Source organism: Macaca nemestrina, chromosome 12, assembly GCF_043159975.1.
Source record: "Macaca nemestrina isolate mMacNem1 chromosome 12, mMacNem.hap1, whole genome shotgun sequence".
Lineage (NCBI taxonomy): Eukaryota > Metazoa > Chordata > Mammalia > Primates > Cercopithecidae > Macaca > Macaca nemestrina.
Window position 1 is genome coordinate 109,853,125 of NC_092136.1, and position 72,089 is coordinate 109,925,213.

The 72,089-nt window shown below is 39.1% G+C and overlaps 1 long non-coding RNA gene and 1 pseudogene across 1 annotated transcript; one reads left to right on the plus strand and one right to left on the minus strand.

The window, feature by feature from the left end:
- Positions 1-9,872: 9,872 nt before the first annotated feature.
- LOC105493646 (uncharacterized) lies at positions 9,873-34,487 on the minus strand. Its single transcript, XR_011610358.1, has 3 exons — positions 34,168-34,487; positions 32,970-33,009; positions 9,873-10,870 (listed from the first exon to the last, which is right to left on the minus strand). It is a non-coding gene; the product is annotated as an uncharacterized lncRNA (long non-coding RNA).
- Positions 34,488-46,033: 11,546 nt separating this feature from the next.
- Positions 46,034-46,886, plus strand: LOC139357697 (small ribosomal subunit protein uS2-like; annotated as a pseudogene).
- Positions 46,887-72,089: the final 25,203 nt, after the last annotated feature.

The window sequence follows — 72,089 nt, forward strand, 5'->3', positions numbered from 1 at the left end:
GTTCTTTGGAGTTCTCTCTGCAAGATCTACTGCAAAGAGCCCAGGAGGGGCTCGGTGGGTGGACACACTCCAGACTTTGCCATCCTCAGAACAGATCTGCTAAGTGTCTTAAATATTAAGGTTCTAAGTAAGATTCTTTTACTTAGAAAGTAACAAAAGACTTGGAAAGACTTTCATTGGATTTTCTCAAAAGTTTGAAAATCTCTAATTATCATTCCAGCATTATTTAACATTCAGGTTATTTCTAGGTTTTTGATAATATAAAAACCTATCACACTTACCTAATTTTTTTAAATTTCCTTATCAACTTATCACACTTACCTAATTTTTTTTTAATTTCCTTAAAATAGAATCCTAAATTGTGAATTAATGGACCAAATCTGGAAATGTGAAGGCCCGTAGTACATATTTATAACTTTCTTTCCAGACAGTTATACTGATTTATGTTCCTGCCAACTGTAAAACACAACCAAACTCTAGTACTATTGTAATCTTTTTCAGTCTTTTGCTATTTTCCTGCTTCTTTTTTCTTTTAAATTTATTTTTAATTGACAAAGAAAAATTGTATATGTTTATCATGTACAACATGTTGCTTTGAAACATGTATATGTTGTGGAATGGGCTAATTGAGCTAATTAACATATGTATTACCTCACACACACTGTTTTTCAATTATGAGAATGCCAAAAATCTACCTTTTAGCAATTTTCAAAAACATAATATGTTGTTATTAATTATAGCCACCATGTTGAACAATATATCTCTGAATTTTATTTCCCTCATTTAACGAAAATTTTATCACTATTAAAAGGCAAAAGAACTTTAATTAATTTAATTTGCATTTAAATACTTTTTCCCATTAATTTTCCATGATGTCTTATTTATACATTAAAGTCTATTTCTGAGTTTTTTTCTGATGTTCCAATGATCTTTGTGTCCAGTTTTGTCACACATTATTTCAGTTATTATAGTCTTGTAATATTTTTTGCTTTTAGGAAATAGAAGTCTCATTCTATTTGTTTTTTGTAATTTTATTAACAAAATTGCTTTTGGATATTCTTAATACTCCTCTAGAAGAAATTTAAGCTATTTTTTTCTGCAGAGGAAAGAAAGTCATTGAGATTTTCACTGAAGTAACATTAAAATGCTAAATAAATTGTAAGAATTTACATTTTCTAAATGTTAGGTATTCTCATCCAATGGCATAGCATATTTTTTCTAATACATAAGTCATCTTTTATATCCCTTATTAATATTTTGCTGTTTTACTTCTCTAGTTTCTAATTTATTTCTCATAAGCACGCACATATAGGTAGATTCCGTTTTGCTGCTGTTGTAAAGGGCATTGTTTCCATTATGATTTCCAGTTGTTCACTTCTGGTATATAAAAAAGCTACTGGTGTTTACACATTTATTTTATATCATAAATATTATAAATCATGTTTGCTGAAAAACTTTTTTATGAACCTAAGTTCATTCATTATTTATTCCCTGAGCATCCCTCTCTGCCAGCCAGTATGAGTATTCTTATCCATCTACATTTGTTTCCTGCAGCTTTGTAAACCAGATGTTTTTAAAACGTACCTTAAAATTTTCTGCAAAATCAAGCTCTGATCTTGTTATGGCCTCCAGGCCAGGCCTTTTCTATCTCAGTTCTAGGCTGTCTTTCCAGCTCATCCCATGTCATTTTCTTGCACACATCCTCCACCCCACCTACTCAGATGGACACCGTAGTTCTTTCATAACTCCATTATGCATTTTTGCCTGCCTCTGGTGCCCTTTCCCCCTTGATTACTGGGGAATTCCTATTCATTATTTAAAGACTAACTCAAATGTTACCTCCTGTCTACAGCTACCCTGACCACACATTCAGACAGAATTAGTTTCTCTCTCATTTGTATTCACATAGCAGCATACACATGCCTCCAATATGATACAGGTCACATCATATTCTATTTATTTTTTCACATCTCTGTCTCCCCTTAAGAGACTGTGGCTTCCTTGAGAGCAGCATCAATATCTTACTCATCTTTGTACCCTCAGTAGTCAATATTTTTTTAGAATAAGTAAGATAATCAGTTAATTTGTTATTTTATGATTTAAATAGAAATTAGTGATTTATTGTTTCTGGAACCTACCATTTTTTCCCACTTGGAATTGTTACATTCTCTCATTTCCATCCATGTGAGTGATCTGACATTCTCTATGATTTCCAAAAGATTATCATTCATAGCCCTGAGATCACATCTAAAATCTCTTCACTGGTCTATAAAATCAAGTGTCTGGAGCTAGAACTTAAACAATTTGGGCTCAAACTCTTAAGTGTCTATTAATCCCCTGCATACACCTTTGGCTTAAGTTTCTTATTTGTGTTGTGGAATTTTACCTTTTTAATAGAAAGACCATCTTACTTGCTCTAAAATGGAAGGAAAATGGGAGTAAAAATCAATTAATTCAAGTATTTATTCAGTATATATTTATTAAAATATAATTCATGAGAATCATAGTCTATTTGGGGCAGTAGGTATAAGCACCAATGTAAAGGCAGAGTATGACAAGAGCTATGCCAGAGGCATGGACATGGTGCCATGGGAAAAAAACGACTGATTTCCAGCTGGGAAAAAGATTTCTTGAAAGAGATAGATTAAGCTTAGGTTTGTAGGTTGGGGAAAGAATATTCCAGGCAAAAGTGTTCAGCCCTTCTTAACTGTAGTTCAAAATATAAAAGAATTTCTTTTAACAAGGACGTTTGTCAATTAATTAAATGGTGGTCAAATAACATTACAGGAAAAACCAAATATTCTTTCAATATTTTGTATTTTGTTTCCATAAATAACACCTACATCCACCCAGTTGTTCATCCTAAAGTTCATCCTTGACACCATCATTCCGTTATCCCCAGTCTGCTGTCAATCACAAAGGCCCACTCGGTCTAACTCCTAAATGTCTCTCAAATCTGCCGATTGTTTATGATACTCATTGCTAGCACCCAAAGCCACCTCTTTCTCCTGAACTGCTGACATAGCCACCTAATAAATCTCCCAGATCCACTCTTGCTGACTTCAAGCCACTTTCCACACTGAAATCATAGGTCTCTTTCAAAAGATGCAAGTCATATCAACCCTTGTCTTAAAAGCCCTTTAGTGGCTTCCCATTGTCCTTAAACACCGTGGGCTATTATTTTTTCTTCTTTATATGGTTCGGGGGTTTTTTAATAAGTAAACTTAATTTTGTAAATGCACAAGTTGTTTGGAAGTCAGTGAGTAATAGTGCAAAGATCCTATGATTTAAAGGCAAAGGGCCTAGGTTCATGTCAAAGTTCCATCACTTAAAAGATGTATGACCTTGGGAAAGTTACCTAGCCTTTCTAATTTTTTTTCTCATCAGTAAAACGGGTGTAATAACAATCCCCATATAACATATTGGTACAAAGAATAAATGAAACAATATATGTAAAAAAATTCTGCAACCTATAACTCATTATGCAAATGTTGCATAGTAAGAATATCATCACCTAATAAGAAACATCTGCTAGCAGGTAAATGAAGAAAGCATTACTTAGGACATGAAAGAGTTAGCATGAGCAAATAGTTGGGAAAAGCCCCAAGTTCAAATATAGAAAAATAATTTTTAATGAATTGCTTTTAATATACCAGAGATAAAGGAGTTCAAGACAATGAAAAAATTGAGCCAAATGCTAAATATTTAAGGAGTGAGCAACATGAAAGGTTAATCACTTACTTCTAAAAAACCTGAGATTGTACTATATTTTTTCTACTTAATGTTTTTTTAATTTTACACCTTATTTGGAATATAGCACACTATTACTGATATTTTGGAATTACTTGTAAACATTTCAATATTATTGTCAGTATTGTGGGCAGGTGAGTATTATTTTTCTTTGAAAGGGCTATTTTAAAACATTTACTGCATTTCTGACTATAATTTAGTAATGCCTGAGGACAGATTTTTTTTCTGCAGAACTAATCCCCAATTTAATAATGAAATTCAGCAAGGAAAATTTAGGGTTCCTTTAATGGAAATTAATTTTATGGCTTCTAAAGAAAACAGAAATGCATTTACCTCATCAAACAAGAGACAAGTGTACTTGGAAAACCTTTTCTCCGTGTGACATGAATACCAAGCAGGTTGAATTGATGAAGCAGCATTTAGCTAACCATGCTACTTTTCCTCTTTTATATTCTCTCTGCCTTTAATTCAGGTAACAGTGGGAAGCTGGAACTTGGCCATTTTCCTGCACAGTCCTCTTATGCAGAACCTTTTTCCACTGAGGTGAAGGAGTTCCTCTGCTGCCATCTAGTGCTTCTTAGAAAGAGCTTTGCCAGTTTTAGTCGGATGAGTTGGTTTATATTTAGCTCCAAGTGTGGGATGGAGGGAAATGGGGGTGGGAGTGGCAGAAAACTAAAACTTTTTTAGACTTTTTTTTTTTAATCTATTGCATTAATCAGTAAGAGGTTCTGAGTCACAGAGAACATTTATGGGCTTCTGAGCTGGATGTTTTATTTGCCTTTTTATATGAGATACTCGAATACTCTATAAGACCGGATATAATTTCAAGTTCAAAAGATTGATGAGAGAGGTTGGGGTGAGTAGCCTCTCATTCCTTAAATTGTTCCATATAAGTATTTTTTAAAGTACTGACATTCACAAAGCTGCTCAATCCAGAAACTTCAGAGTCATCTGTGACATTTTCTTCTCCCTCATGCCTCCATCATCCATCCAACGCAATAACACATACACAATAACACACAAACACACATACACACACACAAAATCTCTAAAAACTGTGGATTCCAGCTCCTAAAAGTCTCTCAAATCTATCCACTTTCTAGATTACCATTGACATTACACATGATGTAACCTAAACATATTCATTAACATGAGTTGGAATCATCCTTTATCCTCCTAATTTATCTTCTCATATCTAATATTCATGCAGCAACCAGAAATAACTTTGTTTAAAAAAAAAAAGAAAAACTAAATTTGATCCCTTGAAGTCCTGCTTAATATTCTTTAGTGATTTTCCTTTGATTTAAAGATAAATTCCAGACCTTTTAACATGACCTTAAAATCTTTATATGATCTGACCCCTGCCCAGCCCCCTAAGCTGATCTCCTGCCATTCTACATCTATTCCTGTGTCACTGACACCAATCCTCTCTGTTTGTCCAAAGGACTAAGCTTCTTATAGCCTCAGGGCCTTTGAACATGCTGTGCCCTGTGTCTATTCTGCATTCTGTATTCTCACTAATCACAAATCATCTTTATACTTTGTTACTTAAAATCTATTTCTAGGCTAGGTGGGATGGCTCATTCCTGTAATCCCAGCACTTTGGGAGGCTGAGGGGGGCGGATCGCTTGAGGTCAGGAGTTCAAGACCAGGCTGGTCAACATGGCGTAACCCTGTCTCTACTAAAAATACACAAATTAGCCGGGTGTAGTGGCTCACACCTGTAATCTCAGCTGCTACTTGGGAGGCTGAGGCAGGAGAATTGCTTGAACCCAAAATCTGAAGGTTGCAGTGAGCCAAGATCGCACCACTGAGCTCCAGCCTGGGAGACAGAGTGAGACTCCATCTTAAAACAAAACAAAACAAAAAAAACAAAAAACAAAAAACTATCTCTAAGCTCAAATTTAAAGCCTATGAAGTCAGGTAACAAGTCTGTCTTATTCATTTCTATATTCAGGCCAAGATTGGCAATTAGTAAAACTTTGCTAAATGAGTTAAAGAATTCATTATTGCCGCCTATAATTTTTGATTATTTTAAACCCGCTTCTTGCTTAAAGAATAAGCTCCTCAAAGCAAACAGTCATCAAATTTTAATAAGACCTAAGGTTGGAGGCGGTGGTAGAGATGACTCAGACACGACTTGACAACATAGGGGTGATAGAGCATGTAAACAAGTAACTGCAATACAACATTTAGAGGTGTCATGACACGCAATCTGAGCACACTTCTTTGAAAACAACAAGGGAGAAGGGTTCATTCAGCTTAATTGAATCTGGGTAGACATGTAAAAGAAGGTAAAATTTAAGCTGAAGTTTTGAAGAACAAGGAAGAGTTCACAAGTAGCAAATGGGTGAAGGATGACTAAGGGGGTAAAGAAGGATGACTAAGGGGGTAAAGTCAGAGACATGAGAAATAATCAACGGTTTAACGCAGGAAAAGGATGGACAAATGTCTATTTCTCCACTGGAACCTCCATCCCAGTTAATTAAATGCATAAACAGACATTTAATCAACACTTGTGATTTGACTTTTGGAGAATGGTGAGAAATGTGGGAGTAACAATATTTATGGTATCTTGGCAAAGTCAGAATAAGAGACTAAATAGAACTAGCTTTCTTCCATCTTTAATATTCAACAACATTGAAACAATTATACTTGATACTACTCTAAGGAAACGCCAATATAAACATCATTGCCTGAGCTCCCCCATGTGTTTGATCAAACAAGCCTACATTTGAAACCTCTGTGAAAAAGGGTTGTAAAGGGTTGTGAGCTCCAGCTAAGGGTGTACTCACAAAATTAAACCTAAATTTTTTCCCCAGTGAACACCATTCTCTAGAGATATCTTCAGGTTGACACTCCTTTTCTCTCTAGCTTCCTGTATTTCTAGACTGAGAGGATGAGAGAGTGGCATTCTCTTGGCTCTCTGCTAACACCCCTAAAGCAATCTTCAATCACCCTCCTTTGAAAGTCACGTCAGATCTTTAGAGCACCTTTTACTACTCTTTGGCATGCTTTTATCCAAGAATAATAAACATCAGATTTCTCTATTCTTAACTATTATTTCCTAAATCAAAACATAAATATAGATTTAACCAATTAATTAGCACTTAAGAAATCTAGTCTCACTCTAAATCTCTTTTCCTTAGAATTAAGTTCCAGAAAGCCAGTCCCTCATTGTTTCCTCAATTTTTGGAGAATTGAAAATGTCAACAAAGGAAGTCAAGTTATTTATATTTCAAAAAGAGAAATGTTTAGTACTACACATGCATTCTCAATTGTCTAAATAAGATACAAGAAAAAAAATCACATAATTGCTGTTTATAGGGAAAAAAATTGGAGGAAGAGACCATGTCTATGCAAAGTTTCTCTCTCTAAAGTAGCAAATTAAGCTCCTAGGAGTAGGCAAGAATCAAGAGCAAATTGCAAAAGTGTGATGCTTCACTTATGTAATGATTTTAAGTAAACAGAAAACGATTTTAAGTAAAAAGAACAGAAAATGATTTTAAGTAAAAAGAACTTCTACTGTTTTCATAGTTAGGACTCACCATTCTTTTGTATGATTTGGTTCTTGCTTCCATGCATCCTGTTAATATTAGTAAAATTTATTAGAGGAAGGATTATATATATTGTACTGAAGACAAACTATCACATTAACATTGTGTTTATGTCTGTGTGTGAGAATTGTATTTCTGTGCCTAAGAACTTTAGGGCAGGATTCATTATTCCTGCTCTGATATTGACACCCTCTCTTTCAATAGAAATGGACCTTTTACAATACTGAATGGATCTCAGAGAAGACACTGAAGGAGGCTATAGCTCTCCAGGACTGAGAGAACAACTTAGCACATGGGATAGGTTTGGACTGAATGTCACAGGCAGGGGTTCTCAGCCCAACCCTGCCCCAACTGACTATAAGGCTTTGGACAAGTCCCTTGAGAAATGGAGTCTGGGCCTAGAAGGAGAAGATGGCTCCAGGAGTCCTTCCAGCCTCAAATTACCTGGCTATTCTTCCAATATTTAGGCCAGAAATACTTCAGTTTTCAAGATTTAGCTTTCAGCTGGAACCGATGGCTAAAATGAAGGAGCACTTTAATGATTTAAGAAGCTATTCAGTTGTCATAAAAAAGTAATTTTGTTTCTTCCAAAGCTCCAGATTAGTATGGAGATTTTTCTGCTGAGTCTTATTTTTAAAAGGCATTATGCGCATCAAGACTGACATAGCCATAAGGAATTGTAGAAATTTTAATATCTGTTGATGTGGATGAGAAACTAAAATTTCCATATTTAAAACTGTCATTTGACTTTTAAATGGATCACATTAAATTACTGTCAGAAATGTTCAATATTTTCTCATCTATATACGATTGTTTCTTGGTAGATGAAAGCTGCAATCTGGTTTCTTTGGCTACATGGCGATTTTTTCAATTTGTCCCCAAACTTGCTACCAAGCTTGTCCCCAAAGCAAGAGGATGAGATTAAGTGATTGTGTGGTGTGTGTACTAGTGTGTGTGTGTGTGTGTGTGAGAGAGAGAGAAAGAGAAAGAGAGGAAGAGAGAGAGAAAGAGAGACAGAGAGAGAGAGAAATAGCAGCAGCAAGGTAAGATAATATCTCAGAAAGGTGTATTCTATTTGTTTGTTTTTGTTTTTATGAAAAAGGTATATTTTTAAAATAAGATTATTTCCCAAAACTATACGAGTTTTTTAAATGACACACATAAGGAGAATATTTAAAATAAGAAGCCCAATCATATTTTGTTCAAAGACCTTCCAGTTGCATTTTTATATATTTATAATGTAGCAATTGGGATTCAGGGAGTCAGGATTTATTTTTTTTCACCCAACGTTATGAGAAAAAGTGAGAAATACATAATCCTACCTTAGCCCTCTTAGGCCAAATACAAAAAAAAGGAAAAATATATAAATAAGTTAAAACCTTTCTAATTTCTGTTCAGAATGCAGTGTTCTGTGAAAGAGATGTAGGACTTGGGGGGAAATATTATTTTTGGAGAACTGTAGAGGTAATTTGTAAATCAAAGCAGATGTTACTTATACTTTGTCTCATTTTTTTGTTACCATCCCTTTCTCCAACTGATCCAAGCATAGTTGTCAGCACATACTAGGTTTAAATATTTCTTGATTGAGGGCTTGCTAAAAGTAATAAATATCCAAATTTAATTAGCAATAAGTAATTTATCTAAATATCCAGCTAGAGAGAAGATGGAGAAGTACAATAATTCTTTCAAGAGAGGAAGGAAGGAAGGAAGGAAGGAAGGAAGGAAGGAAGGAAGGAAGGAAGGAAGGAAGGAAGGAAAGAAGGAAAGGGAAAGAAGGGAGAGGGAGGAAGAAGGAAAAATATCTCCATCTAATTAGGAAAAAAATAAACCTGGGTAGCTTCTATGTTCTTAGATTAGAGAAGGAAAATGGAAGTAAGGGAATTAACATTAATTGAACCTCTATTGTGTGCCAGATACTCTGCTAGGTTTTTGGATTTTTAAAAATTTGATCTATAGCTATTTCTATCTTCTGTCTGATGTAAGGATACTTTAGAGAAATAGAAATCAGAGAGCAGAAAAGGGAAATTATTAAGTTAATATCAGAACCTACAGAAGTCTTACCACTTACCAAATCAGAATCCTCAAGTTGTGGATAATTTTCTAGAGATTTTTGACACCAAAGCAAACTTTAAGTGTGTGATAAAACATTATTTAGTTAATTAATCATATAATTAAGCTTTGAAGTTAATAGTAAGTACAGCCTACACATTTTTCTTAAATGTTTAATTCTTTAAAAGATTATCTTTGCTAGTAACTTTTAAGGCCTGATTATTTTTATCAAGTTTTGAAAAATATACAATGTTAAAAAGAATTGTAGAGGGATATCAAAGGAAAACAGTAGGTTATAAAAGACTATGTATTCATTAAAAGCTTGATAATTCTTGCCTCTGCCTGGTAAGATATTCAGTAATTTACATTTATTTCATTTGCATATCTGTGTTTTACAATAATTATATAATGCTTGGGTAAATAAAAATCATAGTTTAAAAAAACAAATGGAATTGAGAGGCAACACAGAGAGAAAAATGGTATCCAGCTTTATTCCTTCCATAGTCTAGGGTTTTAATAAAAAGATTGAATAAAACTGCAAAAAAATCCTGAGACAAAACACACAGGGCTTTTGAGTGCAGGAGAACAGGAAAGAAGAAGATACACAAAAACAGACCAAATGTTTCAATAAACTGTCCTGTCACACTAAAAAATGGGCAGCAGCAGAGGTTGCCACATCATCTACAGGCAAAGAGGAGGAACAACCATTGGGATTATTCTAACCAGATTTTTCATGAAATCCTCTGTTTTAGCTAGCCTAAGTGTAGCAAATGTGTCTGGGCCTTTGTTTCAGAGTATTTATACTCCCTAATTTTTATAGCTCTTTCCACATCTTTACATGCAATAACGTCATTGATGATGTCATACTGGTCTTCCTCAGTTTCTACAAATACAGCCAGCTCTTTCTCACAAAATGGCATTTGCACATGTCATTCCATCTCGAACAATCCATTCTCCCATCCTCTTCAGTGTTTCTCCACAGCAAGCTCCCAGTCAGTCCCAGGTCTCAACTAACATGTCACCTCCTCTGAGATTTTGCTTATCACCCTACTCCCGGACCTGAAGTAAGGCAGTCACACCACTATACACCCTCCACTACCCTCAACTTTGCTTCCCTAACTTAGCTCCTGCATCATTGCCTTCATAACCCTTAGCACAATTTGAAATGACTTTGTTTGTTTGTTTCTGTCTTCCTCATTGGGATGCAAAGTCCATGAGGTCAAGAACACATTTGTCATCACAGTTGTGTTTCCAGTAGACCTATAGTTGACACTCAACAAATATTTGGGAAATAAATGAATGGTCTCATAGTAACCTAGCACAGTACACAGAGCAGGAATTATTATCCCTATTTCATAGGTAAGAAAATCTCAGAGGTGCTTCAAGGACTTGCCCCAAAACACACTATCAGGAACATAACTTCGGTCTTTTTCCTCAAGTTCAAGATTTGAGTCAGCCTTCTAGCTAGGTGACACTGGGCACGTTACATAACCTCCATGTTTCTGTTTCTCCATCTGAAAAATAAGAAATAAAATAGAAACCTACTTCTCGGTTGTTACGAGGATTAAACAAGGCTTAGAATGTATTTCCATTGGGAAGTACTCAATTTCACAGAAAAATATAACAGTCTGATACCATATCACAGACCTTGATGAAGGCAATAGTATTGTACTCATAATATATATAGGATGGGTCGCACTTAGGAGAATCGAGAAGTTTTGTGGCATAGGGAATTTTTTTTTAATAGTGAAAGGCTGAGATGTCAAAGGCAAATGAGCACCTCACAATTTTGCATCTGGGTGGCTGTCTACCAATCATAACCTAGGTCCCTTTTTGGAGCCCATGGAAGTTGGCTTGTTTTACAAATCTTGAAAATTCACTTATGAATATCAGAGGTTGCTAGTTATGGCCTGAACTAAGAAAAGGCTGTATTTTCTTGAGCCTTAATTTGTGGAATTACAAGACATGATTTTGCTTCATTCGGTAGCACAGGCTCCGACCACTAGAGGGAACTGCTCCATCAGTTGTATGAGACTCCAGGCTTCCGCATTCCTGTGGCTGTGACTATGGAGTATTGTTTCGCAGCAATTTCCTCAGAAACCTAATTGGTCATTGACCCAATTATCTCTCCTTCATGACTTGCAAAATATACTTTCTTGGCCTCAGAGTTATAAGGATGGAAACAAACACTCCTGTTTCTGAACCAGAGTGAGTTCTCAGAGTCTTAGTTTTCTTTCTGCAGCCTGTCTGCCTCCTAAGCAGCTGAGATCGTTTCCCTACTAAAGGTGAGTGATAAGCTGACTGCGCCCTCACAGATAATTCTACCAGTAATCAAGTCAGAAGGATAACCCCCTTCCCCTCTCTCCCCAAAATATTCGTTTCCAAAACACTCACTGAGTATCGCCCCAGTCATTTACCATGGGTCAAGTGGCTGCTTGGGCCCTGTGCCAACTAAGACCCTAGCCTCAAGTACATGCAGAGTAGAAAGTAATTTACGAAACTGGCATCCCCAATGAGTAAGGAAGAGCAAAAATGAATAAAATGTCTTCAGAAAGATTAAAATGTTCCAATCGGCTTGTGTGAGCAGTTTGTACTCTCAGGAATTCTCTGCTTTCTTCAGTCCTTCAAAGCTCTGTCCACAAACTTAGAAGAAACCAATATTATGGGTGAGAGGGGAGGCGACTTTAAAACACCTATAGATCATGGAAGAGAAAAAGTATCTACCTATCCTGGAAGTTTTAAGATGTATGAATCTTCAATACATATCAGAAGTTCATTAATTCCTTATTTTAAACTCATGTCTTATTCATTCATTCAGCAAAATAAAATAACTTCTACTTACCAAAACTGTTCTAAGAAGTATGTATGGGCAACAGGTAATTAGAATAAGGTAATTAAGAATAATTATTGCTGTATCACATCTTTTTACCTTTGTTAATTAACTGTTTTATTTGAGATCATTGTGGATTCACATTCAGTTGTAAGAAATAATACAGGGATCCTGTGTACCCTTTCCCCAGATTCCTCCAGTAGTAGCATCTTGCAAAACTATGGTACAATGGAACAACCAGTATATTGACATTATCCAGTCAAAATAGAGATATCTCCATCAACACAGGGATATCTCATGGTGCTCTTTTATAGAAACACACATCTCCCATCTCCTCACCCCATATCTGGTCTTAACCCCTAGTAACCACTAATCTATTCTCCATTTCTGTAATTTTGTTGTTTTGAGATTATTCTATAAGTGGAATCATGCATTATTGGTTTTTTTCACTCAGCGTAATTCTCTAGAGATTCACCCAAGTTTTTGTATGTATCAATATTCCATTCCTTTTTGTTGCTGAGTAATAGTCTAGGGTATGGATGTACCATAGTTTGTTTAACTAATTATCACTGAAGGACACTTAGATTGTTTCTAGTTTTATGCATTACAAACAAAGAGCTATAAACATTCATGTACCATCTTTCGTGTGAACGTAAGTTTTTATTTTTCTGCAATAAATGTCCCAGAGTATAATTGCTGGGTCATATAAGTGTTGCATATTTAATATTTTCAGAAATTGCCAAACTGTTTTTTAGAGAGGCTGTACCACTTTTATTCCCACCAGCAATGTATGAATGACCCAGTTTCTCTGCATCCTTGCTAGTTTTTGGTGTTGTCTTTACTTTTTATTTTAACCATTCTGGTAGATGTCTAGTGATATCTCATTGTGGTTTTAATTTGCATTGCCCTGATTGCTAATGATCTTGAACATCTTTTCCTGTGCTTAATTGCCATCTGTATATGTTTTTCAATGAAATGTCTCTTCGTGTTTTTCACTCATTTTCTAATCAGTTGTTTTGGTGCTGGTTTTTTTAACTGAGTTTTGACAATTCTGTAGTTCTATTAGTTCATTCGCACACTGCTAATAAAGACATACCTAAGACTGGGTAATTTATAAAAGAAAGAAGTTTAATTGACTCACAGGTCAGCATGACTGGGGAGACCTCAGAAAACTTACAATCATGGTGGAAGGGGAAGCAAACATGTCCTTCCTCACATGGTGAAGCCAAGCAAAAGGGGGAAAAGGCCCTCATAAAATGATCAGCTCTCACAAGAATTCACTCACTGTCAAGAGAACAGCATGAGAGTAACTGCCCCCATGATTAAATTACACCCCACCGGGTCCCCCCCCCACAACACATGGGGATTATGGGAATTACAATTCAATATGAGATTTGGGTGGGGGCACAGCCAAACCTTATCATTCTGTCCTGTCCCCTCCCAAATCTCATGTCCTCACATTTCAAAACACAATAATACCCTTCCAACAGTCCCCCAAAGTCTTGACTCATTCCAGCATTAATTCAAAAGTCCAAGTTCAAAGTCTCATCTGAGACAAAGCAAGTCCCTTCCACCTATGAGCCTGTAAAACCAAAAGTAAGTTAGTTACTTCCTAGATGCAATCGGGGTACAGGTATTGGGTAAATACATCTGTTCCAAATGGGAGAAACTGGCCAAAACAAAGGGACTGCAGGCCACATGCAAGTCTGAAATCTAATAGGGCAGTCATTAAACCTTAAAGTTTCAAAATGATCTCCTTTGACATCATGTTTCACATCTAGTTCACACTGATACAAGAGGTGGGCTCCCATGGCCTTGGGCAGCTCTACCCCTGTGGCTTTGCAGGATACAGTTCCCCTCCTGGCTGCTTTCACAGCTGGTATTGAGTGTCTGCGGCTTTTCCTGGCACATGATGCAAACTGTTAGTGGGTCTATTATACCATTCTTGGGTCTGGAAGATGGTGGCCCTCTTCCCACAGCTCCACTATGCACTATGCAGTGGGGACTTTGCATGGGAGCTCTATCCTCACATTTCCCTTCCACACTGCCTAGCAGAGGGTCTCCATGAGGTCTCCACCTCTGCAGCAGACTTCTGCCTGGAGATCCAGGCATTTCCATACATCCTCTGAAATCTAGACAGAGGTTCCCAAACTTCCTTTCTTGTCTTCTGCACACCAACAGGACCAACACGATGTGGAAGTAGCCAAGGCCTCCTGGGACTTGCACCCTCTGAAGCAACAGTTTGAGCTGTACCTTGGCCCCTTTTAGCCATGGCTGAAGCAGCTGGGATGCAGGGTACCAAGTCCAGAGGCTCCACACAGCAGTGGGAGGCCTGTGTGGAGTGGAATGTAATATTTTTGTAGATCCTTTGGGATTTTCTACATAGACTCTCAGGTCATTTGCAAGTAGGAGCAGTTTTACTTTTTCCATCCTAATCTGTATGTGATATATTTTCTTTTCATACCTTATTGCACTGTCTAAAACTTCCACTACTATGTTGAATAAATGTGGTGAGAGGGAACATCCTCACCTTGTTCCTGACATAGGGGAAAAGCATTCAATTTTTTACCATTAAATATAACATTAGCTATTGGGTTTAAGTACACGTTCTTTATCAAACTGAGGAAGTTTCCCCCCCACTTGTATTTTTCCAAGAGTTTTTAAAATCATGGATTAAATTCAAACTGTCATATGATTTTTCTGAATCAATTAATGTGATCATGTGGTTTTTCTTCTTTAACCTGTTAACATGCTTATATTGATTGATTTTGAAATATTGAACAGCTTTGCATTCCTAGAATAAACTCCATTTGCTTATAGTGTATAATTCTTTTTTTACATAGCTGAATCATATTTTAAGTGTTTTCAGAGAATTTCTGCATCTATATTCATGAAGGATATAGGTCCATAATTTTCTTTGTACTATCTTTGTCTAGTTTGGGTGTCAGGTTAATACTAGCTTCACAAATTAATTGAGAAATTTTTTCTTCTCTTTCATATTCTAGAAGAGATTGTTTAAAATTTGTGTTAATCTTTCTTTAAATGTAGAGTTACAAATAACTCTATACACATAAATTTGGAAACAGATGAATGGATCAATTTCTTGAATAGCACAACTACACAATTAATCTAATATAAAGTAAATAATTTGAATAGCCCTATCAATATTAAAGAAATTAAATTCATAATTATAAAACACCCCAAAACATAAATCTCCAGGTCCAGATGGCTTCATGGGATAATTCTACCAAATGTTTAAAGAAAAATTAAGGCTGATTCTACACAACCTCTTCAAGAACAGAGGAGGAAAAACTTTCCAATTCATTTTATGAAGTTAATATTACCCTGTAATACATATTAGGTCTTCATCGCCCTTTCATGGCATGCAACTCCTAAAATCCTTGGAACCTCCAAAGTGCTGTGTATTTGTATGTTAGTGTTAACTCATACTTTCAGGATGGGGCTGGTTGTCAGAAAGACACAGGTAAGATTAAAGGATTGGGACTTTCAGTCCCAGCCCCCAACATCCGGAAGGGGAGAGGGGCTGAAGGTTAAGTTGATCATCGTTGGCCAACGGTCTAATTAATCGTGCCTACATAATGAAACCTCCATAAAAACACCAAGAAGGCAGGGTTCAGTGAGCCTCTGAATAGTCTGCTACATGGAGGTTCCTTGAGGGTGGTATGCCCAGGGAGAGCATGGAAGCTTCATGCTCCTTCTCATATGCCTTGCCCTATGCATCTCTTCATCTGTATCTTTTGTAGCATCCTTTATAATAAGCCAGCAAATGTGTTTCCCTAAGTTCTGTGAGCCACTCCAACAAATTAATCAAACCCAAATAGGGTGTTGTGGGAACCCCAACTTGAAGCTGGTAAGTTAGAAGTTCTGGAGGCATGGACTGGTGACTGGTGTCTGGAGTGAAAGCAGTCATTATTGCAGTTCATTATTGCTAAAAATTTACCACTCATTGTTTTAGTTGTGTCCCGCATATTTTGAAATGTTGTATCTTATTTTCATTCAGTTTGTAAAAGGAAAATAAATCTCAGGACCCCAAACTCACTAACCCAAAGGGAAAAGTCAAGCTGAAAACTGGGTTATGCAAATGTGCCCACCATTTGGTTCCTGAATAGGATAGCTACAAAGATGAAAAGCTACATACCTCCTTCCCCAAGATCTTTATCCTAAAACAGTTTGCAGAATTTCACCCTGGCAATGTAAATTGATAGCTTATTTTTACAGGTACAGGACAAAGGACAGAACTAAAAGTCATCCCTCCACTCACCTGAAACAAACATGAATCTGATTGCTTCCTCTACCCTATTGTTTACATGATCTTATGTAAAAATGCAGATTCTCTGAGCCAGATGAAGGCATAAGTGACTATTCCTCTACTCCCCTGTCACATGTAAATTGTATATTCCATGAAAGGCTGATCAAATACTCAAAAATGTAACCATCTGTTTTTTATATATCCACACCTTTCAAATAGTTTCTACCCCTGTCCCCAATATCTACTCTTTCCCCTTTAAATATCAAAGCCTTTGGAGAAAGGCACAGACCTGTATCCCAAGCATACATCCTTAACTTTGGCAAATAAACCTCCTAACATGATTGAGACTCACCTCAATCATTTTCATTGATTTACAAGTTCAATGTATTTTTAAAAATGTATTATCTTAACATTTTCTCTGTGACCCATTGTCTTAGTCAATTTGGGCTGCAATAACAATTATACTACAGACTGTATGACTTAAAAAACAAACATTTAATTCTCAGAATTCTGGAAGCTAGGAAGTCCAAGTTCAAGGAGGTGCTGGCAGATCCCACATCTGGTGAGGGCCACCTTCTGGTTTGCAGATGGCAGCCTCTTTGTTGTATTTTCACATGCCAGAGAGCAGAAAGGGAAGCACAAGCTCTCTCCTGTCTCTTCTCCACCCTTATGACCTAATTACTTACCAAAGGCCTCATCTCCAAACACCATCACATGGTGATTAGGCTTCAATAGACAAACCGGGAGTTAGGGGGTGGCTCACAGACACTCAGTCCACAGCACTCCTGAATTATGTGAAAGTGTGCTAGCTTCCAAGTATTTAAAGATTCACCTGTTATTTTGTTCTGCTACTAATTTTTCATTCTGTTGTGGTCATAGAACACACTTTGTATGATTTCAATCATTTTAAATTTGTCAAGGCTTGTTCTATAATACAGAGTATAATCTATCTTTGTACATATTCTATGGGACATATGGGCCCTTGCATAGAAGGTATATTCACAGTTGTTGGGTGGTGTGTTCTGTGAAAGTTAAATTAGATCCTGTTGATTAATGATATCATTGAGTTCTTCTATATTCTTGTAATTTTTGTTAATTCTTGCTACTCATTGTTTCTCTATTCCTAGAAGTCTTAGAATCTCTGCCTTAGAAGCAGGGAAGAAATTGTGAATATTCAGCCTGTTTTGTTTGTTTGTTTGTTTGTTTTTTGAGATGGTGTCTCCCTCTATCGCCCAGGCTGGAATGCAGTGGTGCAATCTTTGCTCCCTGCAACCTCCGCCTCCTAGGTTCAAGTGATTCTCTTGCCTCAGCCTCCCTAGTAGCTGGGACTACAAGTGTATACCACCACACCTGGCTAAGTTTTGTATTTTTGTAGAGATGGAGTCTCACCATGTTGGCCAGGCTGGTCTCAAACTCCTGACCTCAAGTGATCCACCCACCTCAGCCTCCCAAAGTGCTGGGATTACAGGCGTGAACCACCACACCATGCCCAACCTTCTAACTCCTTAAATTAGCTAATGATGCATATTTCAAAGACAAGAAAACAAGATCTTTTATTTCTCATTTGCAAGAGCCAAATTTCATTGAGAGGAGGAAAAATACTTTTATAGATTTCAAAGAGTTAAACCATAGGGGATTTGAGTATAGAATGGTTAGTGTAAGACACTGAAAGACAGGATATGTGATATGATATGGATATTATATCCCACTAAACAAGATAAAGCATTCCTCCCAGACGTGAGGGAGGCGGGAGACAGACAGACATAGGTGAGTATCCAACCCCTCAGGATTGAGACCCTTAGTGAAAAGTGTAAACCTCTAGGTAGGTTTGAGGACCTGAGGACAGAAGAGTATGTTTTATACTAAGAAAAAAAGATTCATTAAAAACGAGCTTGCTGTGTGCCATAAGCCATCATAGGATAGATTCAGGGAAGTAGAAATGAAAGTATAGTATACTTAATCAGAGAGCCTTAGTGTTCCTGCCTTCATAGTAGCTCCTATCCAGCAGTTCCTGCATGCTGCAGGGGGACAGAAAACAAAGAAGGGGAGAGAATGAGGAGGGCCCAGAGTGCAAGGACCTGAAGATCAGACAGCATGGCTACACCTAAGGGTACCAGCAGCAGAGGCTGGTGCAAGTCAGATGGATGAGCAGGGACTGGCAATACAAGCAGAAAACGACCAGCACAATGACATACTCAAGTAGAGGCTAATGCCGGCCAGCTCACCACTCTTGCCAAGCTACTGTATAAGTTTCCACTTGTACCCAGAAGCCATAATAAGTGGTATACACAGGAGACAGGGAAATAATGCACGAAAGAGGGTGGTTCCCAGCAAAGGCCCTACTTTCAAGTAAGCCTGGAAACCCACAGGCCTAGATGAGAACAGGCATTCCTGTTTTTGTGCCCAAAAGTTGCCTTTTGGCCCACCATGCACCCCTATCCTGTACACATATAAACCCCAAACCCCAGGCTCCACAAGCCAATGAACAGAAGAGCAGAAAAACAGAAGAACAGCATGGCAGAAAGAAAAAAAAAAGGAGCATCTGAATGCCAAGAGGAGATCAGCTGGGAACGGTCGGAGAGGAGATCGGACGCCGCACACCCAAACTTCAGGGGAAGATCATCTTCTCACTTCATCCGCCTTCCAGCTCCCCATCCATCCCACTGAGAGCCACCTCCACCACTCAGCAAAACCCCTGCACTCATCCTTCAGGTTTATGTATGACTTGATTCTTCCCGGACACCAGACAAGACCTAGGTACCAAGAGGGCACTGAGCTGGTTAACACTTAAGCCATCCGTGGACAGCAAGGCTAAAAGAGCGCACTGTAACACATGCCCACTTGGGCTTTGGAAGTCACAGGATCCCACCCATAGATGCTGCCATGGAGCCTGGGCCTAGGGACGCTCGCTACGGCTCCTGCACCTGCCCATCTGCATGCTCCCCCTCCTGTAAGGAGTTTGAGCATGCACAGTGGCCAAACAGACGAGCTACACCCCTGTCGCATGTCCTACTAGCGGGGTCAGGGAACTCTCCCATTTCATCAGCAGTAAAGCAGCACAAAAAGGAGGAGGGGAACATCCAGGAGAGTAGAGGCAAGGAGTTAGAGGAGCCCTTGAGAGAAAAGGACACCTCTGACAACCTGAATTTTCAATCAACAGAATTTAAATTCTGGGTAATTACACCAAAAAGCTAAATTCTAAACTAGAAGAAAATCAAAGTGACAAAGTTAGTTTGTTTGTTGTTTGTTTACTTGATTTGATCTCTTTTCTCTCTCTGTCTCTCTCTCTCTCTCTCTCACTGTTATTGAAATAGGGGCTATTTGAATTCAACTGTAGAGGTGTCAAAAAAAAGAATCACGTGTTTATATGTGTGAAGTTTGCAGGGTATATAACTACCCTGCTTAAAGTTTTGGTCCCGGAAGGGTCTTCAAAGGGCATTTAATTCACATTGTATTGAGAGGAAATAGATGAAGAAATGGGAAGTGATTATCTCAGGACCCCAAAGCCAGTCACTGAAAGGGCCAGAACAAGATTGTACATTTGCAAGGCACCCAGACATGTGAGCTTTCAAAATCAAGAGCCACTTTCACCCATAGTCATTGATGATGAAAAACATGGGTTCAATAGATGTTGCTGCTTCAGATTTATAAGCACACACAAAACTCTTGTACCTCTGGAGCGAACCCACCAGCCATCAATGACTGCATGAGGCCTTTCCCCCAGCTCTTTGCTCTCAACGGTAATTCCCTTTGCCGTAACTTTCTGTTTTCTGCAGTGCCAGCCAGTTGTGACTGGTTGTGGCATCTCTAACAAAACACACTGGATGTTGTTGTAAAGTCCCATGGTTGCATTTCAGAGCTAAAAATAGGACTATGCTATATCATCTGATATTTTCAGATGATCAGCTACACCACTCCCCTACTTTCTGGAACTAACAGAGGTAAGTGGATTTTAAAATTTTGTTCTTTGAATAGCTCAATTTAGAGAACAATAGAGCCATTACATAAGCATACTTAATTTCAGCTCTACACCCTTAACCCATTACCCCAACCCACTTTCCCCTCATTTCATGGGCTACTAAAAATATTGAACTAAATAGTGTGACCCACCTGGAAATGAGCGTGTCCACTGTTTAGCCTGAATGAGTGTTTGTGTGTGTTAAAGGAACACGGTGCCTTCCAGGTATTACCTCACATTTGGTTTCATTTTACTTTTCTCTAGTCATATGCCTTTGCCCTGACTTCTATGCCTATTTTTACATTTTATTTTACAGAAATTATGTATTTTTGTAATGCAGCTTATTAAAAAATGATAAGAATATTAATCAGTCAATGTGTTTACTTTCATCCGCTTCAGTCAAACTTCTATTTACCCATCTTCAAATTATTTGCTCAAATTCTATCTGCAAGGCAAAATGAAATTAAATAAGGAAAGAATCCTGCTACTGAGGATTAAAAGCACCCTTTACATAATAACTAATGAATTTTGCAGACTGGCTGTGAACGTGGCTGACAGCATCAAATAGATATGCTAGTGGTGAATTTTTGCTCTGTCCATGTGAATACAACCTCAATTTAAGATCACAATAAAATTTGAAACAGTGAAGCAAGAGTGAGATTTAACCTCATTAAAATCAGGGAGCACATCTTCTTTTAATAAGTGTTTCAAACATGTTTACATATAGACTTACCCAGGCAAAGTAACCACGATAACTGTTTTTAAAGTGAAATACATTAATATGTTACCTACTCTACAAAAACAAGAACCTTAAGAAGCAAAATAAAAATCATCATTTGAAATATGAATAGTTACCTGAAAACCTATAGCAATCCAAACCCAAATTTAAGATGAACAAACTTAAGATGTCCAAAATTTAAGTTGAGACAGCTCTTTGATCTTGGCAAGCTACAAAATAAATACAAGTTCCCCTCCCTTTATGTCACACACACAATTTAGAGGGGGGCTCACTTGGACAATATTTGTACTACGATATATAACATCATCTAGAATATAAGTCAGAGTACCCAGCTATTTCTCTCTTTTGCGAGTATTCACTTTAAAATTACAAGTTCCAATTCATTTTTAGATTTCAAATGATCTAAACTGTATCTGTTTTTAAAATGCCTACATTCCTTGGCTTTTTCTTAATCAAGGAAGTGAATAGGTATCTTAGCAAGAGACGTCGTGGGGAAGATTGCAAGCATTGTACTATGCATTGCTGAATGGGTTCAGAAAAGTTTATATTATCATAAAAACAAATTGACATCAATAGCATAATTGCTGCATGAATAATCTTAGAACAAGTGAGACCTTTCAAGGCTTTTTTTATTGTAAGCAATCATTATGCTTACCACATAAAACAAATGCCTTCTGGGAATTTTTTAAATAAGACTCAGCTTTCTCTAGCTTGTATTTCTTGGTTTCAACATGAGATATCTAAAAGATGAAAGAAGCTGTTCTGGCTATAGGGATAATATTGTGTGTAGCCATGGGTGATTTATGGAGTAAATTAAGGGAAAAAGTTGCACATGTAATGAGATACTGGTGTGAGTGAGTTCTCATTACCATCATAATATTTGGCACCAAAATTTAATAACTCTTTTTGCATGTGAATGCCAAAGAGCATTTTAACATTAATTAAAAGCCCATAATCATGCTGGATGAAAGAGAGAATGTTAACCCAACTTTACATATGAGATACGGAGTCACAGAGATTAAGAAAATGACCCAGGCAGATTTTTAAAATTATTCATAATGCCACAATATGTTGATGGGGAGAGGGAAATCGGCATAGACTCCCACAACTACTGCTGTTCTCATCCTTGTCTTGTGTGGAACAGAAGCCTGGTAATTAGGGCTTCTGATTTCTACAGATGTTCCCACTGCCTCTTCTGCCCTGCATTCCCTCAGCACTAATGAATTCAGTATTAATTTGCAATTGATGATTGAGAAAATAAAAAGCTGTCTTTAATTCCTTTAGGGCAGAAAACAGTTCTTTAATTTTCTCTGAATTTCTCCATATTTCTCCTGCTCAGCTTCATGAAATGTGCAAGCAAAGAGTTTCTGGGTTGAGCAAACTTAAAGGGGCTTCTTTACTCCAAAAATTCTCAGAGCCTTGACTATACTGATGTACACTGCAAAACTCCAAGGAAGAAATATTACTTGCAGATTTATGTGACCACAAAATCTCCATTTAATGGATGTGGTAGGCAGAATAATGCTCTCCCAAAGATGTCCATTTCCTAATCCCTGGCACTTTACAAGGCAAAGGGGATGGAACTTTACAAGGCAAAGGGGAATTATGGTAGCAAATGGAATTAAGGTTGCTAATCAGCCAATCTTAAAATAGTGAGGTTATCCTGGATTATCTGTGTGAACCCAATAAAATCACAAAGGTCCTTAAAACTGGAACCAGAAGGCAGAAGACAGGTCAGAGTGATGCAGCATGAGAAACACCTGACCAGTCATTGCTGGCTCTGAAGATGTCGGGAGGCAGAGGAGTATGAGAAGCTGCAGAACTGGAAAAGAGAAGAATTCTCCCCTCCAGCCTCCCGAAGGAATGCAACACTGCTGATACTTTTATTTTAACCCAGTGAGACCTCTTTCAGATTTTTACCTCCAGAACTGTAAGATAATAAATTTGTGTTGTATTAAGCCACCAAGTTTGTTGTAATTTATGACAGCAGCCATAAGAAACTAATACAGTGGGGCCCATTACTGTCCTACTAATACCTCCCAGAATTATAGTTCTGTGTTACAACTTTTTAGAGAAATGCTATTCTACCTGTAACAGGGGCCCACATCAGACTGTCAATCAATAAATATTATAGACTGAATAATTCATTTTTATTGTATGAAAATTGTTAGTACTTGGTCGTTAAGCCAGCCCATCTGTTAGCCTATTTCACTATCTTTGCATTTTATAACAACAATTTCTAGCAGCCATTTTGAATCATCAAGCAAAAATGCATTTACTTTAAATGATGCTAAAATAAACGGTATGGAATAGATTCAGTGCATCTCAAATTTTAATGTGCTTGCAACCACCTGGAGAATCCCCTCAAAATGCAGATTCTGATTCCGTAGCTCTGGCATGAGAACTGAGAGTGTGCATTTCTAACACGCTCCCAGGTGGCACCAATGCAGGTCATCTGTGGACCAAACTTTAAATAGCAAAGAACAAAAGAGGACAACCCCTGTCAGACCCTCTATTCCCTGCCATAGAAACCTTTCTCTTCTCCCAGGTGGAATTAGGCAAATCCTCCTTGCTCTGCTTTTAGGATCATTACTGACCACACGCAGAAGATATTCAAGGAATTTTAGTTTAATACTTAGAAGACTCAGCTTCTAGTTCATACAGTATATTTGTAAATTATAAAATAAACATATTCTCATGAAAGACAATTTATAAAACAGAAGAAAGAGTAATTTTAATCATCCACAGTCTCAGCACCCAAAGATATGTCTTATTAACATTTTAATGTCTTTCCTTCAAGACTTCTTTCTCTACAGAGATTCTGTTTTACATATTGGACATCATATTGCATATCTCAATGTTTTAATCTAACATCATGTATGCACATATATACATATACAGTGGTGACAGGTTGAATCATTGGTCTCAATTCTTCACTCCCCTCTAATAGAATTATATATCCACACTCTTGCCACTCTGGGGAAGAGCATCCCAACTTCTCTCCCTTCTAATAGAAATATGTCTTTACCTCTCGTCAGACTGGTGAGCAGAGAGTTATTCCCAACACCTTGACTTTGAAATTAATCAAGTGATTTACATTGGCCAAAGGGTTATTAGCGGACAAATACTTTTTAATGTAGGTTTTATTGTTTAAGATATGGCAAAGCTAACAGATCAGGAGACAGCTACCACTGTAAACATAATTTGTTACACTCAACAGACCCCAAGACAAAAGGGCATGCCACATCATAATGCGGGGTCACACGGGAAGCACCAGGGTCAGTCAGGGGCAGAGGAAGCAGGGAGAAGATCTTCATTGTGGTTTCTGTGGGAGACATAATGGGTGAGGCAGGGTAAGCAGGTTTAGGATTGGCCACTTTGAATAATTTAGTGGACTCTATGATATAGTTGTCTGGTATTTGGTCCTGGAGTATCAGCCCAGAATGTGAGAGTTCATTAATGGAGGTGGTTGGGGGGTATGAGCTCCGGAGTAGTTGGTTTGTGTGTGAAAGGTGCACTCTTAGGCCAGTAGTTTGCTATCTCTAGGAATTAGCTAACCCTGGGAGAGGGAGTCGCTCCAGGGTCAGCAAGGCCCCAAGATGTCAAAGCATCAACAAATACAGAGTAAAAAGACATGATTACCACAGCATGACGCAAACAAGGGCTTGGAATGTGCTGATGTGGTTGGGCTTGTTCTCTTGCAACGTGATTGTCTGCAACGAGAAAAGCTCATCCAGCCAGGGTTGCAGAACAACCACACAGGGAGCAGGCCTGGACCCAACTCAAGGTCAGGAACTAAGCCCAGCTGACTCCCAGCCAGCAGCGGAGGCAAACCGCAGCCAGCCCACGTAAGCCAGAAACTAATGCTTATTGCTGCCTGCCTCTGAGATTTTGTGATTGCTTGTTATAGAGCATTATGGTGGCAATAGCTGAATATGTTGGAAGTGGGGTACTGCCATAACAAACCCCAAAATATGTGCCATCAGCTTTAGGACTGGAGATTAGACAAGAAGGATATTGTTCTAATAGCCTGGAAAAAATGTTGGTCCATGTCATATAGTAGTGAAAGTAAAACATTTGTTACAACTATTACTTTCAATAAACCAAAAGACAGACAATGGACCTCATAAAGTTGGGATGATGACCAAGCAAGTTTCAATTCACAATGCTGATAGGGTAAGTGGGTTGTTGAATTGCATTTGAAAAGCTATGATAACAGATGGGTTCTGTGATGGTTAATATTGAGTATTAACTTGATTGGATTCAAGGATGCAAAGTATTGTTCCTGGGTGTGTCTGTAAGGGTGTTGCCAAAGGAGATTAACATTTGAGTCAGTGGACTGGTAGAGGCAGACCCACCCTCAATCTCAGCGGATGCCATCTAATCCACTGCCAACATGGCTAGAATAAAGCAGGCAGAAGAAGTTGGAAGGACGAGATTCGCTGAGACTTCTGGTCTTCATCTTTCTTCCGTGCTGGATATTTCCTGCCCTCAGATATCAGACTCCAAGTTATTCAGCTTTTAGACTCTTAGACTTACACCAGTGGTTTACCAGGGGCTCTCAAGCCTTCGGCAACAGACTGAAGGCTGCACTGTTGACTTTCCTACTTTTGAGGTTTTGGGACTCAGACTGGCTTCCTTGCTCCTCAGCTTGCAGTTGGCCTACTGTTGGACTTTACCTTGTGATTGTGCGAGTCAGTACTCCTTAATAAACTCCCCTTCATGTATACATCTATCCTATTAGTTCTCTCCCTCTAGAAGACCCTGACTAATCCAGATTTTGGTACCAGGAGCAATTCTAGAGGAAGAGAATTTTAAGGATGGATTTCTTTAGTTGAATTTGGGGTTTCTGGAGTTGGTTGCTTAATATGATTAGACTCAAAAATGCTAAGGACTCTACTTCTGATAGTATGGAGAATACTGATGGTCCTTGGAATGAACTGTTTAGAGAATTATGCAAAATAAATACATCTGATACTTCTGATTCATCGTTCATGAGAGGCAAGGAGTTTAGTGACTCTATACATAATACCTTTGACCATATGTAGAGAATCAAGAAATATAATGAAGTTGGTTGGTTGCTCCTAAGTTCACTGGACAAAGTGATGAAAGAAAAGGATGAGCTCAGGGATTCTAACTCCCAGCTCCAGAAGCACATACTGAGCCCCAAGTCTTCTAAGATTGCCCCAAGTGAGTCTTATCTCCTATAGACAAAGGGCTGAAATTGCAGAAAATCAGACATAAGCTCTTGTAATAGAATGACTGACCTGCCAGGAAAGGTGCATGCTCAGTCTCACCAGGTGTCTACTGTTAAAGTGAGAGCATTGATTGGAAAAGAACAGGACACTGCAAGTTGGAATGGGGATGTGTAAGAGGACCCTCATGATGCTGGGGACGCTGAGCTTGTAAACTCTGATGAGATACTTTTGCCAGAGGAAACAGCCTCCCCACCCTCAGTGGTGGCAACATCCCCTCCCCCACCAACATGGCCATCAGCCTTTCCACCTTTATCTGAGGAGTTAAACCCTGCACTGACTGAGCCAACAGTGATGGCCTCCCCTGAGGCAGTTACCAGGCAAGATAATGCTGATTCGCCTCAGGACCCACTCCCAACACCCCTGTTTGCTTCTAGACCTATAAGTGGACTCAAGTCCCGGCAGACCCCTAGAGGCGAAGTTCAGAGTGTGACCTACGGGGGGGTGCACTACTCTCCAAAAGAACTGCTTGAGTTTTCTAGTTTATATAAGCAGAAATCTGGAGAATAGGCATCGGAATGAATATTAAGGGTATGGGATAATGGTGGAAAGAACATAGAGTTGGATCAGGCTGAATTTATTGATATGGGCCCACTAAGCATGGATCCTGCATTTAATGTTGCAGCTTAGGGAATTTAAAAAGGTTCTAATAGTTTATTTGCTTGGTTAGCTGAAATATGGATTAAAAGATGGCCCACTGTGAGCGAGCTGGAAATGCTTGACTTCCCCTGGTTTAATGCAGAGGAAAGGATCCAAAGGCTTAGGGAGATTGGAACACTAGAGTGGTTTAGTCACTTTAGACCTACTCATTCCAGCTGGAGGGGTCCAGAAGACATACCCTTCACCAATACTTTCCAAAATAGATTTATGAGGGGGAGAACCCATATCCTTGAAGAGCTTTGTGATTGCTTTTTTCTGTATGCCAGATCTTACGGTGGAAACCACAGTCACTCAATTAGAAAATTTAAATGCCATGAGAATAATCGGATCTCAAGGTGGCAGTGGCCAAGTGGCGGCACTCAACTGTCAAAAGCAAGGTGAGCATAGTTACTGTAATGAACAGCAGAGGCAAAGCAGCAATCAGAATAGTCTGACTCGAGGAGAGCTCTGGCATTAGCTAATTAATCACAGTGCTTCTAGAAGTGAAATTGGTAGGAAGCCTACAGCATTCTTACTTGATTTGTATAAGTAGAAAACTTCCAGGTCAAGTGGACAAGACTAATTTGAATTATAAAATAGAGAATCATGGCCCTTCTGTCAGTTTCCAGACTTGAGCCAGTTTACAGACCCAGAACCCCTTGAATGAAGGGGTGGCCAAGTTCCCTTGAGAAAGGGCCCCACTACATTACCAACAATTTATGCTGCTAATCTTTCTCCCATCCTTCCCACAAGGAAACCTCCAGCCTTTTACCAGAGTAACTGTGCACTGGGGAAAGGGGAATGATCAGACTTTTTGGGGATCACTGGACACTGGCTCTGAACTGATGTTGATTCCAAGGGACCCAAAACGTTATTGTTGTCCCCCAGTTAAAGTACGGGCTCATGGAGGTCAGGTAATTAACGGTGTCTTAGCTCAGATCCAACTTACAGTGGGTCTAGTGGGTCCCTGGACTTATCCTGTTGTCGCTTTCCCAGTGCCAGAATGCATAATTGGCAATTGGCATAGACATACCTAGCCGCTGACAGAATCCCCACACTGGCTCCCTGACAGGTAGGGTGAGGGCTATTACAGTGGGTAAGACGAAATAGAAGCCATTAGAACTGCCTCTACCTAGAAAACTAGTAAATCAAAACCAATATCGCATCCCTGGAGGGACTGCAGAGATTAACGCCACCATCAAGGACTTGAAAGATGCAGGGGAGGTGATTCCGATTCCCACCACATTCCCATTCAACTCTCCCATTTGTCCTGTGCAGAAGACAGACGGATCTTGGAGAATGACAGTGGATTATCATAAGCTTAACCTAGTAGTGACTCCAATTGCAGCTGCTGTATCAGATGTGGTTTCATTGCTTGAATGAATTGACGCATCTCCTGGTATCTGGTATGCAATTATTGATTTGGCAAATGCCTTTTCCTCCATTCCTGTCCATAAGGCCCACCAGAAACAATTTGCCTTCATCTGGCAAAACCAGGAATACTCTTTCACTGTCTTACCTCAGGGGTATATCAACTCTCCAGCTTTGTGTGATAATCTTGTTCACAGAGATCTTGATCACTTTTCCCTTTCACAGAACATCATACTGGCCCATTATATTGATGACATTATGCTGATTGGATCCAGTAAGCGAGACGTAGCAAACACATTGGACTTATTGGTGAGACATTTGCATGCCACGTGTTGGGAAATAAACCCACCTAAAATTCAGAGACCTTTTACTCAGTAAAATTTCTAGGGCTCCTGTGGTATGTGGCCTATATCTTTATATCCTTCTAAGGTGAAGGAAAAGTTGCTGCATTTGGCCCCTCCTACAACCAAGAAAGAGGCACAATACCTAGTGGGCCTATTTGGATTCTGGAGGCAAAACATTTTCATCTGGATGTGTTACTCTGGCCCATTTATCAAGTGACCCCAAAGGCTTCTGATTTTGAGTGGGGTCCAGAACAGGAGAAGGCTCTGCCGCAGGTCCAGGCTGCTATGTAAGTGGTTTGCTACTTGGGCCATATGACCCAGCAGATCCAGTGGTGCTTGAAGTGTCAGTGGCAGATAGGGATGCTGTTTGGAGCCCTTGGCAGGCCCCCATAGGTGAATCACAGCAGAGGCCTCTAGGATTTTGGAGCAAGGCCCTGCCGTCTTCCACAGATAACTACTCTTCTTTTGAGAGACAGCGCTTGGCCTGTTACTGGGCTTTGGTGGACGTTTGACAATGGGTCATCAAGTCACCATGCGACCTGAACTGCCTATCATGAACTGGGTGCTTTCTGACCCATCTAGCCATAAAATGGGTCATGCACAGCAGTATTCCATCATCAAATGGAAGTGGTATATATGTGATGGTGCTAAAGCAGGTACTGAGGGCACAAGTAAGTTACATGAGGAAGTGGCTCAAATGCCCATGGTCCCCACTCCTGCCACCCTGCCTTCTCTTCCCCAGCCTGCACCCCTCATGGGGAGTTCCCTGTGATGAGTTGACAGAGGAAGAGAAGACTAGGGCCTGGTTCACAGATGGCTCTGCATGATACGCAGGCACCACCCGGAAGTGGACAGTTGCACCACTACAGCCCCTTTCTAGGACATCTCTGAAGGACAGCAGTGAAGGGAAATCTTTCCAGTGGGCGGAACTTCAAGCAGTGCACCTGGCTGTGCACTTTGCTTGGAAGGAAAAATGGCCAGATGTGTGATTATATACTAATTCATGGGCTGTAGCCAATGGTTTGGCTGGATGGTCAGGGACTTGGAAGAAGCATGATTAGAAAATTGGTGACAAGGAAATTTGGGGAAGAGGTATGTGGATGGACCTCTCTAAGTGGTAAAAAACTGTGAAGCTATTTGTATCTCATGTGAATGTTCACTAAAGGGTGACCTCAGTAATCAAGTGGATAGGATGACTCATTCTGTGGATACCACTCAGCCTCTTTCCCCAGCCACCCCTGTCATCACCCAATGGGCTCATGAACAAAGTGGCCATGGTGGCAGGGATGGAGGTTATGCATGGGCTCAGAAACATAGACTTCCACTCACCAAGGCTGACCTGGCTACAGCCACTGCTGAGTGCCCAGTTTGCCAGCAGCAGAAACCAACACTGAGCTCTCGATGTGGCACCATTCCTCAGGGTAATCAGCCAGCTACTTGTGACAGGTTGATTATATTGGATTTCTTCCATCATGGAAAGGGCAATGGTTTGTTCTCACCAGAATAGATACTTACTCCAGATATGGGTGAGCCTATCCTGCACGCAATGCTTCTGCCACAACTACCATCTGTGGACTCATGGAATGCCTTATCCACAGTCATGGTATACCACACAGCATTGCCTCTGACCGAGGCACTCACTTTATGACCAAAGAAGTGCAGCAATGGGCTCACGCTTATGGAATTCACGGGTCGTACCATGTTCCCCCTCATCCTAAAGCAGCCAGATTGATAGGATGGTGGAATGGCCTTTTGAAGTCAAAATGACACCACCAACTAGGTGACAGTACTTTGCAGGGCTGGGGCAAAGTTTTCCAGAAAGTTGTGTATGCTTTGAATCAGAATCTAATATATGGTACTCTTTCTCCTAGAGCCAATATTCATGGGTCCAGGAATCAAGGGATGGAAATGGAAGTGGCATCACTCACCATCACCCCTAGTGACCCTCTAGCAAAATTTGTGCTTCCTGTTCCTGTGACATTACAACATTACATTCTGCTGGCCTAGAGGTCTTAGTTCCAGAGGGAGGAATGCTGCCACCAGGAGACACAACAATGATCCCATTAAACTGGAAGTTAAAATTGACACCTGGATACTTTGGGCTCCTCCTACCTCTAAGTCAACAGGTTAAGAAGGGAGTTACAGTGTTGGCTGGGATTATTGGCCCAGTCTGTCAAGATGAAATCAGTCTACATATGAGATCCCTTAGGGCGTCTCTTATACCATACCCTGTGATTAAGGTCAATGGGAAACTATAGCAACCCAATCCAGGCAGGACTACAGATGACCCAGAGCCTTCAGGAATGAAGATCTGGGTCACTCCACCAAGTAAAAATTCATGACCCAACGAGGTACTTGCTGAAGGCAAAGGGAATACAGAATGGGTAGTAGAAGAAGGTAGTCATCAATACCAGCTACAACCACATGACCAGCTGCACAAACAAGAACTGCAATTGTCATGAGTATTTCCTCCTTATTTTGTTAAGAACATGTTTGTGCATGTATACACTTGTACTAAGGAAATATCTTCATTTTATTTCCTTTCTTTTTCATTTATCATATGGCATAAGATTTATTGACTTTATATCAGCATTTAAGTGTTGTTAACTTTATGTAATAGCATTTAGGTTAAGGATTAGTACACTTCCATTTGTACAAAGAATAGTTGTATTATGTTAGGCATAATTATGACCTTATTATTGATTGTCTTTATTTGAAGACTATGTATGTTAGGAGATGCATGGGTTCAAGTTGACAAAGGGTGGACTTGTGATGGTTAATACTTTATGTCAACTTGATTGGATTGAAGGATGCAAAGTATTGTTCCCGAGTATGTCTGTCAGGGTGTTGCCAAAGGAGATTAACATTTGAGTCAGTGGGCTGGGAGAGGCAGACCCACTCTCAATCCGGGTGGGCGCCATCTCATCAGCTGCCAACATGGCTAGAATCAAGCAGGCAGAAGAAGTTGGAAGGATTTGACTCGCTGAGTCTTCCGGCCTTCATCTCTCTTCTGTGCTGGATGCTTCCTGCCCTCAAATATCAGACTCCAACTTATTCAGCTTTTGGACTCTTAGGTTTACATCTGTGATTTGCCAGGGGCCCTGGGCCTTCAGCCACAGACTGAAGGCTGCACTAACAGCTTCCCTACTTCTGAGGTTTTAGGACTCAGACTGGCTTCCTGCTCCTCAGCTTGCAGATGGCCTATTGTGGGACTTCACCTTGTGTTTGTGTGAGTCAATACTTCTTAATAAATGTCGCTTCATATATACATTTATCCTATTAGTTCTGTCCCTCTAGACAACCCTTACTAATACAGGTTCCGAGGAAAACATGGCTACCTTGCAACAGAATTGAGAGTAAATAAACATGGCCCAGAAATCCCGCATTTACAGGGAATTAAAAAAAAAAAAATCTATATTGAGAAAATTTCTGTTAACATGAACTAAAAGCGATTGTGACTTTTTGAGATATAAAACTTCTTCTAGTCTCCTCCTACCCCAACCTTCCACAGGGAGGATGCAGGCTGAGAGGGTGACTCAGACACCAAATAGGACATATTCTCCAATGCCCTCTTTAGAAGTGACCAAGGGGGATTTTGGCAAGGGACCTCCCAAAGAGTAGAGCCAAAAACCACAGAGAAATAATGAACTAAGATTTGGGGAGCTCAGCCCAGGGAGCAGTAATGGGGTCTAAGCCAGTAAGAATATTCCCTTCTCCCAAGGTAGGGGAAGCTGGCAACATTCATCAACCAGGATTTCACAGTGTCTATAAACCATGACCGCTATGTGCATCTTACTCTTCTGCTATTAGAATGACGCCAGCAGGGGATGAGATTTGGAAGGATTTTGGGATGGACACAAGCACCTGTGGGAGGGATGTGAAGAAAGGTAATGGAAAGCAGACCAGGGTTGATCGAATTATTGGTGCCAGTTCTTTTTTTCCCTCATAAGAGAATCAGACATAACTCATTCTTGCCATCTTCTCAAGGAAAGCAGAGGATACTTCCCCATCCCTCACTTTAGGCGGGGCCATGTGACTTGCTTTGGCCAATTAGAAGTTGGCAGACAGGAAGCAAGCAGATGCTTACAATGTGCTGCGTGGTTGCACTCAGCCTCTTGCCCGCTAGGAGACTCCCATGAGAAGAGCTTACCCCTGGTAGCAGGTATCCCTTCAACCTGGACTCCAAAATGAATACAGAGCAACATACCTGAGACCAGATCTGCAGCCTGCATCCAAGGCCAGTTTACCTGAAGCCAAAAGCAGAGTCTTATTCCAGCTAACGTGCAAACATATGCAAAATAAGTAAGTGTTTATTGTTTTCTGCCACACAGATTTAATGTTTGTTATATGGCTTTATTAAGGCAATAGTAGACTAAGATACGTATTTTCCCATGTCATTTCATATTCTTTAAAAAGCACTCTTGTAAATGCATTGATTCCATTGAAAAATTTCATTTAGTTAACTATTTCCTGATTCTGAAGTATTAGGGATTTTACTAAATCTGGTTTTTGCCTCTATTTTTTGCTTTTTGTAACAATGCTATTAATAACATATTAATCCATAATTTTTTTCCATACTTTGATTTATTTTCATAGGGTTAAAACTGGATAATAACATCTACTTCACAGAGCTGTTGTGATGATTAAGAGACTTAAAATAATTAAGTGCTAAACATATCATCTTTCATGTAATAAGCATTCAGTAATGATTGTTATTGTTTTTTGTTGTCGAGTTCCAAAAGTAAGAAAAACAATTCCAAGATCTTGATATGAAATGTAAAACTATTTTCCAATAGTTATACCAATTTATACTGCTAACAGCATCATGTGAGTTTTAGCATACCTTCAAACAACTCCATTTTTTTAACCTTGGCTATTTTGACAGCTGAGAAATAATATCTTGCTGATATTTTAATTTTTATAGTTTTTATTACAAGTGAGGTGGAAATTATTTTATAAATTGTCTAACCATTCATATTTTCTCTTCTGCAAATTACCCAGTTAACACGTCCATTTAACATGCCCATTTCCATCCAGTCATGATGTTGGTCTTTCTCTGACCTGATAGACTTACCTGGTGCCAAAGACCTGATTGACTTCCGGGTGTTTCTGTGGCCACTGGGCACTTGAAGTGTTTCTATTGCCACAAGTTGATATGATAATATTTTGGATATAGTGAGTTTAATGAAATATAGTATTAGAATTTATTGTATATGTTTCTTTTTACTTTTTAAAATATAGCTACTAGACAATTTTAACTACATATTTCTATTGGACAGAGCTACTTAGACCTTTGAATATCCCTTGCTCTGAAATTCTTCTTTGTCAAAACTCTCACTGCCCACGCCCTCATGTTGGGTTCTCCTGCTATTACATGGTCTATCACCTGTAGTCTGTTGTCATACCTTCTAGATAATGCTGTGTTGAGTCCAATCCATCTCCTCCAAGTCCCTGCTGCATTTCATTCTCTGAGTCTCACCTCCTCCTAATTCAGTTCCATCCTCCTGTGATGAATCCTTCCAGGTCTCACAACACATCTCAATTAGGTTCTATTACAGATTCCTGGATGAAATGGCAAACTTGATAAGGATTTTTAAATCCTATAATGTGTGTTAAATAGATTATACTCACTGCTATCTACATGTTTATATTCCATTTATTCTATTTTCTAGCAATAAAACACATGGCTTTTCAAATGCTGAGTATTTTTTATTTGAAAGTGCCATTGAAAGTTTACAAACATACAAAGCTAGTAAACAATTGCATATGTTTTTCAAATTCCCCTACCTCTGCCCACACCGTCAAACGTAACCACTGTGAATCCTCTCAAAACCACAGTTGGTGAAGACAGGCAAAGGTTATATCTGTAGCCACGAACCCTCAAAAGTTTCCTAACACCAACTCTAGCTGACTAAAATGTCACAGACATTTACTCATAATCCCTGGGGTTTTTGAATCTATAAGGCAGCATGGGTATGGGTTAACTTACCTGGCTACATTAGAATTTTTAAAAGCCCTTTATGAAGGATTCAAGAAAAAGAAGTCTATAATGCCGATGCAAAGTAGAATTCTTAATGTATTGAAAGGGATTACCATATGTAACGTGGAAAATCAACCTCGTTTTTTAGATCCACAGCTCTTTTCTTGTTGCCTGAATTCATAATTGTGAGGCTCGTTTGCCTTAGGGAAGTATCTGCAGCACATTTTTAATGCCAGACCAGCTCCTTCCGCCGTTCTTGCGCCTTTCCAGCAAGCTATTTCCCACCTCCCCCAACATCCCCATGGCTGCCCAGGAATTAAAACCAATTTGAATATGTAATCATGTGGAATAATAAGCACAAATGTACTCTCTGGGGTGCTCTCTGGCTGCTACTCATCTCCTTGCATCTAGTTTCCTAAGTGCCTTTGAGAGATGCTGAGAACGCCATGTTGACGGTTAACCTTTTAACAGTTTTGCCATTCTCTGTTCACCCTGGCTACAAGCCCAGCTCTAAAGGAGGCACAGGAAGTGGGGTGAAGGAAGGGTTTCCTTCCTTCTGAGACTCACTGGAGAAACATTCTCCATGTTTCTGAGGAAGAGAGCCTGAGGAAGCCTGAGGAAGAGAGTTGGGCAGGCTTTGAATAGTGTATTTTTAAAACATTCATTATTCTGACAATGGAGTTTCATGAAACTAGCTTTTATTCCTTTTATGCAAGTCAAATAGAGATTTCCCAAAACACATTACCATACCAGGAAGTAAATAACTATTGCCTTGTTTTATGAATATGAGAAATTTCTGTGAAGATGCCTAAATATTTTGATTAATTTAAAAGTAGATGAGCTGATGTGTAGGTATTTACAACATCAAAGTACTTTTCTGATTGAATCAGTTTCAAAAAGGCAATATAAAAGGTAGAGCATTCATCTTAAATAGCAATTTAGAAGTGGATGCATTGGGTATTCTGAGGCATTCAAAATCTGATTATTTTGATACCAATACTGCTATTTTGATGCAAACACTACAGTGATCAATTTGGTGGATGTAAGGGGAGGGCCTCACTTTGTAGCTAGTATTCCTTATTAAAATGTAAAAGCATCCACTGTACCTCTTGAATACATAAGAATAATGAACAGTACCAGTAAATATCTGAATTGCAATCAGTGTTGTTTTGCCTGTATCATCTCATTTCATCTTCAAAGCATGTGTCTGGGAGACAGATATTATTAGGATTAATCACTGATGTTGCTGAGATTGAGACTTCCTTCGCAGTTGGTTAGAAAGATCTAAGAATAAATCATCTTTCTTGAACTCGAGCATATCCATTAAGGTCAGAATTTCTGCAGATTGAGCTTGAGCTATTTTTAGGTAGGGTTCTAAAAAGCAGCTGCAATTCAAGTGTCACAGTGCATGCCTTTTTGGCTCAGCAGTTGATACTTCTTTTTCGTGCTACTCTCCCTCCCCAGACTCCTGGGACCATCGCATAGAGGGTGCTTGGGACATGCTGCACTGGACTATGCACACACCCCATGTCTCCAACATGACTATAAGCCCCTTGAGTTTTACAATATGCAAAACCTTAGCACAGAGCTCTATGCAATTAATATTGACCAATGTTCATTGATAATAAGGTTATATAAAATTTCAGAGGCCACCAGGATGCATCACGGTCCTGACTCCAAGGCGGAAGACTGAGAGTCACCAAGAACTGAGACATGCTGTCGAGCCACAATCAGAAGAGAAACTGGAGTTGAGAAAGAGCCAGGCCTGGCCACACAGAGAAGTGAAAACCTCCATTTAATGGTCAGAGGCACAGTCCAAAGTTAGGCATCAGAGAAGTGTTCCGTTTTGGTCATTATTATTTCTTAAGAATCTTTCTGAGCACTCTCAAAACTAAACGGCTGGAGGTCCAAGGCCCTTGCTCTCAGTGTCTGATCAGCTGCTGTCATCTGCCCCATGGTTTTTTCCATCCTTCCTAGCAGCACAAACCAACTGGTTTAGCCTAACATTGATAAAACTATACAATCTTAGATTTGGAAGGATGCTTTAAAGCAAATAGCAAAGCCCTCAGCTAATTTTCTAATTTTGTTGCTATAAGAATAAAGAATTTAATGTGGGTATGGAGGGAGAGTTATTTGGGTCCATTTTTCTTCTGGTCTTTCCCCTTTTCCAAGTGTATAGGCAATCCTGCACTCGTTGCCTCAGGAAGGGGAGGCAATTAGTCAGAAGATATAAATAGCCAACTGGCGCTTTTTGTCTCTGTGTTTTAAAAGGGGGAACTTAGAATTTTGGGGATGATGTAAAGATCAAATGTGTGGGAGAAAGACAGGTCAAAGAGCATTGACTTCCTCCACCCACTGCCTAAAATAGGATTCTCTGAGGTCTGAGGCAAGGAGAGTGAAGAGCAGATAATGATGAGAACAGACAAAATGAGGGGTTCAAGAGCCAAGTTCCCTTCTTTCTGGGCAGTTCCCAGGAGGAGGTAGCAATACCCCAAAGTGATGGCTTCATGCAAAGTCTAGGCACACCAGTTCATTGCCTCTTAAAGATTTCTGGCGTGAACCCAGGAGGCGGAGCTTGCAGTGAGCCGAGATCGCGCCACTGCACTCCAGCCTGGGTGACAGAGCGAGACTCCATCTCAAAAACAAACAAACAAACAAGATTTTCAGCCCTCAAGCTATGCAGCAAAACATCTATGTGAGCCTCCAGTTCTAAAAGGCCATGCTGCAAGCCAAATACTGTCTCAGGGTGACTCAATGGGAACAGATGGCTCAGGGACCAGAAGGCTCACCCTCCCTCAATGTGCTGCTCAAGGTACTAAGTAAATCCCAACAGGGTCTTTGTCTCAATCCCCGGGAAGAAGAGAGAAACCAACAATAATCTGAGATTGCTACCCTTAGCCTGCTAGTACAAAGATAAAACATCAAATTGAGTTAGAGGAAATGTTATTTTTCTAGGTCAATGCAGTCTGTGGACTGAGATTCATAGATCTACTATACACATAAACACATGTAAAACTACCTAACACATAAAATGTTACCTATATTATTAGCAATATAATATTATCACTGAGTTGAAAGTCAGCTACAAAATCTGAACGTCAGTTGACCTCCACGTGGTTATCTTATGTCCAGATGAAAAAACGTTGGCTCAAGTCATTGCCTTTTAAAAATCCATTATTAAAAGAGAAAATACTAATTAAACATTCATTGTCACTTTAGGGTAAAGAGAAAAGAAGAAGGTGGAGTAAGTGTCTAGCTTTATTCCACAGGAATTTGTCCTCGTCTCTGCTTCATTCAGCACTCTGACAATTCCTTGGCAAAGTGTAGAATGTATATGCATCTCTATTAAATATTTTCCTCTCCTAGATTTGACTCATTCAACTACGCTCCTTTTTATTTTTATTTTTATTTTTATTTTTTTAGAGATGGAGTCTCGCTCTGTTATCCACCCTGGGGTACAATGGCATAATCATAGCTTACTGTAAACTTGAACTCCTGAGCACAAGTGATCCTCCCACCTCAGCCTCCCAAAGTGCTGAGATTACAAGTATGAGCCACCATGCACAGCCCAATTATGCTACTTTTGAGTATTAATTAAGACAACTGAGATTTTGGCTGCCCACCCAACATCACATTGTGTTAAATTTAAGCACCATATGAATGTACTTCTTTAATAACTTCTTTACTATTTTCCTTGTTCTTCCATTTTACTATTTCTGCATACCTCCTAATATAGACCATTCAGTCTATCTCCCTTTTCCTCTCCTACACCCTGCTAGCTCAGCACGAGCTGCTGGAGAAAACTCCCACATCAGTGCAGATTGGTGTCACAACCAAAGCAAGGCTTCCAAATGCAGCTGGCCATCAGCATTTCGGAGGAATGTCTCGCCTCCCTTGGCCAGGTGGCACCACTCTCTCCTGATTCTCCTCCTGCCTCCCCACTCTTTGTTTCTCAGTCTTCTTTACAAGCTCTTTTTCTTCTTTTCTTAGATATTCATGCTCCCTGCATTCTGGCGGGTGCTCTCATTCAACATGCCCCTCCTGGGAAATCTCAGGCACTGTGATAACTTTGACAATCTGTACAAGCTAATGATTCCCAGATCCTTATCTCCAGCCCAGGGCCTTCTGAGCTCCATGTCTGTAAGTTAATAGACATCTGTAGCTACATCATTAACACATTTTAAACACAAGCCCTAAAATTAACTCATTTTCTATTATCTCATCCAGCAACTCCTGTATTTCCAATTTTGATAAAGACCATCTTTCTGTGTGTGCATGTATATACTTGGTTTGATCTCTGTTCCATTCTTCCTAGAATGTTTGATTGTATCCCATGTTCATTAGCACATGACCATATTGGCTATTTCTCCAATAAAAAATGAAACAGACCATGTGCCTGCACCTAACTAGTACTCAATAAATAGTTGCTAAGTGAATCATTTCCATGATCCAATAGTTTAATAATCTTATCAAAAAAGACAATAAGTATACTGATAAAACTTACATTTAAGAACCAGTGACCCCACTTTATACTCATTCTTTTCCTTTCCTAAATGCTGATGATCGATTCATTTACTACTTCACTTGGGGTACACATCAAGCTTATTGGTTTATAATTCATAAAGTTATGAGAATGAGTAGACACTTTCTCTTCTTTCTTTTGGAATTCAGAATTAAAATGGGTCTCTGTGGATGTATGGGCACATGCTCATACTCTGTAATTCCTCATCAATTGTCATTTATGGTTCCACAACCTTACCTGCCCTTTCTCAGGAACCAATGACCTGGTTTATACAAACATGGCTAATATGAACTCATTTGGATAGCTCTTTCTGATTCTTAGAGAAATCTAAGAATTTAGATTCCTCTTACTAATATTTATTTTTCCCTTCTGACTGAAAATACTTCTCTTTGACCAAAAAGAAAAAAATTCTAACACCAATTCAATATTTCTGGAATTTTTTCTCCTATTGTCTATTAACATTAATTTTCCTTAAGTAATCAATATTCTTTTCTTATTTTTCTCACTCAAAAAGTGACTGTGAGACTCCACTTTTGTTGTCCTTTGTGCTTTTTGCAAACCTCCACTCATTCTGGGTTTTAACTTTCCTGACTCAGCTTTTCCAGTTTCCCAACTCAGCTTTTCCAGTTTCCTGACTCCGTTTCTGCTTAGTTTCTTTCCTCTCCTTCCAGCTCATGGTTGTATTATTCTAAAATTAGTATTACAATCCAACAAATATGTTGACAAATAGTAGTTATTGAGCATTTATTATGTGCTAGACACATCACATTCAATTTTTTAATTTCACCACAACCCAGTGGAGTAGTTATTACTAAGCTCCCTCTGTTATAGATGAGGAAATGAGACTTAATGAGATTCAGAAGTTTCCCAGTGTCACAGAGCTAGTAAACTACAGATCCAGAGGCTTAAGCCCAGGTCTGAATGACTAAAAGCCAAGACCCTACTGTCTAAGTTTAGTCTTCTTCTGTGTGAAAAGTACCATAACACTGAGCTCACAAACTCAAAGGCTCCAGAAGTCATGCATTAATAGGAAATGCACATGAATGAAGATGGCCAAGTGTTTTCATAGCAAGCACGTTGGAATATTCTTTCCTTCCACAAACATGTTTTTTCCTTTTTTCTGTTATCTTCACACTTTCAAGATAAATACATAGGGAAAAATATTCTCTAATTATGCAAAAAGTAATAATGTGAGTTTGATAAATGGCAGTGGATATTCGGGTTAATGTAATCAACAAGAAGTAGGGGCACTGCTGTGAACAGAAAAGCATAGTCCCCACTTCAGTGATTCTCCAGGTGTGGACTCTGACCCTGACCAGCAGCATCTGCATCGTGTGGGAGCCGGTTAGAAATGCTAATTTGGGGCCCCATTCCAGACCTATTGAATGAGAAAGTCTAGGGTGGGGCCCACAAAACTGTGGCTTAACAAGCCCCCTAGGTGATTCTGATGCACACTCAGGTTAGAGAAACACTGCTGTACCTAAAGGGAATACCTCCCACTCCTCTCCAGCTGATTGTTTCCATGTGGGGAGTATGGATCTTAGGCATCGGTGCCTTCGTGTTCAAAGGGAAGCAGAAGTCTCCATTATTTTAATTCTCCCAATTATTAAATACTGCTTCAAACGTTTTTAATATGCAATAGATGAAACAAAACACATGTAGACTAGTCCTGGCCTATAGAACACCAGTAAATGACCACTGAATAGAACCTAAGTTATATTAAACATTAGAATTATTTTACTAGTAACTACTTATGGAAATATCAATTAATTGGCAAATGAAGGACAGTCTCCTTTTCATTATAACCGCTTGTTGTTTGGGAGAGCAATCTGCCTACCTTATAATAACATTTGATAGAATTTAAATGTTTTGATCAAGGTTTTTTTTTTTTACCCTACCTGGAATTATCAAAATATGATTCATGTTTGAATTGTGATTTTAACTATTATGAACTAAAACATTAGCTCTAAGTGATACAGACAGGAGGCAGGGAAATGCTGGGTAGAAAAGGATGGTTCCCCAGCAAAGGCCCCACCCTCAAGCCTGGAAACCCATGGCCCTAAATGGAAACAGGCATTCCTGTTTTTGCACCCAAAAGTTGCCTTTTGGCCCACCACACCCCCTATCCTGTACCCATATAAACCTCAAACTCCAGGGCCCACAGTCAGATGAACAGAAGAGCAGAAGAGCAGCAGAATGGTGGAGCAGAGAAAAGAGGAGATGGAACATCTGAACATTGAGAGGAGTTCAGCTGGGGCTGGTTGGAGAGGATATCGGCTACTAGACGGCCAAACTCCAGAGGAAGATCATCTTCCCACTCCATCCCCTTTCCAGCTCCCCATCCATCCCACTGAGAGCCACCACCACAACTGTAAACCCCCCACATTCACCAATGTTTAAGTCCATGTGTGACCTGATTCTTCCTGGATGACAGACAAGAACCCAGGTACAAAGGGGGCACTGAGCTGGTTAACACTTAAGCCATCTGCAGACAGCAGAGCTAGAAGAGCACTGTAGCACACCCACTGGGGTTTTGCAAGTCACAGGCACCAACCACTAGATGCTACCATGGGGCCAGAGCTCAAAAGCACTCACTCCAGCTCCTGCACCTGCCTATCTGTGTGCTCCCCATCCTGTAAGGGATTTGAGTGCACAGCGGCCAAACAGGTGAGCCACACCCCTGTTGCATGTCCTGAAAGGGGGGTCAGGGAACTCTCCTGTTTCATAAGGATTAAATGGCAGCTTATAAACTAACATATTTTATGAAACTTTTTTTCGTTTTAATAATGGGGTGTGTATGTGTCTATGTATAGGATATGCTGAAGACTTTCAAATCAAATAAATCCAGTTCTATGTTTTAATCAGCCTGTGAAAGTCCTCTATCCAATGTTTTATGATTTTGAGCTTTAATCATAGATGAATACCTCTGAGAACCTACCAATACAAGGATATTGCCCATGGATCAAGCAGAGTTTGGGTCAAAGTGTTTCAGGAAAAGGAGCATCAGGCATGAAGGTCCCAACATGGAATGGTTGGTGTATTTGAGAATGGAAATAAGATCACTGTAAAGAACGACCCAGTATGAGATTGCAGAAGTACAAAGAACCCAGATTGTGGAAGGCCTTGTAGACTTCAGTAAGGATTGGGGGCTTTATTGCAAGGACAATGAGAAACTGCTGACAGATTTCAAAACAGCCAAGATTCCCTCAAAATTTGTTCATTAAAAGATCCGTTTGGTTGTATTATGAAGACTCAGTGAGAAAGAGTAGATATAAAGCAGATGAGTTAGAAAGTTATTCCAGGAGTTCTGTTGGGATGTGGTGCTATGTTGGTGGTAATAAAAATAAAGACAATTTCACAGATTTAATAAGTACATGGGAAGTGAAATTGATATGGTATTGTGGTTACTGATCAGACTTCAATAAACCGAAAGGCCATAGTGCCAAGGGCCATCCCTAGAACTGCCCTGACTTCATGCCCCAGCCTGCTCTGACTACAAAGCTAGTGCTCTATAAAAATCCAATCTTTTTCCAGCTCCCTCAATCCATGCCTGGACCAAGCGTCAGATTCACAGGCTTTATGCTCTATATTTGCATGTGTGTATACTAGCCTAAAGCAATTGCCACTTATAACTTCAATCCTATGTGAAATTGTGCTGAGTTCCAAAACAATCCACTTCTGGAAAATGGCCTCTTTAAAAGTTAAACGGCCCAGCTCAGTGGCTCACGCCTGTAATCCCAGCACTTTTGGAGGCTGAGGCGGGTGGATCACTTGAGGTCAGGAGTTCAACACCAGCCTGGTCAACATGGTGAAACCCCATCTCTACTAAAAAGGTTAAAAATTAGCCAGATGTGGTGGTGCATACCTGTAATCTCAGCTACTTGGGAGCCTGACGCAGGAGAATCACTTGAACCCAGGAGATGGAGGTTGCAATGAGTCAAGATCATGCTACTGCACTCTAGTCTGGGTGACAGAGCAAGACTCCATCTAAAAAAAAAAAAAAGTTTAATATTCCTTCCCCTTTGTTTACTATCTGAGAGTCTCAGATTTAGAGCCCCAATCCGTATTCTCAATTATAAATTCTGATAAAGTCTGAAACCCTAAAATTAACTTTTCTACATCTCATTTCCCTATGAGAGCAAGCCACATTAACACTATTTGGTCACACTGACCTAATAAAGGCCTTTTCACCCATCAGTGAAAATCTGAGACATAGGGTTGATGTCATACCTGCATTGAAACACTGACTTCTCTGCTTAAGGTATATTTACAATTTAGGACATCCTGGGTCCCCCAGGGAAAATGAAGTACATTAACATCAAATATCTGTGTACTTCATTACCATCTTCATGAAAATGTAGTAGAGAAACTTTCACAATCTGCTTATTTCCCTTAGGAAGTGGGAAATTCAGGATTACAAATGCTTATCAAAGAAAGATTATAGCCTACCCAAATAAAAGGAAATACTAGGTCAAAAATATATGTAGCACATAATTCAACACAATGCCTAAATGAGCATCTTTTGAAGTACAATAATTGTTTGGAAATTCTTCATCCACTAAGAACAATTTTTTCAACCTAGGGGTGACTATATGGGGATTGGGTCACCATAATATTTATTTATTCCATTCAGTAAACAAGTGAAAATGTGAACCAAAATTAAGAAAATTTAATTGTATGGTCCTGTATAATGACCTATGCTTACTACCTATCCTCAGACCCACTTTCCTTATTCTAGAGTCCTTTATTAGGTATGAGTCAGATACACACTGTGGAGAAAACGTAGACACCATGAGGCCCAGCAGGAAATAGACTTGGCAGGTTTAGGACAGGAAACCTGGCCCTATCAGTACTTCTGAGATAGAGGGAAGAGCTCCCTTTCCCCTCCCAAGGCACTAGGACCCTAGGGAGATAGAAACCCTAGGCACCCAAGAAACATGGACAGAAAGAAGGCAGGTGGACCTACGCCTTCACCCTAGGTGTTCTTCAGTGGTACTGCAGAGGAAGTGTTTAATGGGATGGAGGCCTTTCCAAGACATCTTGATGATAGCTGGCTAGTGAGAAGAAATGTTGAGACATAAGAAAGGGATGTCTCATTTTCATGGAAGAATTGAGGATTTCATACCTTCTTCACTTGTGAGCTGCCTTTTGCTATAAGCCTAAATGGAACTACCCCTGGCTTGGTGAAGTTAGGAGTGAAGTAGATGATAGAGGTAGCCCCCATTTATTCCAAGGAAAAAAAAATGTAGGTAAGAATTCAATTACTACTGTATTTCTCAGGATTATTAAAACAAACAGACTTGGGATTTAGAATTGATGTTGGGAAAGTTTTATATTAAATATAGAAACTACATAGTGACGAAGGAATCAGCAGGCAAAACTTACCACTTCTCTGAATACTGTTCCTTATATAGAGTTTTCTTCGTAAACACTTAGTATATTATAATCAGTAACCATAGCAGCATATGGATTTGAATATATGCTTTTAAATTCCATATAATTGGCAAAATGTGCAGTTGAATTGTTGCTTGGTGTGATTTCTTTTTCTGCTCAACAGGGATAAGTGGGTGTCAAGTTGGACTACTCTATAAAACAGAACTGAAATGTTTTTCCCACAAGGTCATGGGGAAGGAAACTGAGCAAAGAAATTGACTTATATTTGAGAGATATGGGTCTAATATTTAATCAAGCATCCCTATGCCAGGCACTTTACTTAGGTTAAATAACCTAATCCTCCTCAAGCCACCTGAGGCATACTTATTACTTTAAAGATAAAGAATCAGGCTTAGGAATTTAAGCAGCTGACCAAAGGTCACACAGCCAGCACATGGCAAAAGCAGGATGTGTTTGTATATTTCACATGGGCATTTCAGATTCCAAATTCTGTCCTTTTTCCTAGGACAATCTAGTTACTATCTGGGCCATTTTCCAAATGACAGGACCAATAATTCGTTTCCTTCCTCCTTTAACAGCTGAGAAAATTGTACCTCATAGTGGTTAGCTGTCTTCTCAGTCACATAATTGTTGTGCCACAAAACTCAAACCCAGGACTTCTAAGTCCCTTTCCAGGACTCTTCCCATTATGAGATGACTGTGACATTCTAAGTCCAGTTCACCATTGTTTAAATAAGTCATTTATAACTTTTGTTTGACCATATACTATTTAACCTAGGTGATATCTAGGATCACCTTGTGTCTTAAAATCTAGACAAGACTATTTCCGGTCCCCAGCACACCCAATATTGAAAGTCCAATTCCCTCTGCAAGGTTTCCATATATTTCTCCAGGGCTTATGCTCTCCTGAGCGCCTCTTGCTTCAGTTAATTTCTTGTTTTCCACTTTGGCACCTTGCAACTTTTTCTTTATTCCCAATGGGTTCTTGAATTGGTATTCCACTATCTTCCTTGGTTTTACACACAAACACAAAAATCATTCACACAAAGACTTTGAGTAGCAGGTTTTATAGAAAGTTTAGAGAAGTTAGGAAATATACAGGGTTTGCACAGTTGACTCATAAACAATTAGATCTGAATAACAGTCAACCTAGTTCTATAGTCTCTCTGCTGATTTCTCACATTGCTCAGCCATTCTCTCTCCTGTATGACCTCTGCCCCCATCAGCAATTTTGTTTCAAATGAAAAATTATTCTACCCTCCATTTGTTCTGCCCAAAGACTTCTCAATCCTATCATGGGGATAGGATTTTTCATTCCCAAATGCTCCATCAAGATGTATTCTGGATTCCTGTAGCTTAAAGGGAAACTTTTATAATGTCCAAAGCCCTTGATGTCCTGCAACTGAAGGAGGATGTCCTTAAATTCCTTGCAGCAGGAACCCACTTAGGTGGCACCAACCTTGATTTCCAAAGGAAAAGTGACAGCATCTATATCATCAGTCTGAAGAGGATCTGGGAGAAGCTTCTGCTGGCAACTTATCTATTGTTGCCATTGAAAACCCTGCTGATGTCAGTGTCATGTCCTCCTTGGCCGGTGGGCTGTGCTCAAATTTGCTACTGCTACTGGAGCAAATCCTATTGCTGGCTGCTTTACTCTTGGAACCTTCACTAACCCAATCCAGGCAGCCTTCCAGGAGCCGTGTTTTTTTGGTGGTTACTGATCCCAGAGCTAACCACCAGCTTCTCACAGAGACATCTCATGGTAACCTGCCTACCATTGCTCTGTGTTCCACAGATTCTCCTCTGTGCTCTGTGGGCATCTCCATCCCATGCAACAACAAAGGAGTTCACTCAGTGGGTCTGACGTGGTAAAGACTGGCCCAGGAAGTTCTGCACACAAGTGGCACCATCTCCTGTGAACACTCATCAAGGTCATGCTTGATTTCTACTTCCATGGAGATCCTGAAGAGATTGAAAAGGAAGAACAGGCTGCTGCTGAAAAGACTGTGACTAAGGAGGAATTTCAGAGCGAATGGACTGCCCTAGCTCCTGACTCCACTGCTACTTAACCAGAGGTTGCAGACTGGTCTGAAGGCGTGCAGGTGCCCCTGTGGCCATTCAGCAGGTTTCGACTGAAGACTACAGTGTTCAACCTGCCATGGAAGAATGGTCTGCAGCTCCTCCCTTCAGCTCAGGCCACTGAAGGGGTAGGAACCACCACCAAGTGATTTTAAGCTGTTTTTCCATGGGCTCTTAAGCAAGATGGAAATAAGATTGATGGTAAATAAACATCCATTTTTAAATTTTTTTTAAAAAGATATTTTCAAGACCATTCCTCCCCAAAGCAAATTCTACTATGAACTATTTTAAAAGGAAAGGAATTTTTTTTCTTTCTTTTACCACCCACCAACTATGTCACATGCTCTGAGAAGTACACAGGGAGAAAATCTGTCCTAAAACAGTAAGTAGCTAACCTAATGAGAAAATAAATGCACAGAACTCAAACATCTCTTGGGCCTCACCAGCCTGTAAAAACAATGAGGTCACATAACATTTACCCATACAGTCTCTCCAGCAAGCTCACCTAACCCCAGGAATGACAGCAAGGACAAGCTAAGAGAAATTCAGCCAATCCAGCTATGAAAACTATATAACTTACAATTAGAAGAGGGGAAAGAAGTCTGAAGGCTGAAGAAGGGAGTCAACAGGATGATCACAGGTTAATAAAATGGCCCACTTTAGGTTCAAGGCGGCTGTTTAGATTTCTGAACTTGAGCCACCAGGATTCAATGATACAGCTTCTAAATGTCTATTTGTTTTTAATCTATTTTAGTTTCACCATTAAAAAAAAAAAAACTAGGGTTATCTGGGGCTTCCATTTCTGACCAAATTAAAAGTATTAACATTCAGAAAACAATTGACCACGGAAATTAGTTTTTCGTGTTACTTATGATTTTGTTATAAGGATGAGAAAAACTAGTAAAGTCTGTGAAAGAGTAGTTTTTTCAACCAATCTTTAAACAATGAAGCTACCAAGGATTCTCCATCCCTTGTTCACAGTTTCAAAATCCAAAGAGCTCTGAAACTCTTGAGTTTTTAATTCGTAAAGTTCTGGCAATGTCATCTGGTAGCAGAACCTGAATGGAACACGTATGAGGCTGCTTGTGGTCTTTATTCATCCCACTTCATGGGAGGAGTTCTGTGTTTCCTGTAGAAACATGAAAATGTTTGATCACAGGGTGTTCCTCCAACTATACTGAAGGAAGTGTGTAAAATATGCAATGCAGAGTTTACCCTTCAAAAGTCTTGAGTTCCAATCCATCTTGAGTTCCAATCCACATTTGGCTCCAAGGGTTTCGGAGAAAGGATTACGGATCCACACTGGCATCTGCTAGAGGTAAGTGAAGGCAAAGGGAGGAGAAGCCAAGGGAAATTGGGGAAGCTTTTATGGTTCCAAGGCCCACATTTTCAGAAGCACTAATTAGAACATGTGATCCATCAAAGGGAGAGAACATCAGATATGGGACTGTGTTGTAGACACGTAGAGTCTAGTGGAAGTTACAGCAAGTGAGAATATCTGGGGAACCCTGCTAAGTCCTCCAGTTGAAGCCAGATTTGCCCACTGGGACCTGCTGCCCAGCCACTCACCACTCCCTACAATGTAAGGGATAAGGCTAGAACTATAAGATCACAGATATTCTTGGTGGAAGTTTTCCACGCCTCTCCTTTCTCTCCTTTTATTTAAAAAAAAAAAATCTAATCATTTCAGTTATTTAACGTTCCTTCAGTGCTTATTTGATTTAGGAAAAACAAAGATTATTTTAAAAAGAAAAAAAGAGATAAGAGTAAATAAGGCCCCACTGAAGTAGTTCTCTAACTTGGCTCACATCAGAATCACTTGGGAAGCTTTTTAAATATTGATCCCTAAGCCATCCCACCCCTTCCTTACCCCCACAACCCACTGAATGAGGAGCTCCTGAATTGGTCTCAAGGCATATGCTGTTCTCAAAGTGCCACAGGTAATTTCTATGTGTAACGGGGTTGAGAACTATTGCTGAAATTTTTTTTTTTTAATCTTTAAAGAGGGAGAAAGAAAAAGACCTTTTCTCTACTTCCATATAAGAAAGTTCCTACGATTCAGAAAAGCCCAAACAGGGGTAGTAAGCACACTTTGCCGTTGTCTTGATCACATGTGCTAATCACACAAAGGAAGTTTCACTTCTGTAAAAACTATCAGTTTCTCTTTCATACTTATCATTTGCATTCATAGATGTGTTAAGCAATTTTCAGCCAATGATTTTATCTTCTTCATTCCTGAGCTTGTGGATATACCCTACAGTTAGGTGCTATCAAGGATTAAGGGAATATCTGCTACATGTCAGAAGAAAAACCATCTTCCCAGAAATTCTCTGGTGTGTTGGATGGAATTTAGCAAAATGTCTTGAATAGGAAGTCAACTTCTTTTCTTTCTTCTGCTGGAATATCTACACAATAAATTTCATATTCCTTATATGTATGACCAAGGAATTTGGTTCTCTCTTCTTTCTTCTGAACCACCTTAATATGAGAAAAATGTTGTAAGCTAGTTTCCCTCTTATCTTTAAAATATGGCTCCACGAATGCTTTCTCTTTGACTTTATCATCTTTATCCCCGTGAGTGTCTGGTTTCTTGGTGGAGCTGAAGATTCCTCCTCTTCATCTACTAGTTGAGGGATATTCTTCACCTGTTGTCCTATTGAACATATCTTGCAAACTATCATTTATTTTTCTTTCTCCATGTGGACTTTTTCTCCCTTCTCCTCCTTTAGGTCTTCTTCTCAAAGAGGCTACCTTGATCCGTGGGTTAAATAAGCTTCCCTGTTATTGTTTCTCAGAACACAATGCTTTTCTTTCATAGCATTCATCAGAATTTAATTAAATGCTTATTGCAGTACTTATTTATTTAATGTCTATTTTCCTACTAGATAATAGGACATTTAAGGTCAGAAACCCAGTTTATTTTTTGTTGTCACTTAGTTTGGTTGGGTTTTTATTTTTATTTTTTGTTTGTTTGTTTTTGTTTTGTAGTTTTTGGTGGGTTTTCTTGGGAAGAAGGGGAAGGTTTTTGCTTTTTTTAAATTATTGTGCACCCAGTCGGTGCCTAACACTGACACATAGTAAATAATAAATAAATATTCATTGAATCCGTATATTAAATATCCCAGAAACTCTAGGCTGGGGTCACCGGATTTGTTCATCAGAAAGTCACAGGGGACTTTATAAAAAAGTGTCATTAAAAAGCAAAAATGGCTGGAAAGCAGAAGGCAAAGGACTGAAGAAGGGATGGGAGCCCACGAAAAGGAGGCATAACATACTTGCCTTTGCATAGCAGGACTTGTGATCATCATGGTAAACACAAAAGTGTCCAAAACACAAGACTCCAATTATGACTCATGCTGATCATGAACGTTTATTTCAGAATGGCACATACAGTATTGATGTAAATGTGATTCAGAATGACCACCTTGGTGTGCTTTATTTGCTACGGCAAATGCTTAATTGCAGCTTGTGTTGTTGGCCTTTATTTAAATGTCAGTAAAACTCTCTCCCACAGATATTAAATGTTACAATTCATCATTCATGAAGTCTTCTTTAATCAACTTTTCCTTAAGTATTTCAAATTCTTGTCAGGCCCATTCATTTCTCTTGTCATGATCTAAGAATTAGTTCTCGGTAGCAAAATGACGATGTTCTTTCAGAGCACATTTTTCCTAAGAGTTTGAAAACATTTGTCTACATTAATCTGAGTTATTATGCAGTGGGGCCCAAGCCACAGTAAACACAAGCCACAGTAAACACAGTGTAATGAGTAGCATCTGTCAACCCTAATGGCAAGGGATGTCAAGCATTCTCAAGTCCTTTGCATTTTTATGATAAATAGAATAAATTGATACATACATTCAGTGAGTCAGTCAATTAACACTTGTGGGAGCAACAACCATAAGTCACATCTGGTAACAAAATGGCATACACAACACTATGCCCACCTCATGGAGTTTATAGTCCAAATAGAGAGACAGACATGAAAGCAATAAGACCAACAAAGAGTTATAGCAGCTATGATGGAGGCAAAAATCATTGATTTTTCTAAATGTTGGAGGCTGAGTGTGGTGGCTCACACCTGTAATCCCACTTTGGGAGGTTGAGGTGGGTGGATTGCTTTAGCCCAGAAGTCTGAGACCAGCCTGGGAAACATCTAACCCCATCTCCACAAAAAACTGAAAAAATAGCTGAGCATGGTGGTGTGTGACTGTAGTCCCAGCTATTCAGGAGGCTGAGGTGGGAGGATCATCTGAGCCTGGGGAGGTCAAGGCTGCAGTGTGCAGTGATCAAACCACTGAATCCCAGCCTGGGCAACAGAGAGAAAGGAAAACAAAAAAGTTGGAGTTTAGGGTAATATGGGAGTCAGACTGGCTTCTTGACTCAAGCTGTGTCTTAAAAACTGAGCACACATGGGGGTTAAAATGGGAGGAGTAACAGGAAGAAAGGGTGGTCCAGGCATGATGAAGAAATGTAGCAAAGACTCAGAGGATGAAACAGCATGGCCCTGGACATGCCAGTGGTTAGATGCCTGCGAGTTGTTAGGCATAGAGGGGAGCTCAGGGAGAAATGAGGTAGGAGAGGGAAGCCGTGGCCAGGTATTAGAGGGTCTTGTATGCCATATTGAGCAGTTTGGATTATATTCTCTTGGCAATGTGGAGTCTCTGGAGTATTTCAAATAGGAAGTGACTTGGTGAGATGTATTATATGATTTAGAGAGTTCACTCTGGTAGTTGTGTAGCAATTGAATGAGACAGTTTGGGGCCTGAAGACATTTCATTCATTCATTCAAACACTTTTAAGTGCCTTTAAAGTACGAGATACTATCCTAAGCTCTAGGGATACAGTAATGAACCAAAGAGACAAGATCTCTGCTCTCATGGAGCATTCTAGCAGGGGCATATATATAACAACAAGACAAGTGAAAACATAAACAAGAAAAATAGAAGATAGCATGAATCTCTGTGCAAAAATTCAAATAGGCTGGTATAAAAGAAAGTATCCAGTGGTGACTTAAAATTGTGTAACTGCGAAAAACCTCTCTGAGTAGAATCTGAGTGACAAGAAACTCATTCTATTATAGGATTGGGAGGAGAGCGTTCTAGGCAAAGGAACAGCTGATGCAAAATCCTGAAGAGAGAAAGAGTTTGGCCAGCTCAAAAAATGGAAAAAAGACCAACATGGCCAGCAATAAGAGAGCCAGGAGCAGATGGTAGGCAGTGACATCTGATAAGTAGACCAAGCCTAGAATTCAAAGGCCATAAGGCTTAGGGCAACGTGTTTGGATTTTGTTTTAAGGGCCGTAGGAAATCACTGTATGGTTTTCAGTGGGTAAATGATATGGGAAGGTGTATATTTTTAAATGATAACTGGCTGCTCTATAGAAGGTAGACAAGAATAGAAGTAAAAAGAAGTCAGGAAACTATTGAAGTGGTCCTCAGGGGAGAGATCAAGATGGACCAGGGACATGGCAGTGGAGATGGAGAGAAGCAGATGGAATTGGGATATGTTTGTGGGCAGAGTTAAAAAATAACTTGCTGGTGGATTAGATACGGAAGAAAAAATAAAAAGTGGAATCAAAGAACACTGATGAATGTTTGGCATGTGCAATGGGCAGATGGTGGTAATGTTTACTGAGAAAGGAGCAGATATGAGAAAGGGAAATGAGAATTCCTGTTGGGCCGTGTTAAATTTGAGATAACTATTGCATTCCAGAGGAAATGTCAAGTCAGCAAGTGGATGCGCACATCACGAACTTCCAGCGAAGTCAAAACTATAGGTAAAGATTTGGAAATAACCCCCACATAGTATTTTTAAAGCCCTGGGAATAGGTGGGACACTACAGAGACAGTGTAACTGGAGGAAAAGGGAGTACCCAAGAATAGGCTCTGAATGCTGAGGCGTTGTAAATATGGTTTTTTAAAAAGCCATAAGATATCACGGCATCATGAAAGCCAAGAAAATAATGAATGGCTTTAAAATATGATTTTAAAGTAGGATACCATTACAACAGACAGGGCTTCTTTTCAGCAAGCTTGCTTAGCCATGTCTCAGTCATCTTCATAACCTTAGTGATTAACACAATGTCTAGCACTGAGTGGTAATAAATTAATCTTGCCAAGCCTAAAGAGCAGGCAACAGGCCTGGGTCAAAGGTTTGCCTAGACATAGGAATCCCCAAAATTGAAGTTATTTGAGTAAGGGGGTGAGATCACCCAAGGTCAGTGTAGAATGAGATGAAAGCCAAGAGCAGACACAACCTAGCAAATAACAACTTGTACGGGTAACAATGCAAATGGAGAAGGAACATTCAGGGAGATAGGAGTGGAGCCAGAAGAGCTTTGTTATGGAGGAGTAGTGTGAAATGCTACAAAGCAGTGAAGAGTTTGCTAGTAGAATGTAGAGAACAATAGTGAAAAATATACACAAAGAGAAACTTGGTCATGGAGGGTGAAGAAGAGGTAAGAAACAAGGAAAGTAAGTATGGACTATTCTTCCAGGAATCCCATCTATGAAGAGAAGGGGAGAGGTTAGAAGGGTCCAAGATCACAGGAAGTTTATAAATTTGCAAGGAGAGAGCCAGTGGAATAAAGACGTTAGAAATGCAGGTGACTGTTGGTGGGAATGCAAAATGGTGCAGTCATATGGAAAACACTACGGATGGCAGTTCCTCAAAAAATTAAAAACAGAATTATCATATGATCCAGCAATTCCACCTTTTTGTTTGTTTGTTTTTTGAGATGGAGTCAAGCTTTGTCACCCAGGCTGGACTGCAGTGGCGCAATCTTGGCTTACTGCAACCTCCACCTTCCCGGGTTCATGCCATTCTCCTGCCTCAGCCTCCCGAGTAGCTGGGACTACAGATGCCCGCCACAATGCCCTGCTAATTTTTTGTATTTTTAGTAGAGACAGGGTTTCACCATGTTAGCCAGGATGATCTTGATCTCCTGACATCATGATCAACCCGCCTCGGCCTCCCAAGGTGGTAATTCCACTTCTGAGTACAGACATAAGAAAACTGAAAGTAGAGTTTTGAAGAGATATTTGTATACCCAGGTTTATAGCAGCATTATTCACAATAGCCATAAGTTGGAAGCAACCCAAATATCCATCAATGGATGAATGCACAGACATTGTATGTATTCCGTACATACAATGGAATATCATTCAGCCTTAAAAGGAAGGACAGCCTTAAAAGTATTTACACATGCTGCAGCATGGATAAAACTTGAGGACATTATGCTAAGTGTAATAAGCCATGCACAATACGGCATGTATGTGTGATTCCATTTATATGAAGAACCTAGCATAGGCAAATTCATGGAGACAGCAAGTAGAATGGTGGTTGCCAGGGCAGGAGAGACAGAAGAATGGGGAGGTATTATTTAATGAGTATTTAAGTTTCTGTCTTGCAAGATGAATAGAGCTCTGGAAATCGGTTGTACAACGATGTGAATGTACTTGACACTACTGAGTCGTACACTTAAAATGGTTAAGATGGTAAATTGTATGTTATGTGGATGTGAGTAAAATTAATTTTTTAAAAAAAAATTGCACATGAACAGCAAAGATAGAACAATCATGAGTTTGGTGAAAAGAGACCCATCTTGCTCTGAGGCTAAAGAAAGGTAGTTGAAGGAGATGCAGGTGAGGGTAAGTTTGTAGATATCAGGACTAAAAGCCAAGGGTGGCATGCCCTTTAACCTTGATGTTCTCTCTTAAGTGTAAGGTAAGGTCATCAGTCAGAAAGAGAAGAGCAGGCAGGAGTCACTCCAATCCCAGTGATCCGTGATGATGTTTGAGAAAGAGAGCAGAATGAGATCCTTTCCACAGAGGAACCAAACCTCATGTTTGCCGTCTCCCCTCCTGTTAGACATCTTTCCTATGTATATAATGCGTTATTACAGTCAGTCAATGAGAACAAGGAATCTCATTTCACAAATCAATAAAAAATCTTGCATTTGAAAATATCCAGATTTATATCAAACTCAGCATCCAAATTATTTCTTTTGTTCTGGTTATACAGCACCAATAAAATCATGACTTCCACAGACAGCTTTGAAAATTTTTTGATTTGTTGACAGCTTACCTTCCAATCTCAGGATGTTCTAAAATAAACAAATCTAGAAACAAAAAAAGAGGAATAGTACTTTTCCTTTTAAATTTGAAAATTTATACTAAGAGTTCCTTTCATTTTTTATAATGTCAGAAAAAAAGCACTCATAATATACAAAAAACACCAAAATATCTACCATGAAATATCATGGCACAGCAGCACTCATTTTTTCCACCTGATTATTAATGCCAGTGAGAACAGGAGCAGAATAGATGCACCTAAACCTTGCCTGGCATTTTGTTTATCACAGTACACATGTGCAGTAATATTGTATTTGCTTGTCAAATTTTATGTGTATCATTACATGCAGGCTTGAATGTTAAAATGAGCAGTGTAGGGCAGCACCATTTTTAATCAAAGAAGTTTTACACTTTTTGTTTTATTCATAAATATTTCAGTATGTATTTCTTACAACTGGGAACTCATTTTCAAAAAACATGACAATACTATTATTACATCTAAAAATGTTAATAATTCCTTAATGTCATCAAATGTCTACTTAGCATTTAAATTTCCCCAATTTATTTTTTCATTGTTTAAATCAGGATCCAAGTAAACTCCATATTTGCAATTGGTTGATGTATATTACAGATGTGTACCTACAGATTGAAGTGTCTTTCAATCTATAGGTTCCTGTTTCTTCTTTTTTTTTTCCCCTAGCCTCTTTTTTATTGAAATTGAACAACGGGCCAGGAACTATGTGAGGTCCTTGTATTCATTTGCTAGAGTTGCCATAATAAAATCACAGACTGAGTGGCTTAAACAGAAATATATTTATTAATTTTTTGAATTTATTTATAGCTAAAGTGAAGACTGAGTATCTTACTAAAAGACTAATTATATTATCTCCTAAACTGCAAGCTACTTTCAGGGAGAAATTGATAACCAGGTCACATGGTTTATTAATGACATAGTGTATTCCTTCACTCAACAAATATTTATTGGGTGTCGCTATGTGGCAGATGCTGTACTGGGCACTGCAGAGAAGCAGCTAAAAAAGCATGAAGTCTCCCTCCACAAAGACATCATCTGGAGGAGCAGACTGACATATCAGTACGTAACAACTGTACACTGTACGCAAGCAAACAAACAGCAAACTCAGGGCAGAAGGTCTGACTGCATCCTCTCTTCCCTCAAATGTTCCATGGTTAAGTCCAGAGGTGCTACCTCCAGCTGTCATTGACATGATGTGTAAAAATGCAGCCTGGTTTGAATTTAGAAGCTACTAAATTAAAAATTAGATACATAAGGAGACTGAGTAATCAGAATAACAGCAGAAAAAAGCCAGTGGGAGATGATTTTTGAGAATCTAATATTCTTCGTTAAGCCTCAGACAATCAAACCGTGAGGCTGATTGTGCCACCTTTGGAATATTTCAGCTTTATGTCCACTGGGAATCTATCTTTCAATGATATTACAGATAATACTGAAAAAAATGTGCTTGCTTCAGAAAAAAATAAAAGGAGTAAGATAATTAAACCTTGTAATTATTAATGTTTAAAAGTTTCTGCTTTTTAATTTCTTCAAGTTAAAAGCTACCTGGCATCATCCTGAACTCTAAGTGAAATAGCTAGAGGATTAAACAATTATTAAAAATATAATATTCAGTTACAGTACATCAACAAGCAATACGACAAGAAATTAAAAATGAGTAAACAAAATGTCAAGGGTACTTAGAGACAGCTGACTATCATGAAGAATAGGGAACTGATCTCTGGAAGCTCCAGAATGTACTTTAAATGAAAGTTAGAAATTTATGGTCTCTCCTAATGAAATACCATGAGTAATCGGGGCAACATAAATGTGTACATAAGTGGGCAATGCTCCTGATATCCCATGAGAAATAGAAATAGATATTCTCTAGGTCCTAAAATTCAGTGATTGCCCCCTCCTAGGCCACCTCTTCCTGGCTGGAGCCCAGTAAATGGCATTCCCAGAGGACATTCTGTGGAGTCACAATGTGAAATGGATCTGCATGGATATGAATATCAGACTAAGACTGGAGGTTTCTCTCCACGGTGGTTCATAAAGACATATTGCTCTCATAAAGATTTAGCAGTGATTACCAACTATGTTTGAAGGCAGAAGACAAGCAAACAAATAGTAAATTAGTCTATCTCTGTGGTTTAGAGCTTATGGTTTAATTCGTATTTGTAATTAAACAGCCCAGAAATTGCACGAGGAATGTTCCCCTTTCTGTCCTGTCATTTTTCCCATCTATTTTTTGGGTCATTTCCAGTGATATATAAACACAGGTTGATCTTAATCACCTTATAAAAATGCCCTTTCTGGATTCTACTTCCCCTTTTAGCTATGCCCACATCTCTGGTCTCCTTTGCACAAAACTTCTCAAAAGATTTGACCATTCACTGCCTCCAATTTCCCCCTCCAATTTTCTGTTATCATACTCTAATTAGGTTTTTGACACTACCACTCCCCAAAACTGCCTTCCCAAGGTCACAGATAATCTTCACATTGCTCTATTCAATAGTCAGTGCTCAGTCCTCATCTCACTTAACATAACTGCAGCATTTGATACAGTCGATCACATTCAGCTTCTTGGAAATACTTTCTTCACTTGGACTTCATGACCACACACTGCTGTTTGCTTTGCTAGTTTAGCCTCTTCTTCAGGTCCAGGGGTTGGTCCTCAAGTCTCTTTGTCTACACATCTTGGGATCTGATGGTTTTGAATATGTTGACAACTGCCAGATTTACACCTCCAGAAATCTTGACTCATTATCCAACCATCTATTCAATAGTTCTATTTTGATATCTAGAAGGTATCTCAAAATTAATATGTCCTGATCTTCTTGCCACCCTCAAGTTTGGATCACCCAACTTTTTCAATCTTTTTCAATCTTTTTAAAACAAGTCAATAGTATTCATCCTTCCACTTGCTCAATTCAAAAATCACGTAATTACTATCTACTTTCCTGAAAGTTGGAGTTTTTTTTTTTTCTTTTCCCAAATGTAAAGGGACCCTAGTAAAATGTCATTAATCCCTTGAGGAAGGACCCAATGCTATGAGGACCATAAATCTTCCTCCAAAGGAATGTGGCCAGTTACCAAGATAACCGCACCATGGAAATGGAAATACCCAAACTTCTCGGGGATTACTAAGACTGGCTCTAAATGGCTGCTCATTCCTGAGAACTCAAAATACCACTATGGTCTACCAGAACCAAATGGGAACTCCTGGAAGTCAGGAAAGAAATGGAATTTTGACCTAAGTCTCACAGTGGGCCTGGTGGGTCCAGAAACCCACACCGTGCTTAGTTCCGCAGTGCCTTATGTTTTAACTGGAGCTGACATTCTCAGCAACTGGCGGAATCACCACGTGAACGGCAATGTAGTACGGTGGTTAAGATCATGAACTCCGGAGCTAGTCTGCCTGGATTCAAATCCTAGATATGATACTAGCTGTGTGACCTTGAGGAAACTACTTCTCTTCTCTGTGCTTCAATTTCCTAATCTTTAAAATAGGATAATAATATCCCTTAAGGGTGGTACGGGATAAAATGAGTTAGCATTTGTCAAATGTTTAGAACAATACCTGCACATAGTAAATGCTACATGTAGGTTAAATAAATAAAATCCTTAATCTCTTTCTTTATCTCACATTGTCCCCTCCAATCAGTCAGGAAATCTCTTTGATTTTCTCTTCAAAACATGTCTAAAATCTGACACCTTTACACCAGTTCCACCACCACCATCATAGAGTGAGCCGCCACTACCTCTTGCCTGGATTATAGCAGTAGTCTCTTATCTGATCAGGCCATCCATCCCTTTCCGACATAATCTCTTACTATTCTCCTCCATATTTACTCCACTCCAGCCACACTGGCTGCTGCTTGCTCTTCAAATACTCTGGCTTGCTCTCACCTCAGCGGCTTTGCACTGGCTGTTCTTTTTACTGTTCTCTTGCCTCTGAGAGCATGGCTCAATCCTCCTTAATATTTTGATAAAATAACACCTTCCTAATAAAGCCACCCTGACCACCCCTATTTAAACTGCAATTGTGCCCATACATGCTCCCAATACTTTCTCCTGCTCTGTTTTAACAGCACTTATAACTTTCTATAAAGTGTATAATTTACCCTGCTTATTAGATCCCACAGAGTATCATGGAAAGGTCCCAAAGGATTAAAGATCCATGAGATGGAAGGGACTTGTATGCCTGAGTCACTGCTTGGAGCAGAGCTGTCTAGGAGAACCTCCTGACCAGCAACATGCATTGGCCTTTCCATGAGAAATGACTGACCACTTGCCAGGAAGTACATCACCAGTTCAAAGGGGCACAGACTGCTGCTTCCACCTGGCTTTGCCATCACTTAAGAGCATTTTCAACTGCTGGCTTATATCCTATGGGTGAATAGAGCCATGCATAGAAAAAAGAAAGTAACAATAGCATCCACAGGACCTAGCAACCAGGGAGAGGAAAAAACAAGCAGAATGCCCAAAACAGGCAGCTTCTTATAAAGTAGAACTTCTTATAAACTAAAGAAGAGAGGTGGCAACTGTAGTTTTTGAGTGAGATAAAATAATAATGACAACAATAGCATTTAAAGAAATTCAGTGCCAATGTGGAAAAAAAAAAAAAAGACTCTGAAATTCAAAGAGGGTTTTTGTTTGCTCAACTTTATAGTTTACACAGATGAATTGAAGGAGCTGTTAGTCTCTTTGGGGACTGAATTTGGGCCTGTAAGATCAAGCACAAAGATAGCTCAATGCAGAAAGCAAAATCACAAAGAGATGGAAGTATGAGAGAAATTATTGAAAAGGGATTGGAGGACAGATGCAGAGACCAAACCTATGAATAATAGGACTTCCAAAGGAGGGAAAGGAACAGATGTAGGGATGCATTAATTAAAGGAATAATAGGAGAAATTTTCCCTGGTTTTAAGAAAGATTCAATTCTGCAAATTTGAAGTGCTCATCAAGTTTCAGGCAAAATTTATGGGGTAAAATTGCCTTTTTAAAAAGACTTGGTAATATCTTGGTAGATATCCTAAATTCAAACATTACAAAATGTATAGGCTGTCAGACATAAAAACTGTGTTACACACAAAGGAAAGAACCAACATAAATTGGACTAACACAGGAGACAGAAGACAGAAGAATTACAGCTACAGAACACAGGACTCCAGCTTCAAGTCCTATCTTTTGCTGAGAGAGCCACAGTGCACCTGCCGGGATGAAAGAAAGGTGCTCGCAAATATGGAAGGATTTGAGGCTTATGTCACCAGCATATTCCATGTAAGGACATACTTCAGGAAGGGCTCTAGGACAACAAAATATGAACCTGAACAGAGTCCCTGGTAGGGCACAAGGAGGTGAGGAACCAGCCATGAGTTTGAGTCTCTATCTGTGTGTGTGTGTGTGTGTGTGTGTGTGTGTGTGTGTGTGTGTGTGTGTAATTTTCCACTTAGGCATACCTATATCGCAATTTAAACTGAAAATGATAGAGTGACTGGGAATTTGTAATATAAGTGCTGAGTAATGATTATACAAATAGAAGAAGTATTCTGCAGGAGAAAACCTAAAAATGTCTAAAAGTACTAAACTATTTCACAAAATCTTGGGAAGGCAGGAGGGAGTAAGTAGAGAGGGAAGTACAAATTTTCCTAAGGTTTCATCTGAGATAAGCACAGAGAAATGAAAGCATTATAAGGGTGGAAGAGGGCAGTGAGAAAATAAAGCTATTTGAGAGAGAGAGAGATAGTTGGCATCTTGTTTTCATTTGGTCGCAGAGAAATCAGTAGTCCAACAGGAGTGAACATAATGGGAAAGCATTCACTAGACGAATGGGAAAGTGTGGTAGAATCTTTAAATTTAATAAGGAAAACAAAATTATAGTACCTTGATGAATCTACCAAAATTAAGGAAAGAAAAGGAAAAACAATGTCAAATAAATGATATACATGAGGTAAGATGAAATAAACAAAATCAAATATATCTGGTATTAAGTTAAATATGAACTGAATTCACCTTTCAAAGACAAACATTTTCAAACTAGACTTAATAAATCAGATGAATCTTGATTTCAAAACACACTTAAAGTGATTTTTTTAATGTTCAAAAGTAATAGGTAAATGGATATCAGGAAAAGTACATATTTTTTAGAAAGGAAAAGAAGAAAAGAAAGGAAGGAGAAGAAAGCAGCACTACTACAATTATTGGCCAACACAGCATTTAAGATTAAAGCATTAATCAGGACAAAGGGGAAGGTTATGAAACATAAAGATACCATTTATGAAAGGGATAAAGCAAAACCCACTAGAAATCTTTTTTTTAATTGACATGAACGTTGATTATATAATGGGTTATTTGAATAATCACTTTCATAATACAAGTTTTTTTTTTTTTTTTTTTTTTTTTTGAGACAGAGTCTTACTCTGTTGCCGAGGCTGGATGGAGTGCAGTGGCGCGATCTCGGCTCACTACAACCTCTGCCTCCCGGGTCCAAGTGATTCTCCTGCCACAGCCTCCCAGGTGGCTGGGATTACAGGTGCACACCACCATGCCTGAATAATTTTTGTGGGGTTTTTTTTGTTTGTTTGTTTGTTTGTTTTTGAGATAAAGTCTCGCTCCCGTCATGCAGGCTGAAGTGCAGTGGTGCGATCTTGGTTCACTGCAACCTCCACCTCCTGGGTTCAAGCGATTCTCCTTCCTCAGCCTCCTGAGTAACTGGGATAACAGGTGTGCGCCACCATGCTGACTAATTTTTGTGTTTTTAGTAGAGACAGGGTTTCACCATGTTGGCCAGGCTGGTCTCGAACTCCTGACCTCAGGTAATCCACCCGCCTCACCCTCCCAAAATGCTAGGATTACAGGCATGAGCCACCACACCCAGACCATAATATAACTTTTGTATTTTTATTTATTCCTCCTCTACTCACTCTGGGATGGCTGACCATGTTTATGTTTTGATGCTCAGGTATTATTCTTAGGAGAAGGACACCTTTAGGTATTAAGTTTAATTATAAAGATTCCAACCAGGTCTGCCTGTCTTGAAAGCTGGTGATCTTCTTCCTCATCACATCCTGTTGCCTCTGTGGCCCACGGGGAGCCCAGAAACAGGATCACAGGGCCCACCACAGTAGACAGTGGTACAGAGGACACCTGGGGACCTCCCTGAGGGAATGTGCAGGCACTACTGATGCAGCCCAGCCCAACCCAGACTGGCCCTTCCAACATGGACCCCCAGTGGAGACCATCTGGTTCCTGAAGGCTTCTGACCCTCTGGCTGCAGCCTCCATACCTAATGCTTTACACCAGTGGAGCGAAGAGACTGAGGAGCCCTGAAGGGAGGCCTTGAGGAGCTCTGAAGGGAGGCCTTGAGGAACTCTTTGTCCCCTGTATGAGCCACTCCCTAGATTCAATCCTGGGGCCTGGCATTCATCTCTCTCCAGTTTCAACAATGTTTTTGAGCACACAATATGTACCAGACCCTGTTCCAAACTGCTTTTTAATTTTTCCATTTTTAAAAATTTTTTCAGACAGGGTCTGGCTCTGTGGCCCAGACTGGAATGCAGTGTCATGATCACGATTCACTGCAGCCTCGACCTCCCAGCTCAAGTGATCTTCCCACCTCAGCCTCCTGAGTAGCTAGGCCTGTGGTCATATGCCACCACACCTGACTAATTTTTTTCTTTTCATAGAGACAGGGTCTCGCCTTGTTGCCCAGGCTGGTCTTGAACTCCTGGACTCAAGATATTCTCCTCCCTCAGCCTTTCAGGGATTATAGGAGGGATTATAGGTGTGAGCCACTGCACCAAGCCCAGCCTGCTTTTTTGGAGGGCACATATTTTTCAAGATTTCCCTCAGATCTGGTGAGTGGATTAAAGTTCTAGAACTCATGTTTGGCTTCAAAGTGCTTCACATTCAGAGATTGTCGGACAACAGTCCATAGGCAGTGCTCATCCGTGGCATAGTTCCAACAGGCTGAGAAAAATTAGAGATAAGTGCAACATCTCTATTAATAGAGTGAGTTTTTAATGAAGCTACATCTATTCCATCTTAAAGTTTGTTCTCTATTCTGATATGACATCCTTCCTCTTTTTAGATTTAAAGTGGCATTTCTTTCATGAAATGATAGTAGATAGTAGGATTTTTTTAATGTTCTAAACTGAAAAATAAAAAGTTGACCATCCTGTGACCCCCAAATAAATTAATGTATAGATTGATAAGTGATGTATCACTCTGTGAACCCAAACATGTGTGGCTTTGTTCTCTGACATTTGCTTTCTGCAGCTCTCAGCACTATCCACGCTGAAAAGACACAATGCAATATTTCTGCAGTCATCTCTCTCTCTCTTTGCAAATTCACCTTGGCCAGCAATACAAATAGTCCAGTTATTCAAGGAGCCGGATTTTCTCTGGAGGGATGGGGGCTGCATTATGCAGAGTCCCACCCTGGGCAGTTGGAAGAACACACTGCTTTGCAAACTGTTGCTGAGCCTGAGTATTTCCAAGCCTTCCAAAACCCTTGGTACAGTCTGTCCTCACATTGCCAACTGAGGGAATAAGCCTGAATACTTGGTCCCCCACATACTCTATTGAGGAAGCTCATCATATTCCAGTGTCATTCCAATCTTTCTGAAAGAAAGATTCTCAAATATACATTTAGCAATCATCACCAATCTGACAAAGTTGACCTGAATCTGTCTTCAAAAATTCTGAAGAAAAAATGAATGAAAATTGGAGGTTATAATTTTACCAATATCAAGCCAAAGATAGACATGTTTCATCTTCATTTACATCAAGCTTTTAGCCTCCAAAATTTTAAAACCATTTCTAATGTTACCTCCATCATTTAGCAATCAAAATTTTAGGGAGTTTACTTGAAACCCAAGTTGAGTTTGGAAGTTTGACTCATTTGACGTGGTCTAGTTAAATACAGCAATTCCTTTCTTTTTGCCACAGGAGGCAGCTTGGGGTAGATAATTTGGGTCTGTCTGATAGCAAAGACCTGAGTTTGAATCTTGACTGAAAATTGTTCAGTAGCTATGTTACTTTCAGAAGGCTTTTAACCTCTCTAATCCTCAGCTTCATAATTTGTAAAATGGGTATTGTAAGACCAACAGCATGTAATCGTAATGAGTCTGGCATAAAGTAAATGCCAATCCTGTAAAATGCTAATCCTGTTTTTTAATCTAATTAGATGTCTAATTTTAATTTTAAATGAAGTTAAGCAGGATGTCTTTTTTCCGTTTTTAATATTTTTAAAACTGGGAGGAAGAATCTTTGAAGGCAAGTTTGTTTTTCAAGTTTGTGAAGAGTTACACAAATGATTCTAGAGTAAAATGGCCTTATACCAAATGTTTTACCTACTCATAGTGCTAAATATCCACAATGTCAAACAAGAACTCCAAGTGTTCTCAGCTTTAATTTCACACCAATGTCACTTTAACAAAACAGTCTCCTTAGCAGGGTACTTCAGTGCTGAATCATTATTGACTCAGAGGTTTATAAATACCACTACTTGTATTACTTGGAGTTTTCTTTAGTGGTTCCCTTTCGCCCTCTCTAAGTTCAGTTAAGCCTGACCCTGCAAAGGGAGTAATATCTGACATGCTCACTTCCACATTAGCGGGGCTGCTAACTCTGTATGACGTACGTGATACATTTATAAAAAGGAACATTCTAAAAATAAGTTTAATGTATTCTCATTCAACTCCCTAAAAAACTGATGTAACTTGAAGACAGCAAGCTATGCTCATCAGTTTTCTCTAACAGCTTAGTAAATGTCAGAAAGAAACGGAAATGTTCTAAATAAGGACATCACTCGAAGTCTTTACAAAGTAAATCAGAATGCATACTTTTTCTTTTTAAAAAGCTTTAAAAAGATGATATAAATATATAATGTTCAAAATCTAAATCTCATTTGGTAGGAATGGTTTAGAGATAACACCCGAAAAGACAGCTAAGGTGTTATGCGGAAAGCAGTTGAAATGTATACAAAATCATTTCAGTAAGGGATTTACTTAAGGAATGGGGTGAGGAATTACAAACATAATATACAGTCCACACTGTTAGAGTCAACTCATCATCTATGGTAACAATAATGTACAGCAGGGAAGATAGTCTAAAAATCCTGTATATTCACTTTTATATTCTAACATATTATTGTTTGCAGTAGATTTATCTTCTCAATTATATTTAAGATTTGTTTGCCTTTTTAGGTATTAATTACCTGATGGATGGAGAAAGATACCTAACAGCACTCTCAAGGACACAGCAAAGCCAAAAAAGTAAAATTTTGCCAGAGATTATCTACAAAAATAAATAGTGTCTGTAAGAGAGTAAGAGATGTGGCCTGGATCGCTGAGAGCTTGGAGTGAGGCCAATCCCAATAATTGATGTCTCTACAGTCCATCAGCCAACACCCGACAGTGGCCCAGGGAGAAGGGTGGATGCAAGCACTTCTACTCCCTGCAATAACTCTCCTTTCCTTCCCTCAGGCACGAGCCCCACTCCTCCAGAGCAGTTGTGGTCAGAGCATTTTGGGCAATAGGCCTCATAAAAGTAGTATCTTCAACTTCAGGGGACAAATCCAAAGGAAGCTAATATGAATCAACTGAAAAATGAATGAGCTGAGCCACATGCTGAGAGTGACCTGAAGAAAAGTCGGTAAAAAAATTTTATCAAGTGACTAGGGTGTTTGATTCTTAAGAAGGAAATGAAATGCAAAATTTGCAATTTATGCAGAATTCTCTGTAATCTCTTGAATTCCAAGGGAAGTGACAGGTCTGTTTCAAATCCTACTCCCGGAAACAGACAAAATTATAAAAGTAAAATACTGCAACAAAATCTCAATGCTGAGAGTAAGTCATGTTGCCAACATCTTATAAACTAGGAAGATTTATAAGATGTTATAAACTGGGAAGATTAAAGCAAAGGTGAAACAAGATCAAAAGCTCTCACTGAAAGCCCCTCTGGTTTTCCCACTCTGGAAGTGGCACAGTGCGGTAAGAAGTTAAGCAAATCTTTATAAATGTCACCAACAATCCTGAATAATTAGAAATGAGGGCAAGAGATGAGGGTGAGCAGTGGACCAGACAGATCCACAAGTCAGAGGCTACAGGGACGGGGCAGAAGAAGCAAGCCTGTGGGTACTTCAGAAAACTTTGCAGCAACTCAGTGTGCCACCTGCCCAGTTTCTCAGTAGCAGCATAGGCTCATAATGACATGAGGGAGCACTTTCCTAAAATGGGGAAGCGGGGCAGGACCCTCAATCCCACTTTGAGAAGGCAAGAAGGACCTTGAGACAGATGAAGACCACTCCCCACGGAGGTGCTTTTGCTATTGGCACTAACCACAGTGTATATTGTAGCAGGGCCACCAGTGAAACTCTGCCCGCCCCAAGAGTTTTCTCTCATCCAAAATTTGACCTAACTGGCCATTTCCTCCTGATATATTCCAATGTATTCCCAAATTAAAGGGATAGCACTCCACAATGACAGGGCACTCCCCAATTTGGTGGATAAAAGCCCCAGGGAAGATCCCAGAGGAAGCTGAACCCATTCTGTGCACTTGGATTAGAGGTCAGCTGAACAGAAAACTGGATATAAAAATACAGGCCTCTGGTGCAATAATCTCAACAAAGAGAGAAAACAGAGCTTCTGTGACAAACATCCCTTCTTTTCTGACCCACATGCAACCCCAATTTCCTCTCTACACTATTTAAGTTGCCGAATGAGCAAATGATATTCTCCAGCAACATCCAACTCTCCAGGGTATCTACGAGGAAAAAAAAAAAAAGGTCTGGAATTTTGGCAATCTTCTCTGTGAAATTAAATGCCAAAAGAAACATTAAATGCCAAAAACATAATGGGATCACATTAATGTGTTTAAAAGAAACAGTTATGACTCAAGAGTTTTTTGGTTTTGTTTTTTCTGAGACAGGATCTCCCTCCCTGTCTCCCAGGCTGGAGAGCAGAGGTAGACTTCCTGCAGCCTTGACTTCCTGAGCTCATGTGACCCTCCCACCTTAGCCTCCCATGTAGCTGGGACTACAGGGGCACGCCACCACGCCTGGCTAATTTTTTTTATTTTTAGTAGAGATGGAGTTTTACCACGTTGCCCAGGCTGGTCTCGAACTCCTGGGCTCAAGCAATCCACCCACCTCAGCCTCCCAAAGTGCTCATTACAAGCATGAGCCAAAGCACCTGGCCTGTCTCAAGAGTTTTATGTTGGTAAAGCATCCTTTTCATACAGAGATAACAGAAAAATCTTATCAAATATGCCAGTTCTCAGAAAGTATCAACCCGTGTATTCTCTCTGGAAAAATGACCCGAAGATATGTACCAATGGCAAAGAGGAGATGCAAATAAAGATGTCACAGATGAAGACACAGTGGGATGAAAGGCCCAGATGTGTGAATTAAAACATGTAATCAAATCTAAATGACTTGGCAAATAAGGTGAGAAACAAGACACAAATGTGATTATTAAAAGAAAAGATAATGCATTTTCAAAAACAGTGTTTTAACAATTCAACAACTATCTAGAAAAAAACTTCCAGAGTATACCCACAGAAACCTAAGAAATGGGAAAAGCATTATTTTTGATAAATTCCTTATCTTCATAGGTGGTAGTCATTAGATATTAGTTTATATTAATAACTTGAGAAAGTTTGAACCTAAAGATTTAAAGGATTACTAGCAAAAGAAAATATTGGCTTTTTATCCACAAATTACTAAAAGAAAAAGGAAAAAAACACAGATCATATATCAAAAACGACAATAAATAAAACAAGAAAGGCAGAAAACATGAAATAAGAGAAGTAATAAACGTTTGTTATAACAAGAAATGTAATGGGAATATCTCATCTGTTAAAAGGAAAAGACTCATATTGGGTCAAAAAACAAAATCTAACTACAGTCATGTGTCGCTTAATGATATGGATATGCGTTGTTAGGAATTTTGTCATTGTGCAAACATCATAGTGTAATGATGGTATAGCCTGCTACACACCCAGGTGTGTAGATGGTATAGCCTGCTACACACCCAGGCTAGATGGTATAGCCTGCTACACACCCAGGCTATATGGTATAGCCTATGGCTCCTACGCTACAAACCTAACACGTTACTGTAATGAATACTGTATGCAATTGTAATGCAATGGTAAGCATTTGTATATCTAAACATAGAAAAGATACAGTAAAACTACAGTATAAAAGATAAAAAATGGTACACTCATTTAGAGTACTTACCATAAATGGAGCTTGCAGGACCGAAAGGTGATCTGGATAGTGAGTGGTGAGTGAATATAAAGGCCTAGGACATTACTCTACAGTATTGTAGCTTTATAAACGCTGTACACTTAAGCTACACTAAATTTATTATTTTAAAATATGTCTTTTTTTAAAGCTTTTATTTTAGGTTTCGGGGCACATTGCAGGACTGTTACAGAGGTAAGCTTGTGTTGCAGGGGTTTCGTGTACAGATTATTTTGTCACCCAGGTAATAAACATAGTATCTGATAGGTAATTTTTTTAGTCCTCTCCGTGCTCCCATCCTCCACCCTCAAATAGGCCCTGGTGTCTATTGTTCCCCTGTTTGTGCCCATGTGTTCTCATTGTTTCGCTCCACTTACAAGAGAGAACATACAGTACTTGGTTTTCCGTTCCTGCATTGGTTTGCTAAGGATAATAGTCTCCAACTCCATTCATGTTGTTGCAAATGACATTATCTTGTTCTTTTTATGGCTGCGTAGTATTCCATAGTGTATATGTATATTTTTTTAATCCAGTCTATGATTGATGGGTGTGTAAGCTGATTCCATGTCTTTGCTTTTGTGAATAGTGTTTCAATAAACATGCGTGTGCATATGTCTTTATGGTAGAAAGAATTATATTCTTTTGGGTATCTACCCAATAATGGGAGGGATGGGTTGAATGATAACTCTGTTTTAAGTTCTTTGAGAAATTGCCACACTGCTTTCCACAATGGCTGAACTAATTTACACTCCCACCAGCAGGATATAAGCATTTTCTTTTCTCTGCAACCTCGCAAGCATCTATTACTTTTTGACTTTTTAATAATGGCCATTCTGACAGATGTGGGATGGTATCTCATTGTAGTTTTGATTTGCATTTCTCTAATGCACCATCCAAGCTGAAAACCAAATCAGGAACACAGTCCCATTCATAATTGCCACAAAAAGAATAAAATACCTAGAAATATGCTAACCAGGGAGGTGAAAGAGCTCTACAATGAGAATTACCAAACATTATTCAAAGATATCAGAGATGACACAAACAAGTGGAAAAACATTCCATGTTCATCACTAGGAAAAGCCAACATTGTTAAAATGGCCATATTGCCCAAAGCAGTGTACAGATGCAATGCTATTCCTATCAAACTACAAATGGCATTCTTCACAAAATCAGAAAAAAATATTTTAAAATTCAGATGCAACCAAAAATGAGCCTGAATAGCCAAGGCAATCCTAAGCAAAAAGAACCAAAGAACAACAACAAAAAGCTGGAGGCATCACTTTACCCAACTTCAAACTTACTATAGGGCTATGGTACCCAGAACAGCATGGTACTGGTACAAAAACAAACACACAGACGAACAGAACAGAAAAAAGAGCCCAGAAATAAGGCCAAACACCTACAACCATCAGATCTTTGACAAAGCTGACAAAAACAAGCAGTGAGGGAAAAACTCTCTATTCAATAAATGGTGCTGGGATAACTGGCTAGCCATATAGAGAAGATTGAAACTGGGCCCTTTCCTTCCACTATACAAAACAATCAACTCAAGATGGATTAAAGACTTAAATGTGAAACCTAAAACTGTAAAAACCCTGGAAGAAAACCTAGGACATCCCATTCTGGACGCAGGACCTGGTAAAGATTTCATGACCAAGATGCCAAAGGCAATTGCAACAAAAGCAAACATTGACAAATGGGACCTAATTAAACTAAAGAACTTTTGCATAGCAAAAGAAACTATCATCAGAGTAAACAGATAACCTACAGAATGGGAGAAAATATTTGCAAACTGTGCGTCTGACAAAATATCCAAAATATATAAGGAACTTAAACAAATTTATAAGCAAAATATAAACAACCCCTTAAAAAGTGGGTGAAGGACATGAAGAGGCCCTTTCAAAAGAGGACATACATGTGGCCAATAAGCATATGAAAAAAATAATTTCCTTAATAATAAAGTAACTTTAGTTTATTGCAACTTTTTTACTTTATAAATGTTTTCATTTTTTAACTTTTTAATTCTTTTGTAATAACACCTAACTTAAAACACAAACACATTACATAGCTGTACAAAAATATTTTGTTTATATCTTCATTCTGTAAACATTTTTCTATTTTTAAACCTTTTTTTTTTTTTTTTTTTACTTTTTACTTTACTTTTACTTTTTTTTAGTTTTTTGTTAAAAACTAAGACACAAACACACACATTAGCCTAGAACTACACGGGGCCAGGATCATCAATATCAGTCTTCCACCTTCACATCTTGTCCCACTGAAAGGACTTCAGGGGCAATAACATGCATGGAGCCATCAACTCCTATGACAACATTCCTGGAACAGAATACCTGCTGAAAAACCTGCCTGAGGCTGCTTTACAGTTAACTTTTTCTTCTGTAAGTGGAAGGAGTATGCTTTAAAATAACCATAAAAAGCATAGTGTACTAAATACATAAGCCAGTAACGTAGTCATTTAGCATCAAGTCTTATACACTGTACATGATTATACGTGCTATACTTTTACATGACTGGCAGCATAATAGGTTTGTATATACAAGCATCACCACAAGCACTGGAGTAATGTGTTGCACTATGACATCACTAGGCAATAGGAAATTTTCAGCCCTATTACGATTTATGAGACCACCATTATATATGCAATCAATTGTTAACCAAAATGTCATTAAGTGGCACATGACTGTATATGCTATCTCTTTTTATTATATATGTGTGTGTGTGTGTGTGTGTGTGTATTTATTTATTTTATTATTTGAGATGGAGTCTGGAGTGCAGAGGTGTGATCTTGGCTCACTGCAACCTATACCTCCAGGGTTCAAGCAATTCTCCTGCCTCAGCCTCCCAAGTAGCTGGCACAACAGGTGCCCGCCACCACGCTTAGCTAATTTTTTGTATTTTTAGTAGAGATGGGGTTTCACCGTGTTAGCCGGGATGGTCTCAATCTCCTGACCTTGTGATCTGCCCACCTCAGCCTCCCAAAGTGCTGGGATTACAGGCGTGAGCCAACGCACCCGGCCTGTATATGCTATCTATAGGAGATACATATTCAAAATAAAGCGACTCAAAAAAGTTAAGATAAATGGTGAAATAAAAACATAATCTGCTGCTGATATTCACTGCAAAAAAAGAAAACAACAAAAAAAAGTTTTCCATACAAACATCAAAGTAGAAATCAAAGAAGAAAGCATTAAATATAATAGCCACTTTTGTTAAGAAGTGACAATTCACAATGAATTTTATCTATCATAAACCTATGTGCCAAATAACATGCAGTCATATATAAATATATCTTTAAAATGCAAAATAAATTACTGTATATATGAAGAAATTAACATCATTGTCTTATTCCTAGAAGATTGGGTAGATCAAACTAAAATTATTTTAATAGTTTTATAAATGCCAAATTCATAGACAGTACCGTAAATTCAGGCTGCCACAGACTATTTATGAAAACTAATTATATATTAGGTAGCAACATAAGTCTCAACAATTTCAAAATGTTGAAATGGTTCAGACCATATCTAACCACATGAAAAAAATTAGAGATAATCATAAAGAAACCACAATCTCCAATTAGTTGGAAATTAAGAAAGGGAAGGGAAAAAGGAAGGGAGGGAAGGAAGGAAGGAGGGAAAGAAAAAGAAATATACTTAAGTAAGTTTCTGTAACTCTAGGATCAAAGAGGAAATAACTGCAATTGCAGACTATTGAGATATTAATTATAATGGAACATTATATATGAAAACTTATGAGATATAATTCTAAGTCAATTATCAGAGAAAAATGCATAAACTTATTTGCTTTTCTTACTTAACAGGTCTCTTCTTTTCTTATGACTTCTTCTTTTATTCATCTTGAGTGTCTTGTCTCTCTTCTGTTTGAGAATATGCCAAGAAAAGTGAAAGGCAGAAAAATATGTAGGTAAAGTAAGGTTCAAATTACAGAAGAAATTATTTAGCATGGGCAAGAATAGATCATGTCAATCATTTCAGAA